This window comes from Rhinopithecus roxellana, chromosome 1, assembly GCF_007565055.1.
Source record: "Rhinopithecus roxellana isolate Shanxi Qingling chromosome 1, ASM756505v1, whole genome shotgun sequence".
In the NCBI taxonomy this organism is placed as follows: domain Eukaryota; kingdom Metazoa; phylum Chordata; class Mammalia; order Primates; family Cercopithecidae; genus Rhinopithecus; species Rhinopithecus roxellana.
This window is the reverse complement of record NC_044549.1, coordinates 89,235,984-89,307,077: the sequence shown is the minus strand read 5'-3', so window position 1 is coordinate 89,307,077 and position 71,094 is coordinate 89,235,984. Positions and strand designations below refer to the sequence as shown.

The 71,094-nt window shown below is 46.8% G+C and overlaps 1 protein-coding gene across 2 annotated transcripts; it reads left to right on the top strand.

Annotated features, from left to right (window-relative positions):
• Positions 1-23,541: 23,541 nt before the first annotated feature.
• On the top strand, positions 23,542-55,883 carry SSUH2 (ssu-2 homolog). 2 transcript variants are annotated; one of them, XM_010369909.2, is made up of 12 exons: positions 23,542-23,629; positions 40,451-40,549; positions 40,935-41,016; positions 41,298-41,427; positions 43,121-43,181; positions 44,300-44,424; positions 45,488-45,550; positions 47,559-47,644; positions 48,994-49,086; positions 49,664-49,769; positions 51,630-51,737; positions 55,272-55,873. In XM_010369909.2, the coding sequence occupies exons 4-12, from the start codon at positions 41,308-41,310 to the stop codon at positions 55,416-55,418; spliced, it is 909 nt and encodes a 302-aa protein (XP_010368211.1). In that variant the 5' UTR covers positions 23,542-23,629; positions 40,451-40,549; positions 40,935-41,016; positions 41,298-41,307; the 3' UTR covers positions 55,419-55,873. The 2 variants fall into 2 exon arrangements, with proteins under 2 accessions (XP_010368211.1, XP_010368210.1); XM_010369908.2 differs by lacking the exon at positions 23,542-23,629 and adding an exon at positions 30,849-30,910 and having other exon boundaries at positions 55,272-55,883.
• Positions 55,884-71,094: the final 15,211 nt, after the last annotated feature.

Genomic DNA, 71,094 nt, shown 5'->3' with positions numbered 1-71,094 from the left:
GGAGGCTAAGAAAGGCAATCTGAACGGGAGTGTTAGTGCAAGCTTCCACCCCACATTTTACATGATGACTTTGATGTCAATATTCCCAGAGCAACTCACAGAACACAACCATTGTAGTTATTGATTACTGGCAACTTTGTAACTCCTATTAGCTTTAGTTTGCATCAGAAGCAAGGGGACTTTGTGAGCTCATATGCCCAGAAACAGATGGGGAATGGCTTGCAGGAACCAGGGCCCCAGAGACCAGAGCAGGGGTTTGGTGGTACCAGGATGCTCTCTGTCTCACTCCCCATCTCCCTAGTTCTCTGTTAATCTCCAAAGGGCTCCATTTCTTCCTGCTGCCAACAGGCTATCTCTATGCAGCAGGAAAAATGTCCTCTCAGGTCTTAGCTTCCAGTTCTTCTGACACCAAGGCAAGGCTCCTGTCCCAGATCACCACAACCATCATCTCAATACGCACTCAGGAACTCCTCCCAGAAACTTCCAGCAGCCCAGAGAGGACCCACCTGGAATATCACTGGGTGACTAAAACCCTGAACCGTAAGTTTAATCTATGCTAGAGTAACACAGATTTTTCTCAAAGAAATTTTAAAAAGATAGGTTCCTCGTGATGAGGATGAAATGTCCAACTCCCTCAGATGTACAGTGTCAATTAAAATGTCCAAGTCTTCAGCCCTGGCCTCCCTGCTCTGAGCCTTCTTTCCCCGCTTAAAGCTACCATCACACCCACAAAGTCTTTGAAGTAAAGAAGGTTTGGTCTAAATCTCATCTTTTCATTCAGTTGCCTTGGTTGGCCAGCTCCATACTCACTTTGGACCTCAGTTTTCTCATCCAACCAGTCTTCAGATGACCCACCGAAACAGAGACAGGGCGACATTCATGAATGACCTCTATTAGGATCAAAGTAAAACTCACCCCAGTGGGTCACACTGGATTTAACATAAACCATGTGAAAATCGCACCCAGTGTTTACAAGGACTACATCTGTTTGAAAAATAAAATCCAAAACTGTAAAATGAATATATCATATTGTAAAAATTGCTTGGCAAAAAAAATAAATAAATAACTGCAGACTCTCTATTGCGATAGAGTAACCTGCCAGTGTCTGTTTTGTAGTCAAGTTTTTCTTTTGCTCTGTTTTAGAACAACAGCTTCTCCAGCATCGATTTGTCACTGAGCAATCTTCCTGGATATTCCCGCAGGCGGGCTCGATGATTACGTGCAATATGCAGAATTGTCTTGTTTTTGTGAGCCAGCGAGTCTAGTCTTTTCCCCTCTGTTGTGCTCAACTGCCCCCACAGCAATAACGGTTTCTAAAGCTCCCTGACATTTAACAAATTTTACCACTGAGACTGCCCATGAGGCAGGTAGGACAGGGACTCTAATCCTTACTTGGTGGCTGAGTGGACTGGGGTTTAGGGGGTTAAGAAGCTCATCCAAATCAGAATGCAAGTAGAGTCCAAAATTGGCTGAGGAGCCAGGGTCCCTCATATTGCCTGGTCACTCCTGTCTGAGCTCCAGGCCACAGGGGCGTCTGGTTGGTCAGCTTGAACTCTCATGTGCTCCTCCCTCTGTTTGGTCAACTTAAGCTCCCAGACGCTCCTTTGGGACTGCCCAAGGCCATTGGCACTTCTGAACTTATGAAGCAGAGGAGGTGGGGAAAGAATCAGTGGTTGGGGACTTAGAGATGTGTTCCTCATCCTGCCTCTATGCTACTTTGTTGCGTGACCTCAGGGGCAGGTCACCTCACCCCTCAGAGGCTTGGGCAGTCGAGATCCGGCTCAGTCTTGAGCTAGATGAAGTTGTGCAGAGGATCACTTGTGGTCCTCAACCCTTTTGTCATTTCTTTGTGCCTTGTCCTCTGGAAGATGATGCCTCTGTTAGAACTGGCCTCAGCTTGCTGTGTAGTTTAGAATCTTTTAGATGCTTTATATAATGTTTCCATTTCTTTTCTCATTATCAACCACCACTTCTTGTTACTATCATCTACCTCCAAAATTTCTGTCCCCTCTTAATTCATTATATCTAAACTGCGGTGATTTGGAATATCAGATAACTAACTTTGTTAAAATTTTGTCTCAAATGTGAGTTATGGCCATGAATGAAGGCTTTGGTGATTGCGTTTGGTGATGACAATAACTTTGACTTTTTCAAAGCCTTTTTTTGGCTTTTTTCTACATGCTGAGTAATGAAGGATGAAATTCCCACATCACTTTTGACATTTGACCATAGTAGGTGAAGTGTAAAAAGCGTGGCTCTGAGGTTGGAAGTAATGGTAGATGAGATGGATCATTACAGGTTGCCCTGTGCTCAGGGGCAGTGTGATGGGCAGGAGATGCACGTCCCTGAAGGCTGATCCAGAATCTCTTCCATGCAGCACCAGACCCAGGTGATTTCTCTTTTCATATTTGCAAACAGCTAAAAACCTTGACTCCATGGAGTCTCACTTCAAGCCTTGGACTTAGACAGCTGGCACTTGGTGGTGGATTACTAAGAAGTAATAGCCACTGTAGCTGAAGTCATAGATCATGAGTTGAATTGAAAGGGAACCAATGTGATTAACTCTAGGGCCAGGGACTTTAAAAGAGAGATCATCCAATCATCTGAGGCTCACATGTATTCAAAAAATCCAAATTTAAATAATCTAAAAAAGATCATCATAGTTATTTATAATGGCAAAAAAAATCAGAAATTAATTAAGGTGTACATATATCTGTAATAGAATGCCAAACAGCAATCATACTATTTTAAAAGAATTTCTAATATTGTGGGAAACAGCTCATGATATAGAGTCAAGTGAAAATTGTTAATATAAGATGATGTCACATGTGGAAAGTTATTTGTATAGACAAAGGACAGGAAAGATACACTCAGTCATTATAACTTTGATGAGTACAGGAGCCAGTGGTTAGTGACTTGGACCAGTTGTAATACAATAGGGAATGGTGGAGACTGAGGCAAATTGGAGAGAATATGCCCTCTGAAAAAGACTCCCGGCCAACTTTTGCTGTATATCGCTAGCTCTTCAAGTTTCTTAATGGAGGTTAGAAATCCTGATATGTATGTGAAATTCTCTAAATGTTGGTAATAGTTTACACTTTTAAAAGCACTGTATTGGCCAAATAAAAATTATGTAGTTTGGCTTTGGCCTTTGGTCTACCAATCTACTTACCTTTGAAATACACAAAGATGTTGACACTAGCTTACCAGTGTGCTTACCAGAAAATCTAATTTTTCTTTATCAAAGCTTTAACAATCTTCTAGTTTTATAGGATTAATGTATAGTATTTCCACAATTGAAGAAAAAAATGAATGACCCTAACCTCAGGTGATTGGGATGTGTGTGTGTGTGGTGTGTGGTGGGCATGTGAGTGCTAAGGGAAAGGTATCTAAGAATTCTGAGCACCTCCCAGAACTTTCTGGAGCCTCAGTTTCCTCATTTGTAAAGTGCAGAGAGCAATTTCTACTCTGCTTACCATGCAAGATTGAGAAGCAACGGAGATGGCTAACTTGAGAGGACTTTGCAAATAATGAGGTGCTACTGGGGATGAACATGAAGTAGGTGCCCCCAAAATATTTATCAGGTGAATGTGGGGACAGAGGAATGAGGAAGACTGGTCTCTGCAGTACTGAGAAACACATGGCATTGGGAGCCAGATGCGTGTGTTCAAAACACCCTGGCTCTGCCCCCCCACTAGCTGTGACACCTTGGTGAGGAATCCTAAGTATAACTACAACATGTTGCATGGTCACTGTGTGCTAACACATCGTTAAGCACTTTATATGCATGATACCTTTCTGAGTTGAATTCTGAGGAAAATCACAGTACAGGTATTTATTTCAATGTGTCGCTTTGAGGATTCATTCAGACAATCCAAATGCTATGCTTGTGATGGAACTCGATAAACAGCACTTCCCTTTCAGTTCTGGGCCTGGTTTCATCATTGCTAGAACCTTGTCAATTTCACCTGCTCCCACTAATGCCATGAAAATAAACCGCCAGTAGGTATGAGTGCAATAGATTACTTATTCAAAATATGTGATTTCCCCTTTCCAATACTTATTCAAAATATGAAACTTTTCCCCCTTTATTGGTTTCTTAAAGAAGGGATGCTCATTCCACCCACTGAGATGGCTTCCAAATGGAAAGTAGAATCCAGCACATATTCTGTCTTTGGAAAATTGCTCCAGGTGTATCCTCAGAACAATCCAGCCCCATCGTCACTTTCCGCAGCCACTGCTTGGCACCTGCAGAAGCTCTGAGAGGCTCCGTTATGCGTGTGGCAACTCATTTTTCCAGCAGCCTTGGGTGGGTAAGCACTTTCATATAAATGACCTTGTCAGATAACCAAAACGTCTCTAAATTACACACACACACACAAATATATATATATATAATACATATAATACATAATATATATAATATATAATACATATATATATATTAAATATATTATATATATATTTCAATAAACGGTTTGTGTAATTTATTTCTGTAGGGTGGAGGGTATTTTAAATGCCGAGCTCTAGTTTAGGGACTTTGTATGCATTAGCTGTTTAACTCTCACAGCAACCATGTAAGATGGGGACCGACTTGTGTGAAACTGAGTTTAATTTTTTTTGTGGTTGCTATGACCAAGTATCAGAAGCAATTATCCTGAGGACATCTTTTTGACCTCTCCCATGAGTGCTCGACACTGCCTCCTAGAGGGCCCCAGCAGGATCACATGCCAGTCACCCACAACGGCAACTGGTTTGATCAGCCTTTATTGGCACCTTCCTTTTCCTGTACCGATTCCTAACCCCTGCCAGTTTTCTTTGCACTTTTCATGCAAGGTACTTGTTCTTGAATCTTTGCCAAAGAGAAATCAGAATAAGGGCTCACAGATCTGCCTTTAGGTTCCCTTGAGCTGTGGGAGACATCAGATTGTAGGCTGCCACTGCCTGTGTCTAGGGAGATAAACAGTCACAATTGTTTGGTTGGTCGTAAGGATGACTAGATTCTGGGGACCGCTGCCTCCAAGGCCATCAGTGACACTGTTTATCACCCTGAGAGCGCAACTTGACCTCTCGTCGCTGCTGTGGCCTCCCTTCTTCTCTTGGGATGCTATTTGCTGACTATGGCAGCAAATACCTCGTTCCCTTAAATCTCCAAGGTTCACATCAATTTTGGACCCGTGTTTATTGCAAAGAATGGGATGTAATTTCTTTGGGATGGGTTATGTCTAAAAATGATGAGCAATGCCACCACACAGCCCTCTTGACTTGAAAGAAACTTGAGTCAAATGCAGTGTGGCAAGAACAAAGATATTGGTATATTTCCAGCTTCCCTGACACCTTGAAGGATCCTTTGTTACTTACTTTGGACTCTGGTGGTGAAGCTCCTGCTACGGTGTGGACTGGGGCATTTGCAGGAGCTGAGAAGGTTTAAGGCTAGGGAAGCAGTCACAGACGAGTGAAATAAACACAGTACTTAGAATGCTGGGGGTGTGTGCTGATGAATAAATGGGAAAGGAAATCCCTGCTAGGTAAGGGATATCATGGAGATATAGAGGAAAGGGTCTTCAGCAGAGACTTTGAGAGCCTCAGAAACTGGGGGTGAAGAGGGTTCCAGCATGTTTCTGTGGGCATCCTCCAAGCCTCATCTATAGGATCCTGGAATCTCCTTTTAGATCTTTTTAAAGAGACTTCTCTAAAGGCTTAATCAGTAAATATTTACCTTTGCTTTTCGCAATGACCCATTTTTTAAAACAATCAAGTAAACGAAAACAAAAGTGAAGAACCCAATCAATGTGTATATATAAAAATGTGTGCCAGGCCGGGCGTGGAGGCTCACGCCTGTAATCCCAGCACTTTGGGAGGCCGAGGCGGGCGGATCACCTGAGGTCAGGAGTTTGAGACCAGCTTGGCCAACATGGTGAAACCCGGTCTCTACCAATAATACAAAAACTAGCCAGGTGTAGTGGTGCGTGCCTGTAATCCTAGCTACTCAGGAGGCTGAGGCAGGAGAATCACTTGAACACAGGAGGTAGAGGTTGCAGTGAGCCAACATCACACCATTGCATTCCAGCCTGGGCAACAAGAGTGAAACTCCATCTCAAACAAAACAAAACAAAACAAAACAAAACAAAACAAAACAAAACAAAACAATAAAAAAAGTGTTCCTGTAGTATCTTTACAAGGAAAAAGAACCCTAAGGTTAACAACAACTGGTCACTTCAAGAGATAGGCCTGGGGTGAGGAAGAGAGAGTGAAGTGTTTTATACCTCCTGCAGGCTTTGACTTGTTACGATAAGCATATATTACTTTTTAAATTTTGGAATAATTGTAGACTTACAGGCGAGTTGCACAGAGACTTCTCATAAACCTTACAGTCAATTTCCCTTAATGTTAACATGATGCACTTATCAAAACCAAGAAATTAATGCCAGGACAATACTGTTCAGTAAACTGCAGACTGTGTTCAGATCTCACCAGTTTTTCCACTCATGTCCTTATTCTGTTCCCAAATCCCACGTTACACTGAGTCCCGTGTCCCCCTGTTCTCCTCCAATCTGTGACAGTTCCTCAACCTGTACTTGTACTTTTACGACCCTGACAGTCTTGAAGAGTATAGGTCAGGCATTTTATAGAATGCCCCTCAGTTTGGGTCTGTCTGATGTTTTCTCACGCTTTGACAGATTGAGGTTATGGATCTCGGGGAAGAATGCCGTGGTGGTGATGTGCTCTTCTCTGCCCAGAATATTGGGGGTACGTGCTATTGGTACATCTGTTACTGGTGGCGTTAGCCTTGATCATGTGATTGGGTGGTGTCTGCTTTCCCCACTCAAAGTTGCTGTTTCCCCTTTTGTAAATAATGCATATTTTGGGGAAAGTTCTTTCTTCTTATCCCTTTTCTTCTTAATATCCTATATCTTGTTAAACTTTCGTCCACGAATTTTATTATCTTTGATGAATCTTGCAGCAATTATTGCTGTACTGCTCTGATAAAGTTTGTCTGTTTTCCTTCTTCTGTCTCTGTTTGTTAACTGGAATTCTTCTGTTCTCCCTCACTTTTTATTCAATCACTTTTTTATGTTAGTATTGGCTTATGGTTATTTATTTTATTCTTTGGGTTATAAAAATATTTTTGTTACTTATTTTATTGCTCAGTTTTGTTCCAATTTTGGCCACTGGGAGCTCTTTTAGGTTGGCTCCCGTGTCCTTTTGACGTGATGTATTACTTTTACAGTTTAAAAAATACAACAAAGTACAAATAATTAAAATTGTTGTCCACCACTGTTTATTTTATTGTTTCATTTGAATGAGAGAGTATGCTGAGACTAGCCAAGGAGCAAGTGAGATTCATTTGGGGTACATAAACAAATCTTTAAAAGATATCCTCCCTCCCTCCCTCCCTCCTTCCTTCCTTCCTTTTTCCCTTTCTTCTTTCCTCTCTTCCTTCCTCCTTCCCTTCCTCCCTTTCCTTCCCTCCCTCCCTCCCCCTCTCTTTCTCTCTCTATACACATAATTCTCTGTGGCAAATGAGGCTGAATGGTACTAAAATGTAGAATCAGGAATCTACATAGGTTGTGAAAATAACATGAATAATATGTGAACCTGTTTCTTTTTTTTAAATCACAAAGAATAACAAGAACTTCATATTGTTAAAGAGACTCATGAAATCCCTGAACTTGAGTGCTGCCCAAACTTCACTTGGGGAGAAAATTACAAATAAATTCCAGAATATTGATTTGTTGGATTTTTCAGTGAAAGGCTGAAAAGATGACTGAGCTGAAAAAATCGAATTTCAAGGTTAATTTATCCCTAATAAAGGAAAATTGTACTCACCGCTTGTTTATGCATGCTGCAGTGCAAAATAAACTGTTCCTAAGCCCTGGAGAGCACTCCTTTTAAGTTGATGATGTCTTTGAAGCATAGTTGAAATTCTTTGAAGTAATGAGCTTCATGAGAATAAAAAAAAAAAGAAAGAATGGATGTCTACTGATGCTATTTCATTAATGTTAGGTTCGCAGTAAACATTTAAGACAATAATCCAAGAGAGATGAATCATTTTATGATGTCACATTCCTGCCAAGCATTGCAGTGAAAAACTCCGTAAGAGCATCTCAGCCTGGCTCTCCAGATAGCCAGCCTGTGAAAAATAGTGTCTTAAAATATCAGCCTGTTTGCCTTTTTTGTGTGTAAAGATTTGAACACTGATCTTAGAATACTCAGGTTCATTTCTTGCTACAGGGAAATTAGCCTGGCTGGAATTAATGAAGGCCACAGTCGTTGTGTTTGTGGAATACCCAGGGAAAGAACTTTACATGTTTTTAATAATGTTAACTCTCCACATGGCTGGGTGTGGCAGATCCTCTCAGTGCTTCACCTGGAGATCCTGGGTCTTTTAATTAGTTAATTAATTTTTTTAAAAAAAATTTAAAATTAATTTTTGTAAGGAGATGGGGTCTTGTTATGTTGCCCAGGTTGGAGAGAAGGCCTGAGTCTTTTTACTGGTTGGATGCTTTCATCCACCTCCCTCTATGGGTGGGTGCTAAGAGATTCTCAGGTGTAATAGGCTGAGATATTGTGAAATATTACTTGGTCTGCATTCCCATTTCCTGGCATACAACTCCTAAAGTCCTTGGGATCTCCAAAGTGCTGTCTTTTATGTGTCTTTTGTCTGATAGGTTCAGGGTAGGGCTGGTTACCAGAGAAGCCAAGGCAGGATCAGAGGGTTGGGACTGTTAGCCCCAGGAGGGGAGAGGGGGTGAAGGTCAAGTTGATCCCCAGTGGCCAATGGTTTAATCAATCATGCTTATGTAATGAAGCCTCCATAAGAAGAAAGGAGGACAAGGTTTGAGAGCTTTTGGATCTCTGAACATGTGGTGGTTCCTGGAGGGTGGCCTGCCCAGGTGTCAGAGGCTTTGGAACCAGAGTGACTCCATCAAATGGGTGAGACCGGAATTGGAGGGACTGGTTTTTCAAGATACAGGTCACAAAGACCCTGCTGATAAAACTAAGTGCGGTAAAGAAGCCATCCAAAACCTGCCAAAACCAAGATGGTGACAAAAGTGACCTCTGGTTGTCCTCGCTGTCCATTATGTGCTAATTATAATGCATTAGCATACTAAAAGACATGCCCACCAGCACCATGACAGTTTCTGAATGGCATGGCAATGTCCAGAAGTTACCCCATATAGTCTAAAAGGGAGAGGAACTCTCAGTTCCAGGAATATGCTGCCCCTTTCCTGGAAAACTCATGAATAATCCACTCCTTGTTTGGTATATAATCAAGAAATAACCATAAGTCTATTCAGTCCAGCAGCCCATGCTGCTGCTCTGCCGATGGAGTAGCCACCCCTTTATCCCTTCACTTTCTTAAAAAACTTGCTTTCACTTTACTGTGTCGTCTTGCTCCTGAATCTGCGTGTGAAGGGGAGAACGTGCGTGGACTCCCAGCCTGAACTCCAATTTTGGGATTCACCCTGTGACACGGGAGGGTATGGAAGCTCTGCACCCTACACGTCTCTTCATCAGTATCTTCTGTAATGTCCTTTGTGGTAAACTGGCAAATGTGTTTGCCTGAGTTCTATGAGCTGCTCCAGCAAATTGGTCAAACCCAAAGAGGGGCTTTTGGGAACCCCAACTTGAAACTGATCGGTCAGAAGTTCCAGAGGCCTGGACTTGCAGCTGGTATCTGGAGTGGGGTAGTCTTGGGGACTGAGTATTCAGCCTGTGGGATCTGACGTTATGTCCAGGTAAATCGTGTTGGAATTGAATTGGAGGACATCCAGCTAGCGTCCGCTGCTTGGTGGTGGGGAAATTCCTGCCCCGCTGCCTGCATTTGGTCACAGATGTCGTCTTCTGTGTTGATGATTGTTGAGGTGGTATAAGAGCAGAGGAAAAACATGGTTTGGGAGAGTTTTTCCCAAAACACGCACCTTCCAGAAATGGTCCCCTAGCTGGCCTCCTCCCCCTTCCTTGTTCTTCTTCCCTCATACCTTACAGGTTTCTCCTTCATAAACCTCGTGTGGCTGCATCTTCCCTGAGGGTCTGCATCTTAGGAGCCCAGCCTAAGATACTTGATGTACTTAGCAGATATATTTGAACTTTTGAATATATTGATTGTGAAACTTCGAGAAATAAATATCCATCTTGTTTCTCAATATTGCATATGTCAAGAAATGTATAGCCCACATTTACCTATAAATACATTATATTAGCATTAAACATTTCTTTTTAATGTTTAGATTTGGTAGTCTTACTCTCAAGGAGAAAAAAAGCAGTTTTGTCTAATATGTCTGCAGAGTGAATTTAAGAAATCCATATTTTTCTGATATTTTGTCTGAAAAGCACATTTGAAACTCCATAAGGAAACCCTTTCTCACGTGTTCAGTCTTTGACAGATCTCTCAGAGGTGTTTTGGGAGCTCAGGCTTGAGTCTAAGACAACTTAATCAAGGTGGCTTTCAAGATTTTTGGGAGTAAACGATCTCCTTGATCCTCTGAACACAAGTAAACATTTATCGAACATCATTGCCCATTTTTATCAACATTAAAAAAAGCCGGCAACAACTTTGATGTTGAAAATGATCTTGATTATGTTCTAATGGCCACTTTTGACCAGTAAAGACGAACCAGGGCAGACAAGCAAATGGAGACCTTGCGACTAAAATAAAGATTCTATTTTTCTTTTTAGAGAAAATGAACCATTTTCATCTAAAATTGCCACAGCCTTGCTTTGCTTTGAGTAATGATATTTAATTTGTTGAGACATTTGAAGTGACATGAAAGGCATGTTTTGTGTGTTTGGCTTTTGGGTTGATGGACAGCAAGGGACTGTGGGTTGCAGAAGGTTCTGAGGGCTCCCTTAGTGACCTCTGTGGTCTTTCCCTGCAATGACATTCATTGATAACAATATTTATTTATTTTTTCTTAACTAATACTTGAGTCTGAGTCAGACTGCCCTTTCTTCCAAATAAGGATGTTGTGGAAATTGCATTAAATTTTGAGTTTCAGGCCCAAACACCGAGGGACAGAGACTGCAGAATGAACCTCTCCCTGTGTCAACAGACTATACTAATTAACATGGTTGTCTTTGGCTGATCTGGGAAAATTAAAAGATGACCCAGGGTCCTCTTCGTGGACATTCTCCCTCTCTGCCTCCTTCCTTGCTTCTCCTTTCTTCTCTCTTCCCCTTCTACCCTCTTTTCTTCTTTATCTTCCTTCTCTTTCAATTCATTTCTTTCATCCATTTTCTTTTTTTTCTTCCTTTTCTCTTTTTCTTCTTTCTTTCACGGCAAGGGAAATATACACATCCCAAAATAATTGCAGCCAACATCTCACCTTTTTGATAATAAATATTCCACAACATCGACAGAAAAGGACTCCTGCAGTTGAATGTGAAGCAGAAAATCTGATGGAAAAGAAGTGGGTGTAGACAGCAGGGATTGTTCTTGCGTGAGGGTGATTCTTAAGGAAGGCATTTGTAAGGGAGGGGTCTGCAGGGGCCAGAAGCCAGAGGGAATTAAAACTCTGTGCCTTGGATGAGGATTCAAATCCAGAAATGATTTGCAGGAATCGGGAGATGCCTTTCTTGAGAAACGTTTGAGTTGGGCTGGTGTTGATCTTAATGGCCTGTTTAGGTTGTCTTCTGTATGCCTTAATTTGTTTTTTGTCAAATGGGAGCAAGGATCGTGATTCATTTCCATAGGTGAGAGGTATTATGAGGGCCAAGGGCCCACTGGAAGGCAGCATGGTGAGGAGAGATCAGAGCACAGAGCCGGGAGCCAGATCTGGGCCTTAGATCCAGCTCTGCTGTCCTCCAGGTTTGTAATCGTCAGTGTGTACATAGCTTCTGAAGATCTTTTCCTCATCCATGAAATGAGATGGTTGAGTTTCTCAAAATGGGGTGCATTTTCCTGTTTCAAAGCTGTTTTTTGCCCCCCTACACTTTTGGATAAATGCTTTTTAAAGGCATAAATGTGGTAAAAAAGTTAATTGCTCAGAAATTTTGTTGAAAGAGTGGATAGATGAATGAATGCTCCGAATCGGGGCCTCCGAGGGTGACTGTGCAGGCTGTGGGGCTGTGCTATACACAGCTCCAAGGGAAAGGGGACATGCTTCATGAAGATGGCGATGGCAATCCTGCCCCATGGATCTGTGCCAGATGGCTGCCTGATCCCAATGGACAAGGATTCAATGACCTGAAGCTGCTGAGAAGAACATGAGGCTCTTGAAAGATGTAACATCCCTTGTATCCTTCTATCAAGGGTCGTTTTCTAGGAGCTTCGAAATAATCCACTTGGGCTCCCCATCTTCCTCTCTCCCTACAGAAACACAGGTCCATGTGTGCTGTCTGGATCTGCAGCAGCCATGGGGGTCCAGGACCTGCTAAGAGGTCCTGGCAGGGCGCATGGGTCAGCAGAAGCCTCGTGTTGACGTGGGCCGGGAGAGAAATAACCTGGGTCTCCCAGTGCTTCCCTTGGAAGCTATATTGTGTAAGTTAACAAGCCAAAGAATCCCTCACTTTCTAACTAAGGAAAATATCTTTATCTCACTCGGAAAGCAAATCCCTCCTTTGTCCAGTAGAGCTAGAAGAAAACAAAGTTTTCTTAGGACATGCATCATTATTAAGAATTTTTCCTGTAAGTTTATCTGTGTGCCTTCTACAGTTACCTTTGTGTCCCCTGTGGTACCTATGGAAACCAGTTGTTGGGAAATCCTTGTTAAGGTAAGAGCATCTGTGGACCAGGGCATCCCAAAAGCTTTGGATAGGGGAGGCTGAGTTAATCGGTTAACACATTCCTAGCACCCCCTGCTGGACGTTGCTGCTCTAACTGACCTTGAAATTCTTGGACTTGGCGGGCCGGAGATATCATACCCAGCCAGACACCACCCACCTCGCCCCACTGCTGTAGCCCCCACCTGATCCCGACTTCCAACCACGCCTTCTTAATCTTCTCTGTGATTTTATGTTGCTTTGTGTTTGTTTCTCACAAAGCCCTGATGAAACTATCAGGGAACAAAAGACGAGAGACAGGGGTCTGAATCCAGAGTAAAGAGTTTTAGTTCCAGGCACTTCCTTGGGCTCAGCAGATGCATTGCTCTTCTCTGTATGTCAGACATGAGGGGGTAGGTGAATTCCAAGGCTCCTTGTTGCAGAATAATGCAGTATGGTAGAGCTTGGGTTTTGGGGTCGGGCAAACATGGGTTTACATCTGAGCTTAGTACTTGAGGAAAGTTGCTTAGTGCCACGAACTTTAGCTTTATAAGCTGTAAAATGGGGATAATAATGATAATAGCTGTCCCTGGATTTATGGTGGAGATCACACGGGAGCAGGCATGCAAAGCCTGGCTCAGCCTGGCACGTTAGTTATCAGGCTCAGTTCATGGCAGTGGCTGTTTTTATTAATGCCACTGTGATCTTCCAATGATTTGATCCAGGAGACCTGCTGAAGAGAGCAAATCAATCTCTACACGATAGTGGAAGCAGTAGCATCGATGTGGCCTTGGTACTTATTTTGCATTTGGAAAAATTCCAAAGTGATTCATTCATCTCAGGTTTTTAGTGGGTAATTTGTCCCAAGTGAGTACCACTGGAGCCTGGAGCCATCTTCAGCCATGTGGGTGTCGTCACATCCCTGTCTGTGAGTTCAGATTTTGAATGAAGACCAGAGTCAATGGGGTAGGAAATTACAGCTGCTTAAGTGGCCCTGTTGGAGCCTGGGGAAAGCAGGGCTGTGTAGGTAATAATGGTCTCTGATGTTTCACAGCTGTAACTCTGTTCCTTGTTTCTGAGTAGGGCCAGGTTTTTCTGGTCTAGGTGCTCAGTCTACTTCTACCTATGAATATCTGTCCTTCTTCCTCCTCCTCTTTCACTCCTTCCTTGATTTTGCTAACACACATAGCACTCACTGTATCACTGTATCCTTGCCTCAGTACTTCGCAGGAAAAACTCAGTTCATCTTCTCAACAACCCTGTGAGCTAGTTCCTGTCGTTATGCTCCCTTCACAGGTGGGGTGAGTAGCGCCGCTCTGGGTCCTGGCATTCACTGGGAGGGAGACCTCAGGAGAGACCAGGTCAGGGCTCTGACTCGATACTCAGTACTGATGTTTGGTATCAGGAGGGCAGAGTGTGACCAAAGGTGTACATTTCACAGTCAGCTTCTGGTAGGGGACACAGGTTCTGTTAGGGGAAAATTTCCCATGGCCTTCTCTCATTTCTGCATGTCTTGCAAGCAGAGGCACTGTTTGCCTTTTGTTCTGTGTTGTCTGTGCATAACAAACATTCTTGGGAGACAGAGAGAGTGTCTCCCATTGGAACAAAGGTGGGCATGTGTATCAGTGCACTTTCACACTGCTGATAAAGACACACCTGAGACTGGGTAATTTATAAAGAAAAGAAGGTTTAATGGACTCACAGTTACACATGGCTGGGGCAGCCTCACAATCACAGCAGAAGGCAAAAGGCACATTTTACATGGAAGCAGACAAAAGAGAGAATGAGAGCCAAGAAAAAGAGGAAACATCAGATTTCATGAGACTTATTCACCACCACAAGAAGAGTATGAGGGGAAACCATCCCCATGATTCAATTATCTCCCACTGGGTCCCTCCTACAACACATGGGAATTATGGGAGCTACAATTCAAGATTTGGGTGAGGCTACAGCTAAACCATATCAGCATAACCCATATGCTTACTTACAATTGTAAAACATGCAGGTTCCCCAAGCTCAGCATTGCTGTTCTGTAATGCAACCCACTGCATATAAAGTATTACCTGGCCTTCTTCATGTGGTCCTTTGGAAACTGAGGCTGAGGGCACTGGTGCAAAAATCCTGATTGTCTGGCTACTGCTGTTGCTGTGATAATAAAATCCATTGTCTCGGATGCAGGAGTCTCTCATGTATTCTGTCAGCATCCATGAAACAGGCAGGTTTATTTGTTGGCTTGCAGGTAGGGCAAAATCTCATCGTTTTCACAGTTTTTGACAGCTTCCAGGTTCATGACTTAGAGGAGGCAGAATTTAGGATTTTAATGATGAATCAGCCATAGCACCCACTTTAAATTGCTCAAAGACAAATGGGTGCAGAGTGAAAAGGATACATGAGAGAATGACATACAAGTTAAAAAGTGAATACTTTCAGAGTAGTTACAGGAAAAGGCAGTTGTTGGGCATGGCTTGAAAGAGGAATGAGATTTTGATGGATTAGGAAGCTGGGCAAGGGAGTTCTAGGCAGAGGGAACAGAGTGAATGGGAGCACAGAGGTGCATGCGAAGGCCAAGAGTAAATTCAGGGGACAGTGTCTGGTTACCTACAATTGTAAAATATTTCTTTAGTAAAGTGTAAGGAGCAGTGACTAGAAGAAACAGCATGGACTTCGGAGTCAGACAGTAAGTCCAAGAGCATGAGAGCCAGAAAAGCGTGACCAGCTGGGCTGGACTGCTTCGTCCATCCTTCCAGAGTCACTCTTCACCCTTCACTTCCTGCTCACTGTCCTGGCAGCCTGGCCTTGTCCCCTTGCTCTGTCTGGGTTGGCCAATGGGAGGCGCCAGTGGGAGATGAGTGTGTTGCAGGAAACTGATAACAGGAGAGACTGATATGGAGAACAGGAGGATTGTTTATTTTAGGTACTCACCGGCTCAGTGGATTCATATCCACAAAGCTGAGCATTGAACAAAGACTGAGCGGGGTTTTTTTAAGTGGACTTACAGGAGCAAAACAGAAGCAGTGAATCATATGACAGGTCACATAATCCATAGCATAGTATAACTTGTGGCCCTGCATAGCTGTTGGCCTTGTAGCTGCATTGAAAGAAAAACAAGAACTGGCTAAATACAGACATTTATAAAACATAGTTGTACTTAAGAAGCCAGGGAAAGGAGGAGTAACAGTAAAGAACTTTGTCTTTCTCTCTTTTTTTCCCTTCAACCTTTCTCTGGCGGGGGGTTGTCTGGAGCCCATTCCTTTGGCCTTGGCTTCTTACACAACGTTATCTTATAACTGTCCTTGAAGTGAGCTTGCTAGGCAGAGTTCTTTTCTTTTTAACGCTTGCCTTGCCTGTTACTTTTCTTGGAGTGAATAAATGCATATTTATTTTAAGTTTCTGCCTCATGTGGATGAGAGGCGAGTGAGGTCAGGGTTTTGATCTTGGCTCCTGGCCTGCGAGGTTGCCTCGGACTACTCTTGTCCTTTGATGGAAAGTCACTGTGCCCTCAAGGGGGTCTCTAACCATCTCTCTCTTTTTGATTTCTATAAATTCCTTCCTCTCACCTTTTCAAGTGGTAATGACTCCTTTACAACTAGCCAGGTAACCACACTCTCCTGTGTGGTCCCCAACCCTGCCTGTTAGGGATTGTGTAGTCCCTATGGAAACTAACACGCCTCCTGGGATCTGACTGGAGTGGGCTAGCTTCCCTGTTGGGATCTGAGTGGCTGACGGGGACGAGATGGGAAGAATGTTAGGTTAAACCCTAGAGGACATGTGTTAGGAGCGTGTCTGAAGATGGTTTCCTAGTTTCACCTCATTAACTCCATTCTCCCTTTAAGATCCAACTCAGATGTCTGTTTCCCTGGAAAGATTCCCATGAACCCGTGCCACTTTCCATAGCATTTATTGACTGTGTTCTAACTGAATCCTTTTCTATCTCTCTCTTCTGACCTCAGGTATCTGATGAATCTCCGTATCTCTTATACTGCACACAATAAATACCCATTGAATGAATGAATAAATATATGGATGGAAGGACAGACGAATGATGCCTGTAGATGGATGAATACTTGATCCCATGCCCATTGAGGGTTTGGGTCAGGGGACTGATGTGAGCAGACACATGGAAGCACAGGCAGCCCCTGGCCTCCAGCAGATTCTTCCAACCCAGCTGGAAAGACATCATATGGACATGGGAATTCTCTAACTCTGAAAGGCCCCCTCTGCTGAGGTATCAACAGTGTGCATGACCAGAGGTCAGAAAGAAAGGAGCTCACTCTGCTCTGGGCAGGGGGAGATCAGGGAAGGCTGCCTGGAGGAAGCGAGGCTGGAGTAGGGCACTGAAGGATGGGAAAAGTTAGATGGTTGGAGAGGTGGAGGGAACAAAGGCCTGAGAATCTGATGGGCCAAAGGGAAGACAGGAGACAAGTAAAGCTTGGAGATTTTGTTGAGAAAAGAGGAGAGGAGGCAATTAAGTTGGGAGAAATGACACCAGAAAACCACTGAAAATGCCCCAGTGGGATTTGTTACTTTAAAGAAAAAACAACCACAAAGAAAAACAACGAAACAATCATGCTTTCTTTAGTAAGGTGTATGGAGAAGTGGTGCCAAGAAACAGCATGGATTTCGGAGTCAGGCAGACCTGGGCTTGAATTTCAGCCTTGCTGATTTTTTACTGTGTGACTCTGGACAGGTGACTTTACCTCTCTGAACCATAGTTTCTTTTTCTAGAAAATAGCCCTTGTAATATGTACCTCTTAGGGTTACTGTGAACAAAGGATACCATGGAAGCAACATGCCTGTCATAGTGCTTTGTGTATGGTAAGTACTTTGTTGATGTTATTGTTAATACTATGACTACTATAGCCTTTATGTACTTTGTTTTATTTTGTTTTGTTTTGTTTGGGGGAACGTGGCATTTGAGAGTCCTGGGCATTGTCTGCAGTAGCTGTGGCAGCTGTGATTGTGGGTAATAGAAGGAGAAGTCATGCAGGCACAGGGCTTTTTTTCTTCTCTTTTTTTTGTGGCCTGAAAGAATGAGATAGCAGAATATTAATACTGCTATCTGGAGGCTTGACGCTGGGGCCTGGCGGGGGCTTGTTTTTGCAGCCAGAAATAGTCTGGCCTTTGCCTTTCCAGCGGGCAGGTTGCCAGGCCAACGAGTGTGTAAACCACTCAGCCGAACAAAGCAAAACTATTTTTACCTTGGGGAACCCAAGAATGCATCACAGAGTCTACGCACCTGCCCCACCCAGCCTGGCGACCCAAGCCAGTCGCCAATGGAGGCTGGTCTCTAGCAAGCAAGTGGGAAGCAAACAGCCCTGCCCCTTGGGGACCAGCTGCCTGGCAAGGAGACCGGGTGTTCCAGAAAGGCCCAGAGTGCCCCTCTTTCTCCTCTAGCCAGAGACTAGGAGACCAGAAACTCTCACTGAGAGAGTTTCTGAAGTGGTCAGGCAAGGAGCAATAAAGGCTTAGTTTTGCCTCCTTATTCGATATGAATAACAGCAATCCTACTCATAGCAATGCCTTCCACTCACTGAAATTATGCTAGCCACAGGCACTGTGCTAACTGCTTACATATGTCATTGTCTCTTAGCCTGTAATAAATATCTCCATGAGGGACATTCCCAGTTTTCTGATGTAGAAGCTGAGACTCAGAGAGGTTAAGTGACCTGTCCAGGGTTACCCAGCTAGGATGCAGTTTGACCCCAGGCCCATTCACTACAGAGTGGATGCTCTTCTCACCTCCCTCACTGTCTCCCCACACAGGTGAAGAACAGGGAGGAGCCAGCCTCGGAGTTGTCATGGGGAGAAGGGTGCCTGTGGTCCTGCCCATGCAGGGCTATGAAGGTGTGGAGGCCGGGAAGAGATTGGGAGAGCCCCACTGCCTGCAGATACGCACACATACTGGAGAGCAAGGGTGGCACCATGCCTGGTTCTCTGATGAGTAGGAGGGAGGCCAGGGTGTAAAAGCCTACAGAACTGAATCCTCCATGAGTTACCATACTGAAGGCTTTTCTTCCTTTCTCCTTCCCTCCTTCCCTTCCTTCTGTACTCACCTCTTGGTAGGATGTAGCAGAAAGAGCACAGTCTCAATAGTCAGCTTTTGATCCCTCCTCTTCTCCACGTACTTGACTCTTTTCATCCTTCAGTGCCCAGTGTCAGCCTCGCCTCCTCCAGGCAGGCTTTCCTGATCTCCCCCTTCCCAGACAGGAGTGGGCTCATCTGACCTCACTGTCTCTGAGCATGGAACACCTCAAAGAGGGCCGCCTGTCAGTGCTAGAGACCTTCCACGTGTCCATGTTGTGCCTTCCTACCTGGGTTGAAAGCTGCTTGAGGGTAGGGGCTGAGTCTTGGGCTTCTTCATGCCACTTTGTATTACTCCTCTGCCTCCAAACCTTCCATGACTTGTACTACCCTTTGGATTGATTATTCATCCACCCACCTATTCAACAAATACTCATCAAGTGCAGTGTTAGTGATGTGAAGATGCCTGAGACGCTGTCCTGAAGTCTAGAGTCAATCAGGAAAGAGAGCTAAGAAAGCAGGTGTTTATAAACAGGGTGGTGGGCCAGGCACAGTGGCGCATGCCTGTAATCCCAGCACTTTGGGAGGCCGAGGCAGTAGGATCACTTGAGGTCAGGAGTTCCAGACCAGAGGAGTGAAATCCCTTCTCTGCTAAGAATACAAAAATTAGCCTGGTGTGATGGTGTGTGCCTGTATCCCAGCTACTCGGGAGGCTGAGGTAGGAGAATCGCTTGAACGTGGGAGGTGGAGGTTGAAATGAGCCGAGACTGTGCTACTGCACTCCAGCCTGGGTGACAGAGTAAGTGAGACTCCGTCTCAAATAAACAAACAAACCAAAAAATGAAACAGAGTGGTAAATCCCATGGAAGAGGAGGCAGACACATCATGGGAGCCAGAAAAACCCACGTTCAAATCCTGGCTCCACCACTTCCCACCTATAGGAGCTTGGTCAAGTCACTTCCTCCCTGTGCCTCAGTTTTCTCATTTATATACTGAGACTAATAACAATTCTCAACTCACAGGGTTGTAGTGAGGACTGAATGAGATGATGTAGCCTTTTCGTCCTTTCCGTCATGTTGGCTCCACATGGGCAGAGGTTGTGTCTTCCTCACTCCCAGTGGTGTCCCCAGCCTAGGGCACATGGTGGGTCATGACAACTGTTTGTGGAATGGCTGTTGCTCTGTCCCTGAGTCACAGTCAGTGACTGCCTGGTGCTGTCAAGAGGGGCTGAGAGCCCAAGAATTGGAATGATCAACCCATAAGCAAGTTTTGTGCGAGGCTTGGAACACAAAACTGGGCAGAGGTGGCCAGGTGGCAGGCAGCAGCTAGGTTCCAGGAGGTCTCATTTCCTGTATGTTAGAGGAATAAATAGTAAAAAGTGTCCTGGACCAAACCTTTTGTTCCTTTTCCTGCCAGACTTGTTCATGGGAAAATTAGCTGCTTTTAGCAGAACATGGAAAAGAGGGAGAGTATATATTGTCAGAGATTTAAGTTTCTCAATTTCGAACCTAAACATGAAGGCTTTTCATTTGGGCGTGTTCTGTTTGAGATTTGCACAAACCTGGTCTCTCTTTCTCTTTGTCTCTCTCTCTTTCTTAAAGTCTTATTTCCTTGGTTATTGTTGAAGTGGGACACAAATTATTAAAAAACAGAACAAACCACCCAACAACTAGAAACTTTGTTTTCATAGCAGCACAGACTTATATTCAGTTAGAATAATATTCTTTTGAAATTCGATATCCCCTATTCCACAGTGGTAGGAGAAGAAGAAAAAAAAGTGGAGATATCTGAAAAATTCCCCAGTGTTCTGAACTTAGGATAGAACAGAACGGGTTTTGAAATCCTGGCCTGTGTGTTTGCCTCCTGAGTCTTCTACTCTACCTTCAATCATTCTTCTGACAAAAACAGAAGAGCGAGAGGCTGTGTTATCAGTTTGCTGACTGGCTCTGAACAAAGAAATGGTGCTTTCTCTCCACGCTGTCAGTTCATTCATTGACATCAATCAGAAAATTGATTCGAGGCATGTTTGGGATTCCAACTAGTTTGTGTGCATAATGAATTCCAAGTCAATATTTTCAGAGGAATGAAATAGATAGAGGTTGTGGGGACTAATGGGGGCAGGAATGACCCCCTGAGACCTTGGGAAGCCATCTACTGTGGTCTTGGGGAGGCCACACCCTGAGATCTGCGGGAGAAGACCACATACTGTGATTTTGGGAAGGCTGCACACTGAGACCTTGGGGAGGACACCCACTGAGACATTGAGGTATTTATATTTTCCCTGGAGCTCCGGTATCTATCTGTAAAGTGGGGTGATATGGTTCTAGTCCTACTAATTTACCCTATGGAAACACATACACATGTGCAGGCATAAGTACAAGGCTATCTTAAAGCACAACAGTGTAACTGCAGTGAAATAGGAGACAATTTGGGTGTCTATTGAGAGGAGAATGGTTAAATACATCATGATACATTCCTATAATGGGAAACTATGAAGTGTTAGAAATAAAGGAGGCTGAGATGACGTGGGTGATTCTACAAACATGATGTTGAGTGAAAGAAGCCAGATTCTTTTGTTAAAAATTCATTTGCTGAAACTCTATCCCCCAATGTGATGATATTTGGAGATGGGGTCTTCAGGATGTAATTAGGTTTAGATGAAATCATGAGGGTGGGGTCCCCAGGATGGGATTAGTGCCTTTGTAAGAGACAGAAGAGAGCTTGCTCTCTGTCTTTCTCCTCTCCACATGAGAGCCTAGCAAGAAAGCAACCATCTACAAGCTAGGATGAGAGCCCTCACCAGAACCCAACCATGCTGGCACCCTGATTTTGGAATTCCAGCCATCTGAATGGTGAGAAAATATATTTCTGTCGTTTAAGCCACCATTCTGTGGTCATGGCAGCCTGAGTTGACTAATATAAATGCCTGCTGTTTGAGTCCAAGTGTATCAAGTTCAATAGGCAAAACTGAGCCATGGTATTACAGGCAGGGGAATGGTTCCCACTGGGTGTGGTGGGAGGGTCAGGAGGTGGAGAGTGAGTACTGGAAAGTGGCCTGAGGTGGCTTCAGAACTGGTCATGTTCTGTTCCCGATCTGAGTTTTGGTCACACGGGTACATTTACTTTGTCAAAATGCACCCAGTTGTGTGCTTAAGATTTGTGCTTTTTAAATGATGTGTGTTATAATTCCGTAAAATGTACACAAAGAAAAATAATCTCATTCAAAAATTATCAGTAAAAACAAAAGTCTTGTGAACAATATTTTAGTTATTTCTATATTATTAGTATCTAGCCCAGTGCCTGAATTTAAACCAGATTGTGTGTTAAATGTAAAATTTACTACAGCAACAATAAAATAAACAAGATAAAACTGTGTGTGCTATTGACACAGAAAGATATCCATATTGTATTTTGTGTTTTTTTTAACAAAAAGATTGAGCCATATTTATAGCATGATTTCATTTATGCTTTTTAAAAATTCTAAGTATATGCACACTTATCAGCAGATTTACATGTAAATAGACATATGGACATTGGAAGTGGGGTGACCATTAGTTTTTAGCTATTAATCTTTCAAAACTTTGATTTTTTAAGGATTAGGATATTTCTTTTATAAATATAAAAAATAATGGTGAAGGTAAATAAAAGAGGACAATGAAAGAGAGTTTGAAGCAGATGACATCTGCGGCCCCTGCCTCTTGCTCTGAAGTCTGTGATTAACATTGACCTGCTTCATGTCCAGCCAGATAGATGACCAGGTTTGAGTTGGACGACACTAAATCTCCATGTGATTCTTAATTTAGATCCAAAAAAGTGTCCATTCTTGTGGCTGTCATTTGAGTTTTTGGTTGTGGATTCTCTTTCTCCAAGTGGATGTGGAACTGGCTCTGGAAGCCAGGTACAATGGTGGAGTCTCAGGCCATTTAGGTGGTGATCCCCAGAACAAAGAGGAGCCCAGTCTCCTCCCCACTCCCAGGGAGATGGCCTGAGGGAAAGGGGGAGTCAGTCACATGCTTATATTCATAAATAATAGCCCTGTGGAGAGTGGCCTGAAGACACAGAGGAGAGAACAGTTGGTTCTGGTCAGGCTTCCTAGAGGAGAGGGCATCTGAGATGGTCCTTGGAGCATGAGTAGAAGTTTGCCAGGCAGAAAATGGTAGGAGAATGTTTCAAATAGGGGAAACTGTATGCATAAAACCTGGTATAGGTATATCAGGGGAAAACATGTGAAGGCTAAGGCTGGAAAGGCCGTTTGGAGGCAGATTGAAGATTTGGACTTTATCCTAGGGTAATAAGGAGCCATAGAAGATTTGAAGCAGGAGACTTAATCAGATCTAAGTAGGCAGGAAAAGCTTTCCACCCTTCCCCTTTCTTTCCTCTCTCTTATCCTGCCTTCTTGGGAGGGAGACTCCGAGCAGCAGGAATAGAAGACAGTCTGGGTAGACAAGATAAGCATTGAGGTTATGCCATGGAAGGCAGCTGCTATTAGTGACACAAAGGTTTGCTTGCCTTGTGGATGTCTTATTGGGAAAAATCCAGAGCTGGTAAAGTCATTTCTGTAAACGGTCCATAAGGCTACTCCTGATCACAGAGCACCTGAAACCCTGGGATTGGGGGAGATTGTGGTACAGGTGCAGATGGAGGGAGATCAGAGACATCCCAAGGAGGACTCTGTGTGCTTGGATCAAGGACTCAACAGGAAAGGTGGGAGAGTTCTGTCACACTGTGGTCACTGTGTGTCATCCTGATCATGTGATCATTTGATTTTCCTTTTGGAGATGGATGGTTGACCTCCATCGTTTCCTGGTCATCACTGTGCACGCAGGACACGCTGTAGAACAGCTCCCACTGGCTGGCAGTGCTAAGCAGGTGCGGAGGGGGGCAGAGACCCCAGGATGGAGGAGTGAGTGGAAGCCTGCCTGAGGCAGTTGCCACGGAGATGGAGGGAGGAGAGATTGGCAGGTGTGTGTATGTGGGAAGATAAGAGACCGGAGTTGAGGATAATTAGGGGTTTCCTATATGTGTGGCTGGGCATGATGGTGAAGAGGCAGAGGAGGGGAGGAGCTGGCATGGGGAAAAAGAGAATTAGGCTGGAACCATGGGAACATGTCCATCCTTGCTGAGGCCTGTCTCTCCAGTTGACATTAGATGGGAGGCCTAACATCAGGGGATGAAGGAAAAAATCATTTCTGCCACTTTTGGCTTCATGGGAGACTCTGTAATGGGGCTATGTCTGATGTTACTTACCGCTCTGGTACCCATCAAGGTCTCTGCAAGGAACTAAAACTTCTTAATAATGTGTGAAAAAAATACACGATGCCTCATTCTGCTCCTGCTCCCAATTTTCTGTGTGGCCTCAGGAGTCACTTCACCTCTGGGGACCTCAGGGCAACATGCAAAGCATATTTGTCCTGGAAGAAATCCTGGGCTATGGTCTGCTACTCACTGCCATGGGAGCCTGGACAAGTCCCTTCCTTTCTCTTGACCTTGGTTTCCCCGTGTGCACAGTGAAGAAGTAGAACAAGAAGAATTCTGAGGTGCCAACAAGTGCTCACCATCAGCAATGATGGCTTCCCTCACTTGCCTCCCCTCTTGCTGAGATAGCAGAGAGATGCAATGGGCTGGATCCTGAAGCATTTATGACAGAAACACCCTCTGCAAACACAAGGACTGGAAGTTAGTGTTGTCCCATGGCCTGGGAAGGCTGGTGGTGCCTTGCAAAGCAAATTGAATTTGTGTTTGAAAATTTCAGTGACCAAATAGACTGGCCTTTTAAAATTCCAAATTGGTTTTGTAGATAAATGGATCAGATTAGTAGGAAGGAAGGGAGAAACGGAGGGACTGTGCAATGTGCGTGCAATTGCTGGCAGGCAGCTTCTGCATTATGAGATTAGCATCTTTGCCTTTTGCTGGAAATAAGCCACTCTGTTCTCCCTGCCTGCCAGGAGCCATGATTTAAAACCTCTCCCATTTTCTAGCCTAGTGAGGACAGCAGCCAGAACCACAGAAACTTGTTTTAGTTGGTTTAATCTGAAGCCCCCAGGAGCATCTGCGTTGACCCACAGAAGACCTCCATGGGAAATGTCTTTCAGAGTCCAGGCCACGGATGGAGCAGGAACGGTCACCGGTCGGTTTTTCAACCACAGGATGGAGCTTCCTGTAGTCCCAGCTTCCAGGGAGGCATCCTTCATTAAGTCTTTGAGCTACATGGTCAAACTGAACTCCTTCCTGCTATTCTTGTAATGCGGCACTCAGACTGGATTCCTGTTTTTGAAGAAGTGAGTGTCTAGAAACAGGGACAAACTGGTATTTAAAAATTACTAGTTGCCTTTTTTTGTCTGTCAGTTTCCCCACAGTTGGAACAAAGCATATCTTTGAAGAAAACTGTTTAGAAGTCCAGGACAATGGGAAGATAAAGTCCCTGCCTAATAATAAAAAATGTATATTTATTTATTTATTCATTCATCACATATTTATAGAGCATCTATTATTTTCCAGGCCCTGTTCACAGTGCTAAGTATACAGCAGGGAACTAAGCAGAGAAAAATATGCTTTTTGGGTTTTTATCTTGGTAGCCTACATCCGGATTATGACAGGTGTTGAACAAAACACATAATAAGTTAGTTAATGTGTTGGATAGAAGTAAGAGCCATGAAGAAAAACAAAAGCAGGAAAGAAAATTTGAGACTGGAGATTTGGTGGTGGCGGCAGGGTGTTCAATTTTAAATAGGGGCCAGGGACAGCCTCCCTGGGAGAGTGACATTTGAGCAAAGGCCTGCAGGTGGTGAGGGAACAGGTTGTGTAGAGTTCTGGAGGGGAATTCCAGGTCACCAGCACAGCCAGTGCAAAGGCCCTGAGGTGAGAATGTGCTTGGTGTGACCAGTGAACGATGAGGAGGCTGGTGGGGCTGGAGGAAAGGGTTGAAGGGAAGCAGGCAGAGGCCATATTGGCAGGAAGGGTGCAGAGTGTCCCTCGCAGAGCACGGCAAGGACTTGGCTTTCAGTCCAAGTGATTTTGTAGCCAGGGAGGGTGTTGAGCAGAGGAGGGCTATCTCCTGACTTACAGGTGTAGAGGGATCAGTCTGAGTTCTGAGTTGAGCATGGGCTTTGTCAGGGCCAGGGCAACAGCTAGCAGACACATGAGGAAGTGACTGCAACAATCCAGGTGAGGGGGGCTGGGGACTCAGGCACGCGTGGGAGCAAAGAAGCAGACTGGAAGGGACCCAGGCCGATATGACTTGCTGACATTGAATGAGGGTATGAGGAAAATGAGGAGTGAAAGCGGGTGGAGACCAGGGGTTCAGCGTTGAACACACACAGAGAGCTTGAGGTGTCTGTTAGACAACTGAGGGGAGATGTCCCGGCCAGATAGAGGAGTCGGGAGTTCAGAGGAGAGGTCCAGGCAGAGGCAGAAATTGGGAATGGTCAGTGTGTGGACGACCATCACACCGAAGGAGCTCACCAAGGGAGTGAGCACGGATGGACGGGCACACCCTGATATTTAGAGATTGCGGGAGAGGAGCCACCATCCCACCTTGCCCGCCCCTGGGAATTGCTCTGGGAATGAGGAGAAATGCAATTCCTGCCATTCTCATGAACTACAGGAGCCTTGGGGCCCTGGGTGTGGTGAGATGTGGTGAAAGTTCCTGTTGCAGGCAGCGTTCTTGGGAAGAAGACTTTGAGAAGGAGGAACTTTGTGTGTGGGAAGTTAGCTGGGGGTCCTTTTGGGATCAAGTCCTGTGAGGAAGCAAAGGCAGCAGGATTTCGCATAGGGAGGAGTTGAGTCACGCTGCAGTCAGGATGAAGGTCTCGCCCATTGTTGGAGGGTAGGGGCTCAGGAGCAGGGCAGCTCTGAAGAGTTGCCCTGAATGAAGGCCCAGGGTGAGTCAGGGAAGGGCTTGGTCAGGCACTGGAGATGAGGTTCTCGTCCTGAGGGGACCTGGGAGGGCAGCCCAGCACTCACTAAAGCACCCAGGGGAAGGCAACCAGGCCGTCATTAGACAGTGGGGGCCGGCCAGAGTCTCTTAATAAAGTTGGTGAGTTGGGTTCCTGGAGCATCAGGATTGGTGGAATCCTGGAGCTGCGATGTGTCCAGGGTCAAGGTTAATTTTTGTGCTGTGTTTCATCATTTCCTCAGCTGCATTTTGGGAGGCTTCCAAGAGGGGCCTCAGCTATGTCAAGGGGATGAGGGAAGGGGTGCTGGGGCCTGGAGGAGGTGACAGAGGGAAGCCCAGGGCAGCAGCAGACCAGAGTCACAGAAGACAGTATGGCTTTGGTGAGCACTCATTGGAAGCTTCCAGAAAGACTTCGGGATTGGGGGCACTGGTGTGGCTTTGCTGTTGTTGAGAAGACAAAGGTTCAGGCTTGGTTAGGAACGGGAAAGGTGGAGGGTGACCTTCCTGAAGGCCGCTGGCCTGCAGGCATCATAGTTTCTCAGCTTTCCTCCATTGCTTTCTGTTCAGCTGATTGGGTAGCCAGACTTACACGGGCCAAGCCACTAAGTAGCCAGGTCAGTAAAAACCATGCCACGCTCCTTCCCCCAGCTTCTTACAATGACACATAATGCACAGAATTGTTTGTCATCTACATCAGGGCCTTGGTGCCAACTTACTCTCATTCTGGTTCTGCCACACCAGAGCTGTGTAACCTTGGGTAAGTCACTCAACCTCTCTAAGCCCTTGTTTTCTCATCTATAAGAACCATATCTATCTTACGGAGCTGTTGTGAAGGTTTAAATGAGAAAGCATCTGGGAAAGCATCTCCTTTCCTTTGTGGTATTTGGGGGCATCAAAAAATCTCAGTCCCTGTTTTCTGTCTGTGCAGTTAGAAGTCCACGACTTGGGCCTGGAGGGATGTGCCAGTTTCCCTGGCTCCCAGAGAGAGGAGGGTGCTCAGGCACAGTGTTTTGAGACCTCTTACTTGGACAAGTTTCTTATTTGTATCAAGCCCATTCTCCTCTACTCCATATTCGATTCACACCATGGGCACCGCTGGTCTCCATCCACCCAGGCTGCAGATAAGCCAACAACAATGTTATCGTGGCTGCCAGGCCCTTTGGGGCAGAACTCCTTTGTTGGTAGTCTTGGCTCCTGTGAGGGTTCCGGGTGGCTCTAGGTTCAGTTGGGTTGAGAGGGCCTGAGGCAGGGCCCGGTTCCTGGGGGATGTGCAGGGAGCATTCACTGGATGAATGAGAGTGAGGGCTCTGTAGATGGTGGGGTGAGACCTTCATCCAACAGGAGCTGAACAGTAGCCGGCTTCTCTGAGACAAAAAGAAATAACCAGACCAGGCACTGTTCAAGGTTCTGCCCCCTGGGAGTACCTCTCCTCACCACGGTCCTTCAGGGATGATCTAGAAAGAGGCTGCAGTGCTGTTGTGTCCACTTTAGGACTTTGAACTCAGTCTACCCTGATTCTGAAGCCATAGACTGTGATGTTCTACTACTGCCCACATCCCACTTCATTTAATCACCAAGCTTTTGCTTTAATATTCTTCTGAAGGGCTCAGTCCAAAGATAAGAAACTCTTCTCACAGAAAATTTCTTTGTTCAGGTGAAAATGATCTCCATTCCAGACCAGGTCTCCACATGCCTGCTCATGGATAGGACAGGTGTCCTGAGATTCTGTTCTGCTGTTGCCTTCCCACATGCCCCTTTAAATACTTGAAGACAGTTATTGAGCCTTGCTTCTAGGCTTTTCCCTCACTATCATGTTCAACTGCAGTCTGACCACATGGTTCCTTGATTCCCTTCTAAAGCTCTGCCGTACCCTAATCCTTCCTGCAGCCATGACATATCCCAAGACAGACACCCACCTGTGAGATTACATAGATTTTATTTCCAAGAACAAACAACGTTCTCAGACAGCAATCAATGGATAGAGTCAGCTCCTGGACAGCTGTGCTAATTTCACAAATGTTTCATGAGCACTCAGCACATGCAGTACACGAGGTGTGCAATGATTCATATTCGTGGATCCCTGAGGGCCAGTTCAGGAGGAGCTCTCAGAGCCCACTCATTTCCGTCAACAGCAGGGAGGCAGAATGACTGTCAGATGTCAGGCACAGCGTGGGTGCCTCTTTTCCCTGACCCCAACCTCCTTTGATTCTATAATAGTAAGAGGCAGGGACCAGTACTAGTCTCACACTATTATGGGTCCTAGAGCTAATGCTGCTTGTTCCTGCTGACACCACGGATGGTAGGTGTTGATGGGTACATTATTTGCCCCGAGTCACTCAAGCACACTGTTGCAGACAGCACTTCCGTACTGATGCCAAAGCAAGATTAGAAAGGTCTAGCTGTTGGTTTGTTCATCTTCCATGCATTTTAAGAGCTTTTTATTAACTTACTATTATGTGACCTAAGTAATGTTCAGAAAATGACTGTCATTCCTGCTGATCACCACTCCCTGGTTACGAAGACACAGCTCAGAGTTGTCTGCATTTTTGCAGCCTAGATTTCGGGTCCTTGTAATGCTCAATTCTCTTTAACATTTTGTTCAATTTGACATTTAAAGAATTTTCTGTGGTTGTTCCTTTTAAATGCTGAGGAGGGTTTTAGGTAAGCATATATTGCTGCTTAAAAAGTACTCAAGATATAATGGTGGTATATTGTTTTAGTCAAATTGCAAGTATTCTGTCATTAATTTATCATTTATCATGTTTTGGCTCAAATACATACACATATGCAAACACGCATAAACAGACACAGAAATGGATGCTCACACACATGTTTAGGGTAAAATATACACACAGAGAAAGGCACACAAATGATAATCCTATTTACCATGGGGACAATTCTATAAGGGCTTAAAATCATTGCTTCTTGTATAAAGGTATCAAAAGACCACATTTCTTCCTCAGGATCATGGTCTTCCTTGTGTATACACAGTAATGAAATTTATATGACTCTCAAGTATCAGAAATCCAGTGCTCCTACCAGCCACAAAAACCTATTTGTGAGGACTGAGTCACCTAAAGTGTTTGTGAAATTGTGAATAATGCTGAAGATTGCACTTGCATGCTATCGGCGATGGGCATTCAGTGAGGAGGGTGAAGACAGTAGAGAGAATAAAGACACGCTCTTTACGGAGCAGCTGGGAGCCATCTCTGTTCAGTGTGGCCATCCCAGACAGGCCAAACTTTAGGACACTGACAAAATAGTCCTGATGCTTCCCTGGTGAAGGCAATCCCAGGTTGTCATTGAGGAATATCATGGCACATCCCAGGTGCATTGCTGGGATGGGGAAGTCAAGGCATAGGGCAGTTTCATCGCCCTGGCCAGAGAACCCCAGGTTCAGCTGCAGAGGAGTGATTACCAAGAATGCTGTGGAAGGAGTGGGACCCGTAGAGCCTCAGGGACCAGCTCACAAGTTCTGTGTTTAGACTCATGCAGAGGAGGATGATCTTCCAAGGGCTGAGGTTGAAGGGGTGTCAAACTCCAATGGAAAAGGTTTAGGAAAAGACCTTTTACAAATCCAAAGATGTTTCACAGTGGGCAAGGCTGGTGTGGCAAACTGTAGTGGCCCATGTGGCTGGGTTGGGAGCCAGCTCTGCCCATGAGGTGCTGTGTGGCTTTGCGGTGTGGCCTCACAATCCCAGCTTTGTTTCTTCCCCTGGGAGATGAGGCTGGTGCTGCTCAAGACCTCAGAGGCCCTGCCCAGCCTGAGTATCTGTATATAATATCCCCCTTGGGGAGGTACTCTCCTTGTGGTTATGACCTTTTTTCTGCATGCCCCCTACGATACTTAGGACTCTGCCTCCTACTTAGGACTCTGCCTCCTACAGCTGGGCAATGTAGCTCAGTGGTCAGGCACTCTGACTGGAGAGTCAGACTGACGAGGGTGTGAATCTATCATCCTGCTCAGAAAAATGGGCATGATACCAGTGCCCCTCTCAAAGGCATGCAGTGAGGACATGAGTAACTAGAAGCATCCACAAGAGCTTGGCCAGTAGAAGGCTCTTGTGGAAGAGGAGCTCCCAGAACCCGGTGGATTGGGTGCCGAGCAGCTATGATGAATGGTATAGATGTTTCCTTTTGTTGTATTCAAACTGGTAACAATGGGCCTGCTGTTCTGGGAGGGGCCTGAGGGTGGTCCATCAGAGCACATCGGTCCAAGCACACTAGAAGGGCAGACATCTCTTTGGCAGGACGTCTGGACCATGGACAGGGATCTGAGTGAAGATGACAGTAAGTAGAGCCTCGAAGATGGCATGGAAGACTGTGTGGAGATATTTTAGCCTGCATTTGAGGAGGACCTAATCTGACCTTTAATATGTTGGAAGTTGTGTATCTATAGTTTTTTCTAATAAGCTCTGTAGCTAGCACTGTGTGAACTCTTCCATCTGCCCTAAATGCAGTCCTGGGTCTGCATCTGGGTTGCCGAGAGCACCCCTTTCTTCCTTCTTCTCATATGTAAAACCTACCTGTAGCTTGCAATCTCTTCTTCTGTTATGTGCCTTTGGACAATGGAGAAGGAAGGTGAAAGACGCAGTTGAGAAGTTTTCTCTCTATCACAGTGACACTGTGCAAACCGTATATTCTTTTTCCTTTTTTTTTCTCCAGTTGACAGTATCTCCTGCTCCCAGCCAAATGTAAATGAGATTTTCAGGATTCTTATTTCAGTCACAATTGGATTCAGTTCTTAGATGAGGTTAACTCTACGGAAAGGTTGGGAAAAGTCTTCACTCATGATCTTTCTCTGGCAAACAGCTGGCTCGTTCATTATCGCTCATGAAACATACCCCAGGTGACCCCATCCTGTCACTACCAGGACAGAAATACAATGGATTCTCAGGGCTATTTAAAACATGAAGAAGGAAGTGATATTTCAGGAAGAAATGTGCTATGTTTTAAAAAAGGAATTTTTGATTCCGAATTTGAAACAGGCAGTGCAGTGGGGTGGTGTTGGGGGGGCGGGGGGAAGAGCAGGAGACTGAGAAGTGGGAGGCCAGGGTTCAAGTCCTGACTCTGCTCTGAATTGGCTGTGTGATCTTGGGCAAATCACTTAACCTCTCTGAGCTGCAATTTTCTCATCTATAAAACGAGATTGGTTTAGGAGGTCTCAATCTGAGGACCACGAGGGTGTGGGCAAAGTGTTTTCTGAACATGCTTTGTGGGGAATGTAGAGAGAGGTCTATAGCTTTTGTTTGAATCCAGAGAGACCCATGACACTAACACACCTTCATAGTCACCAGACTTGATGACATCAGAGCTTCTTTGCAGGCATAATACTCTTTCTTGTCTTTAATGTTGGTATCTTAAAGCTTGAAGTTTTAGACCTGAAGTAGAATATGAAATTAACCTATACTAAACTTAGAGAGCTCAATTTAAGTTTTGTTGGAATCTTTTTTCATATTGAAGTGGAAGACTGCCTGGAGATATTTTAGCATGTATTGGAGGAGGAGGACTTAATCTGACCTCTAATATATTGGAAATTGTGTATCCATACTCTTATTCTAATAAGCTTCAAATAACATTCTAATGCAATCTTTTTTCTTCAAAACACTGTTTATTAGCAGTCTTTCCATTTATGATTAGAGTTTCTCATAGTAGCAATGGACTAGGTCAGATATGGACTCAAACCTATGCTCTGCCTCCTAGTTTCTGGGTGACTTTGCTCAAGTCACTTAACCTCTCTGAACTTCATTTCCCATAATTTTTTTAAAGGGATGGTGTCATCTTGCAAGATTGATCAAAGTGTCATTGGCTACAAAGTGAGTGCCTAACACATCACCAGCCCAGAGTAGACATGGAGTCAATATTGACTCTAGGAAACGATCAGGTCCCCAGAACTTTAAAAGTAAACTGCTATTAATGGAAAATACTATCTCCTGTGAAGTTCCTGTTTTGACCTCATGCCTTTTGGTGAGCAAGGTGAGAGAAAGGTGGTCTTTGGCCCCATTACAAGTCTAGCAACCCTGAGTCTTTCATAGGGTCATGCTGAGTGCTGGTCTCAGATGTGATGGAACGCAGGTGAGCACTTGGGGTACACTGCAAGGTATGGGGGCACCCAGGGAAGCTTTTAGAAAAACTTAAGTTAATGAAATCAGAAACTAGGTAGATTTTTTTTTACTCCCCAGTGTCAGAAAGGGAGCCCGCTACAGGCCTTACGTAATTTAAATGTGCCTGTTTAGGGGAGAGGTGATTGCCCATTTTATCCCCTTGAGTTAACTTTGCAGGCACTAAAGTATTGTCCCCTCACTGTTCAGGTCTATAATGTGAGCGACTTCAGAGGGAGGAAACCTTCCTCTGGTGATATGTTTTGGGACCAAAGTGCATGGATAGGAACATTCTGGGATGTGGCACCCACGTGCAGGTCTCCTCAGAGGCCTTTGATCATCACCCTCAGGTGCTGACTGTCTGTGACAGCATCCCTGACTAGGGCAGCATCTCCCACTTTGGCTGGCACACTTCCAGTGATGGGCTGGTCCTATTTTTATAGCCAAGACTGTCCAAAGTTCTTTCTTACAGTGATTCGCTATCTCTCTACCTGGAGCTTCTACATTTTGGTCTTGATTCCAGGCCCCAAGTCTACTCAGAATGTCTGCTCCCTGTTTAAAATAAGAGCCCTGTAAGTCTTTTCTTTTCTAGCCTAACCAGATGCTGTTTCTTCAACAGTCCCAGATGTAATCACTCTTTTCTTTAAGTGTAGCATCCTAGCACAGAGCAGAAGAGAAAAGAACCCCTCCTTTATTCTATATACCATATCTCTTGTGATGGAACTTATTTCTTTGATTGCAGACTGAAACCTCTTCCAGAAATGGTGAGCAAGAGCCTCTTCAAGTAAGATGGTCTATAAATGCAGCCCCTGGTAATTCTAGGAGGCAGCTTTTCTGGTCTAGGACTATAAGACATGGGTTGCACCTTTTTACTCCTGGGCATGAGTCCCTGTGGACGGGGGCAGGGTTGAGTTCATGAGTGAGAGCCCTGGTCTGAGGCCACGTTGCCATCACCACCCCTGACCCAGTGCTGAGGAGCTGGGACTCTCCCCTGGTACCCCGGCCAGCTCTGCTCCCAGAAAGCTTGTTCATTAGAATGCCGCTGCCCTCCACGACTAGGGATGGCAAGCTTTCAGTACCAAGACTAGCTTTCAGTCTCTCCATGTATCTCGGTCAGAAAGGGTGCTGGACTTCTTGGCAAGGACCAAGCTGCCATTAGCAGTGGCGACTGATGCGAGATCTCAGTGTTTTTCACACATGCCCTGGATGGAGGCACGCCACCAGAATGCAGCCTTCCTGGCTAGGTCAGCCCTGGCCTCTAGGGGGCCCATCTGGTCTTTCCCACAGGCTGCATACTTCTGGAGGGGGATAGTGGTTCTGGTAGCCCCTAATGGGAAGATACAGCATCTACTTTGAGGAGGAGTAAGAAATAAAATGCTTTAATGAAATTGTTACAGCTTAGGCAGGATACCCAGGGCTCTCCTGAATCAGTTTCCAGAGTCCCCTCTCATGCATTGTCTCATTTGCTCCTCTCAGTGACCCTACTCCCTTCAGCCCTGCTTTTAGGGAAAGGAAGTCAAGGCCCTAAAAAATTGAGTGGTTTTTCCTCCCCAGAGACTGCATAGTGGGTTAAGTATTTTGTGCCATGCTCATTGCTGGGAAAATGAGGATGAATAAAACATTGATCTACCTTTGGGGTACTCCAAGTCTGGTGGGGGACACAGACCCCAGACGGACGTTTTACAAAGGATTCTTAAAAAGTCATTTGGCAGAACAACAGTGGAGAAGTGGAATGGAGTGCTAAGGGACACAGGACAGGGAGCTGCACTCAGACACCTTTGGAGACGGTGAGGTCTAAGCTAAGTCAGGCTGGAGGGGGTGCCCAGGGGTGCCACGGGCAGGACCAGCCCCAGCCAGGGCTGGGGAAATGGCACAGTGTGTGTGAGGGTGAGTACAAATGTCCGTATCATGAAGCCACAGGGCACCTCTGGAAAGCCCAGCCCCTGTGTGGCCCTGTCTTGGCATCACAACACTTTCTAAGAAGCATTAATTTCACATTCCAAATAATTGAAAAATATTGACAAATAACAATCTCAAATAATTGAAAATGAAAATTGCAATATTTGCTGCATTCTTGCTTGGCAACCCAGGGCGGCCTACACAATTTAAAGCAAAACTTCTCCCAACTCTTCACCCATTTCTCTTGATGTTGGTCTCACCACATGGTGAACATTTGCTCCTCCAAATATTTTCTCAATGGCTCTCAAACCAAGTACTCATGCTTCTCTCTCCAGCAGGCTTGCCTTTCTCCTTCCTTCTTTCTTTCTGCTCTCCTTGTCTCTCTCCTTCCTTTTTTTCTCTGTTCTTCTTCCCTACTGTTGCCTCCTTCCACAGTTAGCTGCCTTACCTTCTCTCATCCTGGTCTGCACCCGTAGGAGGCTTTTCCCTGGCATAAGGGCAGATGAGAATCCTTTCTTCCTCTCTTGGGGGTAAAGGCCATCTAATGTAGGGATATTACCTGCCAAATTCAGGAGCTTGGATTTAGCTGTGGGTAACAGTGAGTCACTGCAGGGGTTAGGTGAGGGGATGATGTGATCAGGTTTTCTGGTCTTGCTAGAAAGTCCTGTAACTAGTGTGGCCAATTATTTGTTTGTTCTTTATGGCAAAACAGAACTTCTTTCTTTTCTTTCTCTTATGATCACCTCTCTCTTTCTCAAGTTGTTTTTATTTGTGATAAAATATACATGACATAAAATTTACCATCTTAGCCATTTTTAAGTGCACATTTCAGTAGTACTGTTCATTCACAGTGTTGTGCAGCCATGACCAGCATCCTTCTCTGGAACTCCTTTCACCTTGTAAATCTGAAATTCTGTCTCTATTAAATAATTCCGTATTCCCTTCTCCCCACAGCCCCTGTCAACCATCACTCTACTTTGTGTGTCTGAGTTTGACCACCTGAATCTTTTTGGCATCATCTCAAGTATAATTCAAATCATGAGGCATTTGTGCATATCGACAATATGCCCACTGTGGTAGGTTTGTTGTTCCCCTAACACTTACGTGTGCCTGTTGTATTCCCACTCTTTGTTTGAGTGTTGAATGCCATTCTTTTCTTATACGGGAGAGGCACCCCTGTCCAAAAGGGGCCTTCGCACTTGTCAAAGGAGACAATGTATGAAACAAACTCAAGTAAGATGGTGATGGGAAGCCCTTTGGGCACACTTCAGTGCTTTTAAGATGATTAATGTGGAATTAGGGGCAAAGGACATTGATTTCCTTTCTCATCTGAAGTCAAAGGAATGACATTTTTAAAAGGAGAAAATTAAAGGGGTTACCCATTAATAATGCCTTTCTCCACAAGGAAAATTCCTTTCTATACAAAAGAAAAATATCTTGTGACTGGTGAGCTGAAACGCTACCTTGGCGACTCTCTTTGCAAAGTCTTCTCAGCATTCAGTTGATGCTGTTTGCATGGAGCCAAAGGAAGTTCAGCTAAGTAAAAGGGTCACTGGGCTTGGAGACAGGATCTGAGCTCTAAGTGCAATTTCTATCTCTGCCATGCGTGTGTGAGCAAGTTGCCCCAAACCACATCTTTCAGCCTCATTTCATTCTCTGAAATAGGGAAAACTGGTTATTATGAAGCACAAAGGAGATCATGCCTACGTTGTCCTTTTGGAAGCCACGGGACACCATGTGTGTGTTAGGGCAGGGTGGCCCAGCTGGACAACTGCCTGAAACTGAGCTGCAACACCATGGGAACAGCACTGTGGCTGGTAGCCCCTTCTGAGTGCCCCATGCTGGGTGTCACACAATGCCCCTTGACATCCACATTCCCTGTTGAGCCCGTCAAGATCTGTACAGGAAATGACACATCCTCCTTAGTTCAGTCTGGAGTCCTTTATTTTTGTACATAACAGAATGGTGAGATTAATTTAGCTCTGACGAGCTGTAGCTGCCCTGAGAGGTCAGGGTGGCTCCTGGTTGAGGAATGGAGTCTGAGTTTCCCGCCTCTCATTCTTCCCCTCTTCCTGCTCCTTTTGTTTGGTTTCCAGCAGGACGTTGCAGCTGCATGGTATTTCCCCGTCTTCTTGTCAAGAGGAATATTGATGCCCCAGCAGACCCAAGACTTCTGGGTGGGTGGGGGAACATCCCCAGGGGACAGGGCTGTGACAGTCTTTCTATGCTTGATATTTTCACTGTTGTCTCCTGGTTTAAATGAGCACAAAGAAAGAGGAAGACCCACCCTCCTCTGGTTCAAGGCAGTGACTGGGTTTTGTTATAGGGCAGGCACAGGACGAAGGACTATGCACACATTGTCTCATTGCTTGGGTATTAATATCATCTGCTCTGTTTTGCAAGGAGGGAGTTGAGTTCTTCAGGGATGTGTGGCTTACCTGGTGTCACATAATGTGGAGAGCCTGGGCCCAAGGTGACATGTCAGAACCCATGTTTCTAACCATGCTGCCTCTGGGTTTCTGACTCCGGTCAAAATGTGGCAGAATCATTGGCTCAAAAAGATGTGTTTTCCTAATTACAAAGGCACTCTACATCTGTGAAACTTTTTTCTATTTACCTTCCTAGTAGATTTTCTACCAGCAGGAAAAAACCTTAGAGATGCAGATAGTATTTCTTATTGTCAGAGGACAAGAATATCCTCAATTTGGGAGGTGGTAGAGACGGGGTGTTCATTCGTCCTAAGGGCATCCCCTCCTTCCTCCACTGCTTGGGCCATGTATTTCAGGGCTACAGTCCAGCCCTGAACTTGATCTTTAATTCTGATAATGGAGCTGACAGAAACTACAGTGGACATGCATGGGCCTTTGCCCCAGAAAGGCTCAGCTTTCAGCTTCTACCTTTCTGATCCCCTCAAGCCCATTCCCAGGAGAATGTCCAAGTAGACACACAGGTGAGTGTCTAAGTCAGGGATGGGTCAAACATGACTCAGAGAGCCGAATCAGACCCACCACCTATTTTCACAAAGTTTTCTTGGAACGAAGCCACACTCACTTATTCAATTGTGTATTGACTATGGCTGCTTCACACTACAACAGCCTACAACAGCCAACTTGAGTAACTGAGACAGAGATTGTACGGCCTGCAAAGTCTAAAATATTTACCACATGGCTCTTTATAGATAATTGTTGCTAACCCTTGGGTCCCTGGTGGCTAACATAGCTTCAAATGCTACTAAACTAATTAGAAGCAAAGCAATATTGAGAATCAAGATATTAATAGTAATTCCAGATGAACTGTCACACTGGAGATTTCAACGCACATTGGCAGGCATCAGTTTGAAGCTTTGGGATGATGTCACTTTGCATCCCAGCCACATCTATCTCAGATCTCTCCCCTGTTTCCTGGCAGAACCATTTGCTTACAAAGGTGGGTTTTCCTGCTTAGAAAGGTGCTCTCTACATCACGAACCTTCTATCCACTTTCCTTTGTGGGTTTTCTGCAAGGAGAAAAAACCTTAGAGATGCAGATAATAGTTCTTATTCTCAGAGGACAGGGGCATTCCTAATTTGGAAGGTGGCAAAAGGGAGTGTTCATTTGTCTTAATGACACTTCACTCCCTATATCATTCTCAGCCATGTGTTTCAAGATTTCCTTCTTCCTCACCTGCTGACAGCTACACTTCCAGATTAGCCTAGGTTGGTCTCATTTAAAAGAAGACTTGCTATTGTCTGGTTTTTATTTTTATTAAACTTGAAAGGACAGGGCATATTATTTTTACTTTTGTGAAGGGAGAGAGCTACAGGCTTTAAATAGGTTCCTCCCACCAAAAAAAAAAAAAAAAAAAAAAAAGGCTCTAGGAGATGGGGCAGTTCAGCTGGAAGTCTGACCTGAGTTTGCTTCAGTGACTGAGACAGTGTCCCCTTCCATGACCATTTCACAGGCACCATTTGAAGTCAACTCCTGTGACTGACTTGGCTGCTAGACAGAGCCAAGGAATTCTTGTCCCCTAGTGTGAGGGATTATAGGAACAGTTTTAAGGGGTGGCCCAGTGGGCTGGAACTAGAATTCTTGGTCCAGAGGCCTCTGGGACCTCTGTCCTGCTCTAACTCCACAGCTGTGTGACCTAGGATTACTGGAGTAATCTCTCTAAGCCTCATGTGCCTCATGTCAAGTGGGGTCAGAAGTGCTGCCTTCCACACCCCCAGTTGGGAGTGTGGGATAAGGCAACAGGTGTGGGAAGTTGTTTCATGAACCATCCAGTGCTTCAGGGGCCAGTTTCTATATTATGTTTTCCTCCTTGGCATCTCAGGGCCACACCTATTTATGTATCTATGTCACACCTGACAGGCTAGGACGAGGTTTTGAAAACAGATATATAGTGAATGACTTTTTCGTAGTTTTGCCTCATGAAAAGTACAGATACTACTCAATCTACAGTGAGGTTATGTCCGAATAAACCCCTCATAAATTGAAAATATCAGAAGAGTCAAGAAGGCATTTAATACACAAGGCAGTGGTGAAGTGGAAGCTGTGGTTCACTGCCACTGCCTGGCATCACAAGAGTGTATCATATTGTCTATTGCTAGCCTAGGAAAAGACCCAAATTCAAAATTTGATGTTTGGTTTATAATGAATGCGTATGGCTTTTGCACCATCATAAAGCAGAAAAATCAATTAAGTCCAAACATCCTAAGTTGGGGACTGTCTGTACTTGGAAAGAACATGAACTTTGGAGTCAGACAAGTCTAGGTTTGAATCCAGCTCCACCCACCACTTGCTGGTTGTATGATCTTGGGCAAGTCACAACCTTTCTAAGCCTCAGTTTCCTCATTGGTAGAATGGGGGAAGGCATTAGTGTATCAGTTTGGGTCAACCATGAAACAGACACCAAGATGGCATTGGATGTGCAAGGGGTTTCTTGAAGATACCTGTGAAGAGAAAAGAGGAGGGAATGTCTTCAGACTGCAATGCAAGTCTGATATCTATGAAGGGAGAGAGGGAAGGAAGGAGACTAAGCAGGAGTAGTCTCAGACTCCATGTGGCTCCAAGAAAGTCTTGGTCAAGTCTGCCTGGAATCCCAGAGCAAAGATTGTCCACTGGAGGAAGCTGCATAACAACCCCCCATCTCAGTGCCTTAAAACAACTGCAATGTTATTATATCTCATGATTTTGTGGGTCAGGAATTGGAGTAGGGCTCAGCCAGGAGATTCTTCTGCTCCACATGGTGTTGATTAGGGTCATCCAGTGGCATTCAGCAGGTGGCTGATATGGCTTGAGGAGTCCAGGATGGCTTTGCTGGTTTGGTGGTGATGACTGGAAGGCTGAACTCAACTGGACCTCCTTCCATGTAGTCTTAGGGTCTCCTCATGGTTCCTCCAGCACAATAGCCTGACTTAAAGCTCAGGGTTCCAAGACAAATGTTCCATGAGGCAGAAGAAGCTGCAGTCTTTTAATGCTTCCACCGTATTCTCTTAGTTGAGGCAATCACATATCTTCCTAGGTTCAATGGAAGGGAAGCATCAAAGAATACATGGCCATCTGTAATTCACCACAGTGAATTACAGACTCATGAATGCAATAATGCATATTCACAGAGTAGGTACCCAGCAAATAGGAGCTGGCATTCTTGATGTTTCTCATTGCTATTATTACTGCTGCTACCACCACCTGCCCTGCAGATGTATTCTGTGTCCCAAGGATGCCAGAGTGAGTCTGGCTTAAACTGTGAGACTTTTTATAATGCACCCACCCTCATTTTTCAGCTTCCTGTGAAACCCTCATCAGCCTTCCCCTCCCTGCCCAAGGCTCAGGAATGCTTGTCTTTCTGCAGGTGTGGTAGACCTCAGTTTTGAGGCTGAGAGTCCTCTGGCACCCCCCACAGAGCTCCTGGAGAGACTGCCTGGCTATGACTGGCTTCTTCAAGCAGGCAGTAAGTCCAAGGGGGCTTGATTCTTTGGGCTTCTTCCTAGGGCTCATGCTGGTTGGGGGGATGTCTCTGGAAAAAGGTGGTGCTGAGATAGCTCCCCTTTCCCTTGGGGGACCCTGGGAAGCCCCTTATCAAGAGTAAGTGGAAATAGGAAGCAACAGGGCATAGGCTTTCTGTCTATGAACAGTCCATGGCCACAACAGGTCCCTCTAAGACCTAGATGGTGCTGGTCTTGGAGTCCTCATTCTTTTTGCATTAGATGCATTAAATGCATCACTTTTTCTTCATCTATTCTTTCTCACATTCAGTCAGTCTTTCCTTCTTCCACCACACAAGTATTTGTTCCTTTGGCCTGGGCTGTCCAGCCCCTGACTCTTCCCTTCTCCAGGAGGACAGACATTTTTCCCGCCTTTGGAGGCTCTGGGGAGGCCCCAGGAGCAAAGGTCCTGGTCCTCATTCCTGGAACACAGGTGAGTTTCAGATTGTGCTGTGTGCGTTCCCTATGTCACTATTGCCGCACAGGAGCCTTCCTTGAGGATCTCAGCCCAGGTAGTGCATCAGGATCCCTGGAGGGGACCCTCTGCACCCCAGACCTACTGCACTAGATCCTCCAGGGATGGGGCTTGGGGATTTACATTTTACCACTACTGTGGCCTCAGTTTCTCACCTACACATTGAGGAGTCTGGCTGGCCTGCATGAGCCCATGGGCCCTTCCCAGAAATCCCTGCCTCTCTGTTTGGTCCCCTGCAGAGTCCCTGTGATGACGGAGGAGGTGGCCCGGGAAGCCCTCCTCAGCTTCGTGAACTCTAAATGCTGCTACAGCAGCACAGTGGCTGGAGACCTTGTCATCCGGGAGCTGAATCAGCAGACCCTCTGCAGGGTAAGAGGCCAGGGCTGGTGGGGGGCCTTGGCCTAGGGGCTGGTGGGCTGGGGGCTTTGGGACAGTGGTGGGCTATTTTTGTGATGTAGCCAGGGAAAAGGAGTCCTGGGGGCAGTGTGTGTGAGTGTGAACGATGGTGATGTTGAATCCCATCTGCAACTTGACTTGTCTGTGGCTGTGAGTAATAATAAAAAGAACAAGTGTCAGGCCAGGTGCGGTGGCTCACACCTGTAATCCCAGCACTTTGGGAGACTGAGGTAGGTGGGTCACCTGAGGTCAGGAGTTTGAGAACAGCCTGACTAACATAGTGAAAACCCATCTCTACTAAAAATACAAAAATTAGCTGGGCGTGATGGTGCATGCCTGTAGTTCCAGGTACTCAGGAAGCTGAGGTAGGAGAATTGCTTGAAACGGGAAGGCGGAGGTTGCGGTGAGCCGAGATGGTGCCATTGCACTCCAGCCTGGGCAACAAGAACGAAATTCCAACTCAAAAAAAGAGAAAAAAGAAAAAAGGACAGGTGTCAGCAAACACCACTGGCAAGCTTGAACATGCCAGGCATCATAGAGTGCATGCTACACTCACGCCTTGTCAAATCCTCATGGCTGCCCTATACGGTAGCATCACTGTCACTGGTTTACAGATGAGAAATTGGAAATTTAAAGAGGCAAAGTGATTTGCCCAACAAGATGTAGCTAGAAGTGAGAGAGGTGAGATTCAAAATCAGATTTGGTAGCCTCAAAGCCTATGTCTTCACTCCATACTTCTACAAGGGATGGGCTGATAAAGGTTCATCTACCCGCCACTAGACTTCAGCTCCCTCTGCCTCCCCCAAATCATGACTGTGCCAAGAAATTATTTATTCATTGCTGCAGGGCAGTCCTACCTCTGGCAGGCACTTCTGTCTCCTCTATTGACAGAGCAGAGGGGCAGCTTTTATGTTCACATATTCTAGTGTTGCTGATCCAGCCGTCCTCTGGAGTCTGGCTGGCCTGCATGAGCCCACGGGCCCTTCCCAGAAATCCCTGCCTCTCTGTTTGGTCCCCTGCAGAGTCCCTGTGATGACGGAGGAGGTGGCCCGGGGAGCCCTCCTCAGCTCCTCTGAGGAGCACATAATTGTGCAGAAATGATGAGCCTTGCAGGCAGTGGTTAAAGCAGGAATCTGGAAGAAGTGGCCATTGTGTGGCTGTGTGACCTCGAGGAAATCAGCTGATCTCTCTGAGCCCTCATTTACTCACATGTAAAAGGAGAGGGCAAGGGATGTCCAAGACCTCTTCCCATTCTGTCACTTTGTGGATGAAGATCAAGAAGGAAGATTTTGATATCAGGCAGATAAATTCCTCCACAAGGGAAATCCCAAAGCCATAGATTCCAGGGGCCTCCAGCTATCAAAGACAGCTACTACTTTGAAGCTTGTCTCATAGAATCTTTGTATAAATTCATGGGGAACTGAATTAGCTCCAGTTTGAGCCTGTTAGGGGAGATTTCCTGGGGTTGGCTGACTTCCCGGCAGACATCTGGGGGCATGTGGAACAGAAATCGTTGTTGTCAGACAGTTCCAGCAGCCGAGGGTGTTGTGCGTGGATCTCTCAGTTTCCCCACTGAGCTCTGGCAGGGGAAGAGCTTCCTCTTTTTGCATAATGCTCTGCCTTCATAAGGGGCACGAATGTGAACATGCTGTTTTTTTCCTTTTAGTATCGACTAGAGACCTTTAGTGAATCCAGGATAAGTGAGTGGACATTTCAACCCTTTACTAGTAAGTGAATTGTCTGAAATTAGTTTAATTGGGGGCAAATAAGTCAGGGTGCTGGTGGAAAATATCAGGACTTGGCTCAGGCAGTCATCTTAAGATGGTCTCCTGCTTGAAGCCTTGGCTTCCTTATTCCCTGCAAAATGAGAGGGTGAACTTTCATCTCAGAGACTTTCCAGTGCTGATCTTAGTAAACGCTTCCTGCCCAGGAGGCAGGAGGTCCTGAAACAGCCAAGTGTTTGCTTTTGCTACAGTCTGGTGCTGCCACATGGGGGCAGGTTGTAAAGCAGCATGTGTGTTTAAACGTTCCCCTACCCCCTCATGCCACCCCTAATTCCTCCTAAGCCTCTGAGCCTCTGTGCTCCCCATTCCCCTTGCCATCCACCTTCTGCTGAGCCCCCACCGGAAGCCTAAGTTGCTCTATTTGGGAAGACCTATGTCCTACCTGTTTTCTCTACCAGTCCATTCTTCAAGACTCAGGTCCATTCTTCAAGACTCAGCTCATGTGTCACTTCTTTTAAGAAGCTTTTCAGGATTTCTCCTCCTGCTGCTCCCCTCCCAGCAGAATGGGCCAGTCTTCTGAGTTTTCAGAGCCTTTTGTGAAACTCTTGTCCAAAGCATGTATCATATCCTATCACATCTTATTGTGATGGTGCTGTCTGTCTCCTTGAACAGAGCAAGAGGAAGAGGATGGGATGGTGAAGGGGATGGCGACGATAATGATGACAGTTCCTGTTTGTCAGCCCCTCAGTATGTGCCAGCCCTGGTGCTAAGAATTTTATACACATTCTTCCATTTAATTTTCACTACCATCTTGTATGGTAGGTGCCATGACGATCCCCATTTTAGAGATGAGAGAATGGAAGCTCAGAGAGGGTAAGAAACTTCTTTAAAGTTAAGCAGCTAGGACATAAAAGAGCCAGGAGTCAAACCCAGATCTGTCTCTCTCTAAATCTTGGTTGCTTAATCACTGCCTCCAAGGGGGGCTTTGACTACCCATCCCTGTAGCCCCAATCTAGACTCATGTCTGGTACCAAGTGAAGGCTCTCTGCTGTTTGCTGGATAAATGAAAGTTTAACCCTGCTGCCCTTTGTCATTCTTACAATGACCCCTTTCTGCATCAGACCACTCTGTGGATGGGCCACAAAGAGGCGCCTCCCCCAGGCTCTGGGACATCAAGGTTCAGGTTCCCCCGATGTTTCGGGAAGACATCAGGAAGTTCCAGGTCCCTCACTCATCACTGGTCAAGGTAACAAGATTACTGGAGTACTTGCCCTTCTCCCTGAGAGGCTTTCCAGGCACTGCGTGTTTCCTCAAACTCATCCTTTGAAGGGAAACCCAAAATTCAGGCCAGTGCTTCATTTCTTGGTTATAAATGAACATAATTTAATAAAACTTGGTGTATGGAATGTAGTCCCAAATAAAATTCCAAGCAAATCTGGGAGTGTTCAGGCAGCAAACAGATCATCCGATTTACAAATTGTCACCAGCTTTAGTGAGCAGTGATATTCCTGGATTGGTTGAGTGTGGTTTTCATTTTTAAAAAAATGTATTTTAGCTTAAGCAGCTGGAGTGCTGAATGAAATTTATATAAAATAAAAACTTAAAACTTTGCTGGGATTTTCCATGAGAGTTAGGAAACAGAATCTGACTTCCATCGTGCTTTATGGACATATAATCATGGCGTGAAGGGAGAGAAGCCTAGTGGATTACAAAAACGTGAATGAGATAGCTCATATTGTGTTCTCTTCCGATTGCTGCCTGTTTTACACTTTCGGACTGGATTTAAGGGTGTAATTTTGCTCTATAAGTTTTTATACAGTTCTAAGACAAAGAGGATTTTGAGAGGTCAAGAAAGTATTCTAATCCTTTCTCAAGGGTGGCAAGGCTATTTTAAATTAGTGATTAAATAGTATTAGCTAGCTCTTTGCCTTTCACAAAAATCCTGTCCATTTTTCAATGACTTCTGTTCCCAAAGACCACATTAGCTACCTTATGGGCAAATGCCATCAGCCTTTGTGGTTCAGCCCGGTAGGAAACTGTAGAGTGTGAGTTAGGATGTGGGGCTCCCAGACATGTCTCCCCTTGTTGGCATCCAGACTGGGCTGGGGCTCAGAGGAAATGGTGACAGGATCTCTTGATGCAGTCAAGTCTTCTGGAATTGTAGTCAAATGAGAAGGGCCATTTCTTTCCTGCGCCATCCTCCTATCCTGGTCCTGAGCCGCTGCACCTCCGGTTTAGATGGTGATGTCATGGGTGTGGGAGAAGTGGCCCTTGGGAAACTAGATCCCAGGAGAGCATTGCACTTTCAGGAATGCCACAAATGCCACGGGCGTGGGCGGTACAAGTGCAGCGGCTGCCACGGGGCAGGCACGGTGAGTCATCTGTGAACCATTGGTGAGTCAGTGAGGGTGTGGTGGCGGGGGATCCTGGGGACAGAGGGCTGGGCTGGTGGCCTGGGGCTCCCTGCAGCAACTGTGTCATCTCAGGCAAGTCATCCTCCCTTTCTGAGCCTCCATTTTCCCATCTATAAAATGAAAAAGTGGGATTGGGTGGTCTCTAATGACACTTTCACTTTGACAGTTCGATTTTAATTTTTCTCTTCTTTTCTTATCCATCTACCAACATACAATGAATACCTGCTTGACTCTGGCCACTAGGTCCTGTAAGAGGACCAAGGCCTGGGGTTCTTCTTATCAGGGAGTCCCTGTCAGCCAGGGAAACCAACAAGTGACTCCACTTGTCGAATAGGGTGGTGGGTACTGAGCAGGTGAAGTTTGGAAGGCTTGGAGAGACAAAGTAGACAGGACACTTGAGTTAGTTTCCTGTGGCTGCTATAAGCCATGACCACCAATGGGAGGCTTAAAACAACAGACACAGCCAGGCACGGTGGCTCACGCCTGTAATCCCAGCACTTTGGGAGGCCAAGGCCGGCAGATCACGATGTCAGGAGATCGAGACCTTGCTGGCTAACACAGTGAAACCCCATCTCTATAAAAAAGTATATATTAAAAATTAGCTGAGTATGGTGGCGGACGCCTGTAGTCCCAGTTACTCGGGAGGCTGAGGCAGGAGAATAGCGTGAACCCAGGAGGTGGCGCTTGCAGTGAGCCGAGATTGTGCCACTGCACTCCAGCCTGGGTGACAGAGCAAGACTGTCTCAAAAACAAACAAACAAAACATAACAAAACAAACAAACAAACCAAAAAACCAGACACTTATTATCTCAAAGTTCTGAAAGCCAGAAGTCCAAAATCAAGGTTTGGGACGGGCTGGTTCTTCTGGAGGCACCGAGAGGGAAGCCATCCCCTTCTTCTTCCCTGGCTTCTGGCAGCTGCGGGCTGTCGTTGGTGTTCCTTGTCTTGTGACTGTGCCACTTCAGTTCCCACCTCCCTTGTCACCCAGCCTTCTCCCTGCATGGCTTTTTGTCTTCACATGGGCTTCTAATAAGAACACATCATCGGATTTAGGCCCTACCTGGTCATACGACCTCATCGTAACTAAATGCATTTGCAAAGACTATCTCTAAATGAGGTCCCACTCTGGGATTCCAGTAAACTTGAACTTGGAAGGGCCACTATTTAACCCAGCACAGGCCCCTCAGTGGCATTAGTCATGGCTTTACTTGTCTTTTCAGAAACCTTCAGGCCTATTAATCATCCCAGGGGGTAAAACCAAACTCTTCATGTTACATGCTGTCCTGATTTGAGGCTCATGCTTTGGCCATGCTCTGACACTGGCTACCCTGAACTGTCTTCTCCACCAGCCCTTTCACCCCTCGCCTGCTGAGTTTGCATCTCCTGCTCACTCCTGCACTGCCTGTGGGTCCCAGCAGTGGCCTTCACCTGGCCTTTCTCTCTCCTCCCAAGTCCTCACTCCTGCCACCCGCCTCAAGTGGCTTTCCCAGGCTCCCTCCCTGTTGTCTTCTCTGTCCCTTCCTCCCCTCCCACCTCCCTCAGGCTTTCCCTGGAATGTATCTGAAGCCCACATGAGCCAACTGTGGGAACACAGCCTAGGCCTTTTCTGGGGCCATTTCTCAAAAGGAGCCCCCTGTCTCTAGTGCCAGGCCCCTGACCAGTGCCTCTGTCCCAGCTTCCTCCCAACACTTGGTCGGGGTCCGGTCTGGGGGCTTGTGGGGATTAGAGAAGAGGCAGGAGAGGCTGATGTCTCAGAAGAAACAGGGATCTTAGGGAGTGGAGTCTGAAAGCTGCAACTGGAAGAATCCAAAGATACCTCATGTTCACCCTGTATCATTTTGCAGATGAAGGGGCTGAGGCCCAGGGGGAGGAAGGTCAACAGGCTGGGATTTGAACCAGGTCTTGGGATGCCCTTGGCCCTGCTTCCTGGGAGGCCGGTGGGGCTGAGGCAGTGGTGTGTCCGCAGGTGCGGTGCCCGTCCTGCTGCGGAGCCAAGCGCAAAGCCAAGCAGTCCCGGAGGTGTCAGCTCTGCGCCGGGTCCGGCAGGCGGAGGTAGGAGTGTCTCCCAGCACCACAGTGCTCTTGCTTTCTGGTTTTCTGGCTTTTCATTGCCTGCCCATCTGAAAGACAAATAGGCACCCGTCTGTCTCACCACTGCTGTGTCCCCAGAGCTTTGCACATAGTAGGTGCTCTGTGGTTATTTGAAGAGTAGGTGAGCTTTTCTCAAGGCCTGGCATTTCTGGACAAGGCCAGAACTTGTCACGCAATATATGTGTGGAAAGGATGAGAAGAAAGAGGCACTTCAGGGAGGAAAGACAGGGACAGGGTTACCAGGAAAGGAGACCTCTCCCGCCAATGGGTGGGGAAGTGAATATCAAAAACCACCTGAAAGGCCAGATTTATAACTCTCTGAGGATCAGGTCCTGGGCAAGCCCCTATTTATAACTCATTTTGGGGTCTGAATGGAGGAGGAGTCAAGGAAAGTTGGTTGATTGACTAAACAATCAACAAAGCTTCATCACTGCTCACAGCTTTGCAAACACTGGGCCATTGCATTTTGTAAATCCTATCCTTTAATGTATTTATAAATTTTTAAGGGAAACAGGAAACCATGAGGAGTGAAAATACTCAAGGTTGGGTTGGTTAATGATACGTTTGCCTCACCAAAGCCCAGGCCATCCTTCTGACAAGCCAGTTGGAGAAGCTTTGGTGCACCTTCCACTGTGGTTGGTAGTGACGGTCTTTGACTGGGAAAAAGATGCTTATTTTTCTTTCATTTGCAAGTGAAAAGAATCCAATTCAAATTGACTTTGGCAAAAAAGTAAATTTACAGGCCTAGGTAAGAATGAAGACCAGGGGTATATTTCAGGGATGGCTTCAGGCCCAGCTGGATCCAGGTGCTTAAACAACGCCACCAGGAATCTATCTTCACCTCTCACTCTGCTTTCCTTTGTGTGGGCTTCATTCTCAGGCAGGGGGTTCCTTGTAGTAGCAGAAGAGACCACCAGTAGCTCCAAGCCAGGAGAAAAGATGTCCCTTCCCTGATAGTCCTGACAAACATCCTGGGGCAGATCTCATTGCACTCGCCTGGGTCATATACTCATCTTTGTATCAGCCACTGAGACCAGGGACATGGAATAAGATCATTGACCAGTCCCAGGTCCCAAGCTGGTCACAGAAGGGGTTGGGTAGGCCCTAGAGCCATGTGAGCTGGGTGGGGGAAGGGTGGTCCCCACAGGGATATTGGGGTACTGCCAGCAGAAGGAGGACTAGGTGGTGGGCAGATACAAACAATGCTCACCACAGTCTACCTTCAGGAGGAAGGAGGTGCAGGTGGGAGCCTCTGGAAGCCACCAGGACCTGCAGCTGATCTGGGGGTACCGACTCTGTGCCCTTCTCAGATGCAGCACCTGCTCAGGGAGAGGGAACAAGACCTGTGCCACCTGCAAGGGGGAGAAGAAGCTGTTGCACTTCATCCAGCTTGTCATCATGTGGTATGTGGCAGTGTCTCAATGCTGTGGTATGTGGGGGTGGCTGAGGGACTTAACCCTGGACTGGTTTCTGCAGAGAAACTCTGCTTGGTTGCAGCTTTCACAGTGCAAGAACCTGCCAGGACTTAGAAGGGGGAGAATTTCCTGAAAAGAGGAAGTGTGGGGTTGTGGGATGCCGACTGGCTTTAGAACAGACAGACCTGAGTTCAAATTCTGCCATCACCACTTTCTAGTGCGGCAGCCACTCGACAACTGAGCCCTTCCTGTAGGAAGAGAGCTGTAGCATCCTGCTATGTCCCTAAGTCAGCCAGGGCTTCCACGCATTAAGGTTTCTCCTGTATCAGGCACCTTGCTAAGTGCTTTGCAGGCAAAGATGAAATGAGGTAATGGAGCTGAACTGTCGCTATCCTTACTAGCTTCATTTTACAGACGAGGAGACTGAGGCTCAGAGAGGCTACAGAACTCTTGCAAGGTCCCTCCAGTAGCAGTTCAAGCCCTCAACCCCAGGTCTTCTGATTCCAAAGGCCGTGCTCTTAACCTGCCACTGTGTGCTTTCATCCCTCATCCTCCTTCCCTCCAGGAAGAACAGCCTGTTTGAGTTTGTGTCTGAACAACGGCTCAACTGCCCCAGGGAGCTCCTTGCTAAAGCCAAAGGAGAAAACCTCTTTAAGGATGAAAACTCGGTGGTAAGAGGGCATTGTGGATGGGAGCAAAGGAAGCTGGGTTCCTCCTCCGCTCTCATGGGCCTGGAGCTGCTGGCTGTGTGTGCAGTCTGCATTCCCTGGAAGGACAGGTTGGGTAAGAGCAGAGCTCCCCAGACATGGATGAGGCTATGGGGAGCCTGGGGGCTGTCAGTTTTCTTTTGACTTTTACATACTCAACCCTCTGTCCTTCCCACCTCCCCTTCCCCCACCATCTGCCATTCTTCATTCCTCCTACCCTCTTTCTCTCTTTCCCTTCCTCCTCCCTTCTTCCCCACTCTTTTCCTTCCTCTTTCATCCCCTGCTTCCTTCCACAAACCTTGAGACCCTTCTCCTATATTAGGCACTATTCTAGACCCTGGGTAGACCACGGCAAATAAAACAAAGACCCTGCCCTCATGGAGCTTACAGTCTGGTGAGGGGACTATGATGGACCCTTTTACAGCAATGTCAGATGGTGAAGGGGCACTGAGAAACACTCAGGCAGGGTAAGGGGCAGGGAGGGGTGGCAGTGTCGTTCCAGCTGGAGGTGGAAAAGGCCTCTCTGTGGAAGTGACCTTGGGCACAGACCTGGGCGCAGGGCAGTTGGGGAGTGGACCTTGTGGTGTGGGAGCGAGGGGACAGTGGGGCAGAAGCCTTGAGGAATGGCAGAGGGCAGTGAGCAGGGCAGAGCTAGGAGCTCAGAAGTGAGAGGTGCCTTCAGCCAGAGGAGAGGGTCCTGTGGGCCAGGGGTTGGTACACCCAGCCCACTGCCTGCTTTTGTCAATAAAGCTTTATTAGAACACAGTCCCACCCATTTGTTGACAGGTTGTCTATGGCCGCTTTCCTGATGGTGGGGCAGGGCTGGGTAATGACAGACTACAGGGTCTGAAAGCCTGAAATATTTACTATTTGGTTCTTAGCAGAAGAGGTTTTCTTACTCTTGCCGTTGGCCTTGGCAGAGAGATTGGCTTCAATGGGACTTCTGAGTGGGGTCCTCAAACTATAGGGAGGGGTGTCAGCCCCTTTCTTTGCTCCAGTAATTTGGCTTTTTAAAGGCTCACCTCAGGTGTCCCCCCATCAGAAGCCCTGTACCCCTCTCTTCCATTTGAGTTAGAGGCCTCCCCCTGTGCTCAGCTCAGACTGGGGCCCATCCCTAGGCGTCACTGGCTGCTGGCAGCTCTGTGAGCTGACCCTGCCTGGTGCTGAGCTCTGACTGCTGTCTCACCCTCAGTGTCCACAGCAGCACTGGGCCCAGGTGGACACTTAGAAGGAGGGTGGAGGGAGGGGCCACAGTTCCACAATGAACTCCCAGGGAGCCCCAGGGGAGGGCTATGCTTGCCCTTAATATGTGGAAGGCTTTCAAGCCTGGCAGAAGGGGATGTGGGGGCTTTGGGGACCGAGGAGATGCCCCAGTGCCTGGACTTTCTGTAGGTTGAGTGCAAGCACCTGGGCTTATTTGTGGTTCATTTTGTATCCACAGCTCACAGAGAGTGCCTGACCCTTAGTGGGCCGTTTGAATGTTTAAATGAGAAATGAATCTGAGTTCCTTTTCTGCTACACATGTACAGACCCCACGAGTCCACACTGATGGGGACCACACCTGCTGTGGTCACTGCCTTGCCCCACACCTAGCACGATGCGCGGCACACAGGACGCACGCAGCTGGGGGATTGAGTGGGCTGCAGGTGATAGGGTTCTCTCTCTGACTGCAGGCCCCTGTTTTCCTGTTTTTGAAATTCCTGAGACCACCATATGGGGCCTTCTCTCGGCCCTCTTCTCTGGCTCTGGCTCTGGCCAGCCCCATTGATTTCCAAAGCTCCACGTGCGGCAGCCAGGTGGTCCGCATCTCTCTCTCTCCCCCAGGTGTACCCCATCGTGGACTTCCCCCTGCGGGACATCTCGCTGGCCTCCCAGAGGGGCATTGCAGAGCACAGCGCTGCCTTGGCCTCCCGTGCCCGCGTCCTGCAGCAGGTGAGCCGGGGGTGAGGGGCCACCTGGCTCTGACTTCTCTTCCTGGGCTGCTGAGCCCTCTTTCCTGAGAATGTCAGAGCGGAAGGATGAGGATGTGGAAGTGAGAGAGGTTCCAGGGGGAGGAGCCTGGGAAGGGCTAGGGCCTGATCTAAGGCCCCAGGGCATAGAGTAGGGCATGCAAGACGCAGAGGCAGGAAGGACCCTGGGCCAGGGGGAAGTTTGCATTTTTATTCCCGGAAGCGATTGCAGGGTTTCAAGCACGAATGTGGTGTCATGAGATTTTGATTCTGACTCCCTGGTGTTCAGATAGGGGAAGGAAAAGCTTGAGTTTGAAGGTCACAGGCCTGGCTTGCCTCTGAGGCCCTGGCACTTCCCAAACGCGAGCCTGTCTTCTCCCAGCCTCTGGGGTTTTGGCCGCTGTATCCTGACAGCCACAAGGTGGCGGTGGTGGCTGCTACATCCCCAGGAGCAGCCCTGAGCGGCCCCTTATACTGTTGCTGCAGGCTGCCAGGGGGCCCTAAGGTGGGAGTTTGGCCTGGTAACGTGCTTTTGCTGGAGCTGCATGAAGTGGGACTCAGCAGCCAGGACGGGAGCCTTGCAGACTGGGCCGAGATCCTGCATTTCCTGCATCCCAGCAGGATCCTGGGCCAGCCACTTCTCTCCTCCTTCAAAGCCACTCTCTTCACCTGTGAAAAAAGACAGTAAAGCACATCAGAGGGTTTTGCAGCAAAACCCTCTTAATGTGTTTGGCACCTGGTGCTCAAAATGTCCCTTTGCAATGAGCATTTCCCCTTCTCTCTCTCTCTCTGCACATCTCCCTGATTTGTAGGAGAGAGAAGATGCATTTTATCTAAATGAATATGGACCATCTTGGAGCTGGAAGGGGACTGAGAAATCAAGCAATTCAGACACTGCAAACTTACATGCCTACCAGGGCCAGGCAGTAAGGAGGTGGTGACAGAGCCTCATTCAAAGGGGCCGGTCAATGCTCAGCTTTCTGTAGGCACAAGACCCAGTGTTTCCAGACTGTTTGAAGTCCAGATTTTTAGATGAAACCTTCTAGTTTTTCAATATTTTGATAGCTGGGGAAACTGAGGCCCAAGGAGGGGAAGTTACCTGTCCCAAGTCACACAGTATGTTGGTGGCAGGTCCAGGACTAGAACTCAGGTCTCCTGAGGCCCTGCCTCTGCCAAAACAAGCCATTGTAAACAAATCCTGGAGCCAGGAAGGGCAAACCAGGGGGCAAATAGATAGTTTTCTTTAAAAAGGAGTATAATGGGAGTGGAGGTCACTTTTCTGAATCTTTTTTCTGATTTTGCCTTTGGTCCTAGAGCTGTAGACAAAGATTCATGCAAATATTTTACTCAAGATGGAGAAGTTAGAACAGAAATCCAACCATGAGGGCATAGGTGGCTAAATTACATCTCCTGGCCATGGCCGTGACTCTGAGACCTGGAATCTGCTTATTGCGGGGGCTGAGCTGCACAGACAGATAAACAGCCAATTACATGATGACCACTTGATGGCAATTGATGTCTTGAGCAATTTGTGGCCTCAAACTTGGAGACTTTTTGAGCCAGAAGCAGATGGAGGCAAGGGGGTTGCAGAGGTTGGGGCGGGGGAGTGGTGGTATTGCCATGCTCACCATTGGATCTTAATAGAAAATTCTGGGAACAAGAGTAGTGCTGACTTCAGTGTCCAGGCCTTCTGAGCACTGACATTGACTCCCATCTCCTTGTGCCCTTTAGTCCCTATTTGGGGTCCTTTGCACTGAAATTTCAAGAGGCATCTTCCACCTTTTATTTCCAAAATTGTCATTTGGATTCCAGTTTCTGGCATATGAAGAAAACTCAATCGCCGGGGTCTTATTCGGTTGTCTCAACAACTCTGTGAAATAAGAGTTTTTATTCCCATTTCACAGATGAGGAAACTGAGGCCTAGAGAACTGGAGCACAAAATCACACGGAAAGCTGTGTGGAAATTTCGTGCCCTGATTCTGATTCCCCTCTTCCTTCTGCAATGTCTTGCTGCCCTTGGCCTCTCTTATGACAGAACGGGGGCCTACCTCTCAAAATACACCCCCACTGCCCAGATCTCTAGGGATGGCCAGGGCAGTTTTTCTAGGGATGGAGAGAGAAGTCGAAACAGCCAGATGGCTTCAGCCTCAGGCCCCCACCAGGCCTGGTTTGCCTTTTCCCTAGGGTCTTCAAGCCATCAACTACAGCAAGAGGACTTGGAGCTCTTTTCCCAACAGGAAGAATTCCCTGCAAGTAAAGAGGGCCTGACCCCAGACCAATCATGCCACCTCTCCCTGGGTTTGGGTCCCCAAATCTGAGTCTGGGACAAGAGAGCAGCTTGTGCAGAAGAACTTAGGGCTTTTTGCACAGAGCTTGACCCACAGTAAGTCCACAAGAAAGCTTGGCTTAAATGATTAGGAGCAACATTCCTACCTCAACTATGTAGTGTAGTTGCCAATAACAAAACAACACCAGAAGCCAGTGCAGATGGGAGCCTAATATTTGCTCCCAACATTAGGCTGCTGTTTCTGTTTAGGGCCTCACGATTGTAAAAAGTTATTGAGTAACTTCTCAGAGAAGGGGCCAGAGAATGAGCGACTTAGCACCACCCTGTGGGAGGGAATGAGGTCTCCATCCTGAAAATAGCCTGGCACAGCCCATTAAACTTTCAAATGTCTTCGGGGTCAATGTTTTATCTTAAAATTTGATTCAAATGTTATAAACCACTTCCTAATACCTCTATGGTTGTTTTAATATACACATGTTTAAACTGACTTTTTCCTCCACTGTCCCCCAGCACTCCATCTAAAAATTAATGTTTCTGGAAGTTGTCCTACTTGGCTGGTGACTTTCCATACACCCTGGAACTCCCCTGGGGATGCCTGTCCCCACTTGGTGAAACCTAGAATCAAATGGTAGCTAAAGATGAGAAGTTAGTTTTGGCCAGAGCTTAGGGCGCGTGAAGGAGCACGGTAGGAGATACATCTAGAAAGGCAGATTGAAGGCATATTGTAGCAGATTGTAGAATGCTGTGTTAGTCTGTTCTTATGCTGCTAATAAAGACATACCTGAGACTGGGTAATTTGTACAGGAAAGAGGTTTAGTGGACTCACAGTTCCACATGGCTGGGGAGCCCTCACAATCATGGCGGGAGGTGGAGGAAGGGCAAAGGCACATCTTACATGGCAGCAGGCAAGGCAAGAAGAGAGCATGTGCAGGAGAACTGCCTTTTATAAAACCATCAGATCTCATGAGATTTATTCACTATCATGAGAATGGTGTGGGAAAAACCCACCCCCATGATTCAGTTACCTCCCACTGGGTCTTCCCATGACACATGAAGATTATTATAACTCAGGGTGAGATTTGGGTGGGGACACAGAGCCAAACCATACCAAATGCCAACTCCAGAGCAGGATCTTCATACCACAGACAGTAGGGAGCTACTGAAAGTTCTTGAGCAGGTGAGTGACTTGAATAGAACACTGACATTTTCCTTGGCTATTTGTTTCCTTAGCGCCAGACCATTGAGTTGATCCCCCTCACAGAAGTTCATTACTGGTACCAAGGAAAGACTTATGTCTACTACATCTATGGCACTGACCACCAGGTGTATGCGGTGGACTATCCTGAGCGGTATTGCTGTGGTTGTACCATCGTGTGACGTAGCACAGCTGTCCCTAGAGCCTGCCATTCATGTTTGCCAAGGAGGATGACCGATGCTCTCTGAGTGTGTTCACTGTTAGCTGCATTGGACAATCACATACAAACCCTGGCATGTCCTTCCAGAAAAACCAGCTTATCATCTATCAAGCTCCAACTCCTTATGCAGCTCCTGTGGTGGAATCCATCACTCATATGCTTAACCTACAAGAATTGAGCTACACACATTCCTGTAGAACAAATGAGATAAATAATTTAAATGGCAAGGTCTTTGCCTCTGGTCTCCAAGTTAATGCCCTGATGCGGTGTGTGAGTTGATTTTGCTTTTCCACTTGTCGGTCTTGGTTCTGGTGTACTTCTTCTAGTGGGAGCCTCTTGATGATCTGAGTGTTACTGAAATGTTTAAGGATACACACAAATTATCTGGTCCTAATGCACAATACATAGTGCACTTAGCTTTAAAGTGCAATATGTTACTGACCATTCTGTGGATCAGGAATTCAGACACAGTCACAGTGGGGATGATTTATCTCTGTTCTGTCGTATCTGGGGCCTCACCTGGAAGATTCGAAGCCTGGGGCTGCTCAAGGGTGGGGTCTGAAATCATCTGAAAGCTGGTTCACTCAGATATTTGGTGGTTGATGGTGGCTGGTGGTTGGGACCCAAGTAGGGAAGCTGTTAGGTGGAGCACATATACGTGGCCTCTGCATGCAGCAAGAGCTTCCTCACAAGATGGCAGCTCTGAGAGTGTGTGCCCCTCATGTACATCCCAATTAAAGAAATAGAGATCTGTTTCACAGCTGGAGAACAAACCAGCTGTGTTGGATGGACCAAGAGTCTGCATGCCAATCTCTAGTATGGTGTCTATACAAGGAATTTGGAGAGTGTTTTTGAATAGATACAGTTTTTTACATCACAGGCTGACCTTAGAGCCTGCCCACTGAGTAAGATATGAACTTGATGCTCTGTGCACCCATCACAGGCAGCAGCTCCCACCTGGTGGTGTAAGGCTGGATGGGGGGTGGTGCTGGAGGGGATGCCCTGCAGTCCTAATGCCGAATCAGCTTTGGAGAGGTGGTCCTGGGCTAGGCAGGTAGCTGTGTATCTGGTTGTGGGTAACCAGAGAACCTCTGTCATCTCATGATGCCTGCCCCACACCCAGAAGGGGATTGCTACAGCAGGGAGTGGCCTCAGGAAGCAGCCCCTCAGAGGGCCATTTGTGCCCTCTCTTGATCCCCAAATCCCCTTATCTGGATGTGGACTTAACAGGCCTAGTAGTTGAGGGAGGTTGGGGAGACTGAGACCATCCTCCAGGGCATCACTGATAAATAATATGGAAATAAGCACTCTCATCCTCACCCGCTACTACTGAACCCTGATTTTCCTGCGTCCTGTTTGCATGTGGCTGTTTCCCAAGTTTGGCTGAACCACAGGAACCCCACACACTGGCGGGTCCTGGCTAATGGCATGGTGGCTAGCCTTGTGCAGGAACAGCAGGGGTTAGGGGGTTCTAGCTCCCTTGGGACCACACAGAAGCCCAAGGGAAACTGGACAGAGAAGCAAAGGGAGATGAACCTGGAGAAGCCTGGGCTCAGCAAACCTTCCAGGCTCAGATTTCAGCTCCTGCTCACTCCGTAGCTCAGTATGTCAGGGAGGCCAAGGGCAGGATGAGGCGTCCCCTGGGGTCAGGGTGCACTGGGGCATGGGCAGCAGCTGGTCCCAAGGACAGAACCTGCTGGTGGCAGGGGAAAGAGGGAGCATTCCCCAAGGAAGACCTCACTTCATCTTCATCCATCATGTTCAAGTCTGGGAGGCCCCTGCTCTGGTTTAACAAGGGAGACCATCCCCTCCCACCCCCATGGCCTACCTGTGTGGTTCTCAAAGGGGAGGCTTCTGCCTGTCAGGCACATGATACAAATTGGAGGGACAGCTCTTGGTTGTTGCAATGATTAGAAGTGACACCACTGGCACTAAGTGCACAGAGTCTAGGAAGGCCAGGCGTCCAGCAGTGCTGTTCTGCATCTCACACGACTTTCGCATAACCCACTAACCTTCATGCAGAATGTCAGTTATATATGAAAGTCCTATCAGTTAGTACTTAATGTAATGCTTATTTTTTATTTAGTGCTCACCTGTGTTTTTTGTTTTTTCCTATATGTCTTGTCTGAAATGACTTCAGATCATCTTAGTTTTCTTAAGTCCAAATGTGTGTTCTAAGTGGGCATAACTGATGAAGGCATTGTGGTTCCCCATGTGGTTGTGCCTGAGCATTTATAAACTGAAACACATGTATGTAAAAAATTACCTTCTTCCAATTGCTCCTCTGTATTTTATTGCTCCTGTATGTATATTTATAATCTGGGCATTAAATTCCTTTTTAAAAACATCTGTTATGTAAGTGGGCTATACATCATTTTTATTTTATTTTTTGGAGACAGGGTCTGCCTCTGTCATCCGGGCTGGAGTGCAGTGGCTCCATCACAGCTCACTGCAGCTTCCACGTCTTGGGCTCAAGCAGTCCTCCTACTTCAGCCTCCCAAGTAGCTGGGACTACAGGTGCACGCCCCCTTGCCTGGCAAATTTTTGTACTTTTTTGGTAAAGATGGGGTTTCAGCACGTTGCCTAGCTGATCTTGAACCCCTAGGCTCAAGCAATCCTCCTGACTCAGCCTCTCAAAATGCTAGGATTACAGGTGTGAGCCATCATGCCTAGCCTATGAATTTTATTTTAGGATGAAAAGGAAGCATTGTGTATGCTGAGGCTGAGGCTCAATAGCCCAGATGCACCATTGGCTCGTGAATCCAAAAAGAAAATGCTGCAACAACATGGGCCCAAAGGACCACTGTTCCTGTTAGGCGGCAAGTGAGGGAAAGCAGCGGTGAGCCACGAGCCGCAGCATCCTTAGTTCTGATGGAGAGTGGGTCTGCTGGCCATTTGACGACTGCTGCATGTTTTCCCTTGCAGTGTCATCTGTTTTCATGACATTCACTGAAGCCAGGATATGACTTAATTTGCTATTTCTGCCTCTCTTTGTTATCGTAGGGCTGATTTGGCTGTTAGGGTATAGCCCTAGATTCAGTGGAAGTCATTAGGGGTAGAGAATAGAACATAAGGACACTTCTAATCCTAAAACTGGCCACCATAGACTGTGGCTCTGAGCCTGATTCAGTTTTGTTTTAGAATAACGTTAGATCCATGTGGTTTGCCTTTTCTTTATTACTCTGTCAAAGGGGAACATGGGCTCTCATCTTCACCAGTCAGCAACAATCACAGGGTCTCTTTTAGGTGGCCAGAGCCCTGCTGGGCTTAGTGAGGGTTTTGCAAAGATCTGAGGTCTCTTTTCTAAGTCTTCAGAATAATAGGAAGCATTATATGTAAACAGAAGAAAGTGAGAGGCTCAGCATGAGAGTCACGTAGCTGTACCAGATGAAAAGGCCTAAGACTTAAGTTGGTGGTGGTGTTTACAAATGACAGAAACTCAAATGGACTTAAACAGGAAACAGGTCATTGATGAATTCTTTCACCTTAATCAAGTTCACTAGCTTCAGGTATAGCTGGACTCAGGGATTTCAAGAATTTTATTCCAACAGGATCTCCCCTGCCTCCTGTCTTCTCCTTGTCCTATAAGCATTTCTCTCTTTTGCTTTTGTTCTCAGGCAGGCTTTCCCTGCCTTGGTAGTGAGACAGCTACTAGCAGCTTTAGAATTTCATCGTATGAACTCAGTGAACCCAGGAAAGAGAATGCCACGAGCTTATTTGCTAATTAACTTCCACAGAAATTCCCAGGGAAGGCTCTCAGCGGCTTGGTCTGGGTCACATGCCCAGTCACTGGCCAGGGAATGCAGTGACTGCATTGATCAACCTAGGTCACATGACCACACCCTCCCGCAAGCTAAGTTCTGTCAGCATGGGCCAAATCTGAAAGGCGACTGGAAGCTCTGCAGGCAGAAACATCACCTGTCCTCTAGAGAGGCAGACAAAAAGTGCCGGGTTCATCCAGGATGGCGTTCTGGAATTTTCTGTGTGCTTTATCCCAAATGACATCTTATGCCAAAGAGGAGCGATTGGGGCTGGGTCCTTTTCCTCCTTAGCCTTGCACCTCCCTTCCCTGTACTTGTTGGGGTTGCAGGGCTGCTGTGCCTTTGCGCTGTGGTTATTACAAACACAAATTTGGACTGACCTTGGGCTTCCTTCCTGCAGGGCTCAGGGGAGGCATGTGGTCCTGAAATGTGTGTATGCATGGTGTGTACATGGGTGTAAGCATGTGAGTTTGTGCGCTGTGTGTGTACATGGTGTGTGGGTACATGGTGTGTGTGTGTGTGTGTGTGTTCCAGTTGGGAGGGTCACTTCTTTGAAAGCAGGAAGGACTTCTCTCCCCCATGTTGTTTTCCTCCCCTTCCTTCCAGGCCACTGTCATTCTTGTGGTTCCCAGTACCCTGGCCCTCAGCATGTGATCACCTTGTTGTAACATGGTGGACTTAAATTTCTAGTTCACGGGCAGAACTTTAAATGGAGAATGATGAAAGAACTGTTTTTTCAGTCAGGGCAAACAGCCCACGTGGGGTTATGTTTCTCAGCAGGGAGGCACCTGCTAGAGACCGCAGCTTGGATGCTGTTGGTTTACACTCAGATTTCCATTTTCTCTGCTTTTTGTTTGCATCGAGTGGTCTGGGGTTGTGTAAAGAGTATGGGTTTGGGAATCAGACACACTCGGGTTCAAATTCTGGCCCTGATCATTTTCAGTTCTAAGATGTTGAGCAATTCATTTAATCTGGCTGAGCCTCAGTTTCCTCATCTGTGAGATGGGGATGATAGCACTTGCTTTGCAGGATGGGTTGAAGAGATGAAAAGAGATCAGGCATGCAGAGCTCAGCATGAGGAGGTGCTGAGTACCTGGAAGGGTCCTCGCTCTCCCTGGATCGAGCTCTTTGGTGGGTCAGTGCTTGGCTGCTGGTCTCCGGCCTCTCCTGGGGGCTGGTGATCCGGGCCTCCTGCACCACAGTGGCTGCTTATAGGAGAGATGTGGCTTCCCGGCCAGTGCCCCTCTATTCATCTCTCAGTTCGTCTCAGCTCTCAGATCCTTTCCCTGGGGAGGTTTCCCTTGTTCTTTATTCAGGTGAGATCCCATGTCCTTCCTTTAGGGCTCACATCTTAGCAGCAACTGTACATGTGTTTGCTGTATTGCACATGCATTGTTGTATTTATTGAACATTTGACTTGTATCTGCCTGTCCCACTGGTGCCTGCCAATAAACGCCAGCAAGCATGACTGAAAGCCTGAATAAAAGTGCAGAATGTTGATTTAATACAAGGAATATTGGATTTTAATTCCAGCCTGGCCTCTACCAGCTGTGCAATGCTGAGCAAGTCCTTTCACCTCTGAGGTCTCTTTCTTGCACTCTGAAGAATGGGGTTGGATCTTATATTTCCTTTCCTTTCCTATGGCACTGTTTACTTCTCACTGATAAATCACGTGAATCAAGCAGGACTGCTGTGGTTGGGTGTGTGTGGGGCCTCAGAACCCTTCCCTGCCTGAGCGCCTGGGCCCTGCTCCCCTCCAGCCCTCAGCTTCTAGAAATTCAGCTGAACACGGCCAGAGTAGAGCCACTCAGAGCCTCCTTGCCACCACATGTGTGAGTCTGGGGGATGAGCTGCATATCTAATAGACCACAGGACACTCCCAAAAGTTTTAATTCTTTTCTTTTCTTTTTTTTTTTTAAGAATTAAAACCTTGGCAGAATCTGATTTTCTGCTTATTTCTCAGAATGGCAAACGTATTGAGGAGAAAAGCACTGTGGAGCCCTGTTGAGGGGTACTCTGGGCAGCAGACAGTTTTTCTGTTTTTTATCTAGAGCAGATGGGCCCTGGGGCATCCAGATTCAGAGGCCCCTCCCTCTATCCTGATCTCCAAGCTGCAGAAGCATGTTGCTACTTATTTTTGCATCTTTGATCCTGTGGCATTTCTTTGCTTTTTTCTCATCAGCTGATGGAATTGAAACTTACAGCTAAAAGGAAGATGGGATGTGGGAATGGGGATGGGGGGACACAAATCTTTTAGGTTAAATCAGTTACGGTCATTTTAGTGATAGATTCTGTCCCATAATCAGAAAGTACGGTAAAACTTTCAGGGGACTGGGACACAGGATGGGAATTTTTTTAGGGGAGACAGGACAGTAGGACTTCAAATCACCCAGTGTGGCTTCCGTGGTCACAGCCTGGCGCTCACATCTTGGCTCGACTGCATGTCAGCCAGTGAACTCTCAGGCACCTGTTTGCCTGGGACCAGTGACGGGTCTGCAGTGAGGACTCAGTGCAATTGTGCACACAGTGTGCATGGCACGCATGTCCTCAAGCCACATTAGGTGTTATGTGAGGGGGCACAGGGAGAGAGAGGCACATGCTGGGAGGGAGAGGTCAAACCCTCAGGCACGGGACTGGAGGGAGAGGGGTGTCCGCACACAGACTCTGAGGCCATGTGATGAAGGCAATGCTTTCCAAATGCCAGTCCAAATATTGGGACCTGACTGCACCGGCCTCACCTAGAAAGCTCATCAGAATGCAGATTCTCAGTCGCCCTTAGGTATTTGGAGGTAACGGTGTCTGAGATTCTGTAGTTTTACCCAGTGTCCTCAGAGGATTCTTATGCACGGTCAGAAGAGGGAATTGGCATTTAGAGTACGCATAGTTGAACTTTGGGATCAGAACTCTCAGCCTCGTGTCATTTTTTTTAGCTCACCATGGGAGGACCCCTTCTAAGCCTCATTTTTTTTTAAATCTGTGAAATGGAGATGATCTTTAGCTACCTTGCAGGGCTGTTTTAAGGCTCACACGAGCTACTGAATGTGAAAGCGCTTTGCAATCGGAAGCACTGCCTCAATATCTTTTCTTGCTAGGAGTGGAAATGACAACCTTGATGGTTTCCAAGACTTCCGGCACTTTTCACTCGGTCCGCCAGGGGGCAGCAGGTACTAGTACATGAAACCTCGGAGCTGAAGCCATTTCTCCTGCAGGAGCGAGGTCCCGAGACTGCAACACCTGCATCCAATTTCCTCTCAGCAGTCCCTGGGCCATGGAGTGCCCTTACAGGACCAGACCCTCTGGAAAATCGAGGTGGCTGCAGGAAGTTTCTTCAGAAACGGATTTAGTATGTCTTCCATTATTTGTAGGCTGTAGTTAAAGTGTTTTATCTTCCCAAAGGAAGGGTGACACAGAAAACAATAGTGACTTTGAGAAAGCCAGGCTTGAGATGCCAGACTGGAAGTTCATGGTCTAGGTTAATACGTTAGCTCCTGAATCCAATTCATTCATTCATTCATTCATTCATTCATTCATTCATTCATCCATCCATCAGACTTGAACTGAGCCTCTTTTCTGCGGGGCACTAACTAGGCCAGGCGTGGGGGAGACGAAGGTGAATAGGGCCCTGATCTTGCCTTGGGGATTCTTGGTCTTTAAGGGAGCGGCAGATGTTTCTAGAATACCACGCATGTGTCAGGTCCTGTTCTCAGCCCTTTACAGGTGTCAAGATGTGAGTCCTATGATTGAGGTATTATTATTTCCTCCACTAGACAGAGGGGAAACTGAGGCCCAGAGAAATTAAGTCAAGGTCTCAGGTCTAGCAGAGACACAGGGCTTTGGACATGAGCAGCTGGGCTGCAGAGCCTTCACTCTCCCTGGTTGATGGGCGAAGCAGACGTGAGACCGATTCAAGGGTGGGTGCCCACAGCCCTGTTCCTTAGCCGCTCGTTCCTGGGAATGCTCTGATGGAGCCATGCTGCCAGCCCTTGAGCCACCGTCTGAAGGCGTCCTCCTGCCGACTGTGCCTGGCAGTTGGAAGTGCTGGAGGGGGTGCCCGCAGGAGCAACCCTTAGCCAAAGACGGGAGAGTGGGAAGTTGATTCTCTCCAGGTGGTGCAGTCATGGAGGGCTGCTCTAGAGTGCCTCCTAGCGTTCCCCAGAGGGACTGAGCTCCAGGTGCCCTCAGCGGAACCTGTGGCTGTCCCAACAGTGTATGTGGGATCCCCGTCCAAATAAACCACCCCCACTGAAAGCCTTGGCTCAGGCTCTGTTCTGGGAAATAGCCCTGCCTAAGGCCACTGTATCTCCCAGGATTTGTATCCTTTAAAGGACAAAGGGCTGAGTTCTAGGCACAGCTGTGGCTCCAGCCCAGAACATGCCGGGGATGAATGGAATCAGAGGTTGCGAAGCTTTGGGGGGCATTACTTTGCCCTTGTAGAGGGTGGTGAAGGCCTCTCAGAAGAGATGACATTTGGATTCAGATCACCTCTCTTAACTCCCTCTTAAAGGGCATGCTCCCTGGCTGATGATTTCCTTGCCTTTCAAACCCACGTGCCTGTCTGAGGTCTCAGAAAGCCACGAGCCAGCCCCTGGAATCCCAGTGCCTTCTGTACCCTGCTTGTTCATCTCTAAGCACTTTTTTTCCTCCATATTGGTCAGATATGGTAAACAATCAGTTGCTTCTGCCTGACTTTTCTGGAGCCATCTGAAGCCACACATAACCTCCCAGGGCCTCAGTTTCCACACCTGTGAAATGGGGACGGTGACGCTTCGAGTCTCAAATGTGATAGGCTTTGACAGCGGGCATGCTCAGCTGCTGGGCTCCCCTGGGTGCTGGGTGGCAGCCTTAGCCCTGCTCTCCGCAGCGGTCCAGTGCTCTGCCTTGCTCATGAAGGTGGCCCAGCTGCTGCCTGCTTATCTTCTGCCCCGTCACCTGCTCCAGGCATGGGGCATCCTTCTCTGATCCTTGTTGGCCCTGATGGTGTCCTGGGCTCCTAGAGGATATGCTGCACTTCTTCCTCGTTTCTTTCAGATGCCCCCAGACACCTGAAAGTAACCAAAGTCATTTTAAAGGTTCAAACAGCCCTCCCTGAACCCCTCCAGCACAACCCAGTAAAACATTTAGACTTTGCTCTACTGACAGAACGCTTGTCTCTTCCCCACCTTGTCATACTACAAAGCCCTGTGTGACTCCTCTAACTTACCCTTAGGGGGGCACATGACCCCCTCCCAATTCCTTGCTTTTTAAAGGGATCCTTTCAGGTACTAATAATGGCAAGCATTGATTAAGCTTTTCCCAAGTTACAGGCGCTATTCTAACCATTTTTCAAGTGTCAGACCCTAAGTCTTCACAACAAGCTTATAAAGGAGGGACTGTTTTTATCCCCATGTTTACAGATGAGGAGATGGAAGCCCAGAGAGTTTCAATTGCTTGCCAAAAGTCATAGAGCCGGGAAGTGCAGAGCCAGGCCACTGCCTGGTTTTAAATTCTGGATGGAAATGCAATGTGCTGGTTTACATGGTGTGCTGGTGCGTGTGTTATCCTCAGCAGTGCCCAGGGGACAAATGGGCAGACTAGCCTACAGCGACAGCAGGCTCCCCTCTTCTCCATTGGGAACTGTCAGAGGAGGCTGGGTAAGGAGAGCAGCTTGGTCGCCTAGGGCTGTGATGGGGAGGCCCTAGCACAGCAGCTGCTGGGTGAAAGTGGGTTGTTCTTCTTCAGTAGGAGTTTTGGCCCCAGGTTGCTTTGTTGCCAAGGCCAGCTTGGCCTCTTTGCAAATAATTGGCAATTGTGCCGTTGCACTTCAGCCTGTACAACAGAGTGAAACCTTATCTGAAAAAAAAAGAATTAATAGTAATAATAATTGCTGAGTACTTGGTATGTGATATGGTTTGGCTGTGTCCCCACCCAAGTCTCACCTTGAATTCTAATAATCCCCATGTGTCAAACGTGAGGCCAGGTGGAGATAATTGAATCATGGGGGCAGTTTCCCCATAGTGGTCCCAGGTAACCTCTTTAGCCACACCGGAGAGAAGAAACATCTTCATTTTGGAAGGCAAGTAAGGGTCCTATCCATAGCTTCCTGTGCATGATCATTGCTCAGGGCAAGGTGACCAGTAGAGCCCTGGGTGAGCCTCCCCTCTGCCAGCCACTGTGGGACTAGAATTACTTACAATGCATATTATGCAAGATATGGTGTATGTATACACACACACAACATGTATATGATTAATTGTAAAACAACTTTTGCCTTTGAATAAATCTTAGCTAAGCCTCATCCCAGCCCTGAGACCATCTCATCAATCTCTGCGAACTTGGTCTGCTGATCTGCAAAATGATGGTATTAAGAGTACCTACTCCTCCCAGATCTGTTGCGAGGACTAGAGATACATAATTAATGGAGGGCTCTTAGAACACAGCCCAGCACGTACTGTATTAGTGTGTTCTCACGCAGCTAATAAACACAGACCCAAGACTGCGTAATTTATAAAGGAAAGAGGTTTAATTAACTCACAATTCCACATGGCTGGGGAGGCCTCACAATCATGGCAGAAGGCAAAGGAGAAGCAAGACATGTGTTACATTGCAGCAGGTAAGAGGGCATGTGTTGGGGGAGCTCCCATTTATAAAACCATCAGATCTCGTGAGACTTATTTACTACCACGAGAAGTGTGTGGGGAAGCTGCCCCATGATTCAATTATCTCCACCTCACCCCACCCTTGACATGTAGGGATTATTACTATTCAAGGTGAGATTTGGGTGGGGACACAGCCAAACCGTATCACATACTAAATACTCAGTAATTATTATTACTATTAAATCATTTTTTTGAGATAGGGTTTCACTTTTGTTCAGGCTGTAGTGCAATGGCACAATCAGGGCTCACTGTAGCCTCAAACTCCTGGACTCAAGCAATCCTCCTGCCTCAGCCTCCCAAGTAGCTGGGATGACAGGTGTGTGCCACCATGCCCAGCTAAGTCCAGTGTCACATGTTGTCATTATTACTGTTACTTTTACAATGTGGAGTCACTGTGGTAATTAAATGCATAAATGAAATGATTCCTCACACAAAGTAAGTGCTCATTAATGGGTACTTTATATTTTTGTTGTTATTACAAAGTTCTTTCTTCCTCATTTGATCCCCACCCCAGATGTGGGGGAAGGCTGGGATTCCTTTTCTCATTTGAAAAATGTTGAAACAGATGCATCTAAAAAAAGCAAAATGTCTTGTTCCAGGTTTCCTAAAGAGGAAGCATGAAAGGCATAATTGAAATTCAAAATGTTTGGTCTGAAAATCCTACATCCTTTCTCCTAACCATGGTGAATTCTTACTAAGGGATAAGGCATTAAAGCCTTTTTTGAACCATCTTTCTCTTGTGGAGGAACACAGCCTTTTAAACCACACCAGCTACTAACTGCCTACTAGGGTCTGAAAGTGTCCTCCTAGCAGTCATGTCCCCAAGGTGATGGCATTAGGACGTGGGGCCTGTCAGAGGTGATTAAGTCACTAGGGTGGAGCTCTTATAAATGGGATTAGTAACAGCTTTTCTAAGAAGAGGCCGGAGAGCTAGCTCTTTCCACCAGGAGAGGATACAGGAGAAGTCAGCTGTCTGCAGCCTGGAAGAGGGTCCTCACCAGAACTCAACCATGCTGGCAGTCTGATCTCAGACTTCCAGCCTTCAGAACGGTGCGAAATGAATTTCTGTGGTTTATGAGCCACCCAGTCTATAGTACTTCGATATTGAAGCCCAGACAGACTGAGACACTGCCTGTTCACAAAATTCTGTTCCACCTATCATTTCAATTTCGTGCTCTTAGGAGTCCTTTGAGGCCCGTCTATTTTGAAACCCATTTCAAAGATGAGAAACTTGAGGTTCAAAGAGTTGAGCATCCTGCCCAAAGCCATGCAGCAGGGGGGGCCGGACCAGGGTCTTCTGGCTTCTGGTTCTCCAGTATGGTATTAAAGAAAGAGTCCCTTTAAATCCAGAGGAGGCTTGGGGTGTGCCAAGAAGCACCCAGTGCCTCCACAGAGCAGGCTTCTTCCTTCTCCGTCTTCACCTCCCTGGTCATCCTGGCAGTCCCAACTGTGCATGAGGGCCAGCCTCTCACTGTGACCTCCACCCCCTCTTGTACTCGGTGCCTCCTGGTGAGCTTGCTGTGCCTTAGAACCCAGTGCTGCCTCCCTTTCACTGCACAGTCCCAGTGTGAACCTTTCGAGTGCGTCTCCCAGCACTGGACCCTGCAGTCTCTGAGCCCCACTTCCACACTGTCATCTCAGACCTGCCAGCAGGTGGTCATCTGTACATGGTATGGCTGAGCCTGAGATCTCACCTCCCAACACCCAACTGGCAGTAGATGGGCAGGACCATTCAGAGGCAAACAGAGGGAGGCATGCAGGGGTACAGAGGACAGATAGATGTCACTGACCCCACCAACAAATAGTGAAACAGCAGAAAGAAAACATAGATGTACACGTGGGCATTAGGACACTTGGTCGCAAGTAACAGAAATCTAACCCACCGTGGGTGAAGCAGTTTACTGGCACACAGAACCGAGAAGTCTGGTGTAGTTCTGACTCTGGGCTGGGGTGTTCCCAGAGGTTCAGGCACGCTGTTGAACATGTTTCTTTCTACATGTCTGCTAGGCTTCTCTATCCTGCTAATGGCAAGAGGTATACCCTTAATTCCAGGCTGGCTGTGACTCTCTCAGCATTCCTGCCGCCAAGAGTTCATGACTTTCCTGGTTGCTCACAAAAGTTCCCAGGACTGAGACTCCTTGGGCCAAACACCCTGGCTTGATTGAGCCTAACCCCAGTCTCTATGGCCCTGTGCTAAAATAAGCTGATTATCCGGGCCTGGATCTGGGGGATGGGACCTACCCCATCAAAACACCCTGGATAAGGAGAGGGCAAACCCTGCTTCCCGCAGGAAAATTCAGGTGCCATTTCCAGAAGCGGAGGAGAATCCTGGCAGTAAAACCACCAACACCCAGGGCAGTGTTTATGCACATACTGGACACTGGGTGTCCCTAGCCAACCACTTTCCTCGTAAGACTGCAAGCTTGGACCTGTTCAATGTCACATGTGAACTTGATAAGAAACCAGGGTGGAGGGTTTCCTCTGAGGATGCAAGGGCTGGGATGGAGATTCTCTGTCTAGACTGGCCTGAGTTCTTTCTGAAGCTGGGCAGGACAATCAGGCTCCCAATTTTCCCTCCTTTCTGGTGCCCCCAGCAGCCACCAACGATCGCCCTGCCTCACAGTCAGGGAGGCTGTTGAGGAAGACAAGATGCCTATTATTTCTAAGGGACATGCTCTCTCCAGGTGGTACAGAGTGCAGACTCTCCCCTGAGAAAGAGAGAGTGAATGAGGACAGCCCAGGCTGCAGAAGCCAGTGCGGTCTGCCTTTGGGCAGCAGTGGGCAGGTGGTTTTGGCTCTGTGGTCATTGGTGGGCACAGGGAGTCCAAATTCTTACAGGGGAACAGATCCAATCTGACTCTACAAACATGAAAATCTTCCTGGCTGGAAGCATCTGGCTATTCTTCTCATTCCTCCAGGTTGGCTCAGAGAAAGTTTTCTCAAAGAAGGATCCACTCAGCGGCTGCCCCTTACAGCTGCAGAAAAGCCTCTTTAGTTTTGCCCTGAAGCAGATAGCTGCAGATGCAGCAACCGTCTGTGAAGAGATGGGATTTATATTGACAGACACATGTTTATCCAGATCAATTACGGAAAATTATTTTTCGCAACACTCCTCAAACAAAGTTTTGCAGCTAATAATCAGTTTGAGTTGTGCAATGTGAATGCCAAAAATGTGAGATGAGATGAGAAAGCTATGGGCTAGATTGCCTCTCGGGAGAGCACTGTAGGCCGGGAAGAGACACTATGGTGATCCTCTGGAGCAGAAGGCAGGATGCTCTCTAAATTACTCTGCATAATTAAGGAGAGATAAGTTTGATGTTGGGGAGGGAGTGATTGGATTGGGCAAACTGACCACTATGTGGAGGAGTGAGTGGCAGGAGAGAGAGAGAAAGTCAGCACTACGGAGAAGGGCCTGGGGCGTGCCCATGTACTGAGTGGAGAACTTTCAAGGGAGATATTGGGTGCAGGGTGACATGGACCCTCCCACATTGTCAGGGGAAACTGTTGAGAAATCCTCAAATGCTTGGTGGATGAATCTGTTCCATTTGCTTCTTTGGATCCTCTCTGGACCCATCTCCACTCTAGACTGGTCCCTGGGAGGCTTTCCTGCATGGACCTCCTCACCCTCTGGCTTTTTTGAGGGTTTGGCCAATGGGGAGTGCAATGCACTGAATGTGTCCCACCAAAATTCATAGGTTGAAATCCTAACCCTCAATATGAATGCACTTTACTTTGGGGAGTAATCAGGTCATGAGGCTGGAGCCTTCATGAACGGGATTAGCGCCCTTATACGAAGAGATGCAAGGGTTTGATCTTGCTCTCTGCTCTCCATCACATGGGGATACAACAAGAAGGTGACCATCTGCAAACCAGGAAGTGGGCCCTTCCTAGACACCAGATGTGCCAGCACCTTGATCTTGGACTTCCAGCTTCCAGCCTGGGAGAAATAAATTTCTGTTGTTTATAGGCACCTAGTCTCTGGTATTCTGTAGCAGCCCAGACTACCTAAGATACGTGCTTTACTTAGGTTTGGACAACAAGGAGCTTTCATTTAAGCCTGGGAGGGAAAAGAGTGAGGCTGGGATACTGGTTCCCCTATCCCCCAACTGCTGTGTTGCCTTGGGCTGGTTGGGTCTCTAGACAGAAGACCTCAGCCGTGATGGAGTGGCATTTCTCCACAGCCTTCTCTGTCTCCTGCTTCCTAAAGTTGCTCCTTCCTTGGCTCCTGCTGTTACTAGCTCTAGGGAGTCACACAATCCCTTGGGGTTTCTATAAGGCTTGCCCACACCTTGACAAAATTTCCCTCCATTGAACACTCCCCAAATAATCCTGGTTTGAGTGTGCTGGCTGTTTCCTGCCAGGACTCTGACAGACCCACTTGGTGTGAGTGCTTTTCTCATGGAAGCCAGTCTAGGACATGAGTTCTGGGTCTTGGGTGAGGGGCTGAGCAACAAGTTCACACCAGGGAAGAGTTGGCTTGTAGGTTAAAGCAAACACATTTAGGAGCTCTCCGGGAATATCCCAGCAGCCCGGCTGCCGCTTGAAGCCATTCCCGCTTGCAACTCCAAACTTCGAGGCTCAGTGGGGGAGGGTTAGCATTAGGAGAAATATCTAATATAAATGACGAGTTAATGGGTGCAGCACACCAACACGGCACATGTATCCATATGTAACAAACCTGCACGTTGTGCACATGTACCATAGAACTTAAAGTATATAAACAACAATAACAACAACTGCAAAAATCTGCATGCTTCAGTGTGAAAAAAAATATATCAGAGTAGCCTCAGGAGCTCACCCAGGCTAGGGCCCCTTAGGCCATTATGGGGAGGTCTTTCATTAACTGAGACCGGGAAAAACTAGGATCTCAAAACACAGAAAGTAGGAGATTGAGAACTGCTGATGTGACCATTTCACTGATGTGGAAATTGACGTTATAAGAGGTTCAAGGTCACAGGTCAAGTAGACAGCAGCATTGAGAGAGCCATAGAAATGTAAAAATAGGCCTTGGTCCAAGATCAGATGCTGAGCTCAAGTGTTTATAGGCCACATCTAGGCATGTCAGCTAGGAGGGTTCTGAGGTGCTGAGATTGAAAATATGTTTCTCTGTTTTTCTGATTACAAAAGTAATTCAGATTCATTACAAAATATTTTAAAAATATGGCATAAAGTAAAGATCACCCAGGATCTTACCACTTAGACACAACTCATATTTACCATATTTCCTTCCAGGCTTTTTTCT

Bases quoted from the DNA above. Each gene is read 5' to 3' on its own strand.
- SSUH2 (XM_010369908.2), top strand. From the start codon at position 30,883: ATGGACAGGGATCTGAGTGAAGATGACA. The intron at 30,911-40,450 runs GTAAGTAGAGCC...GTCTTTCTGCAG, and splicing joins GGATCTGAGTGAAGATGACA to GTGTGGTAGACCTCAGTTTT. The intron at 40,550-40,934 runs GTAAGTCCAAGG...TCCCTTCTCCAG, and splicing joins CTGGCTTCTTCAAGCAGGCA to GAGGACAGACATTTTTCCCG.